Raw genomic sequence first — 72089 nt, 5'->3', positions numbered from 1 at the left:
TTATTATAGCTTTGTAGTATAGTTTAAAGTCAGGAAGTATTATGCCTCCAGCTTTATTTTTTTTTTGCTCAGGATTGCTTTGGCTATAAGTGGTCTTTGGTTATTCCATATAAATGTCTGGACTTTTTTTTTCTATTCTGAGAAAAATGTCATTGGAATTTTGATGGGGATTACGTTGAATTTGTACATCACTTTGGGTAGTATGGACATTTTCACAATGTTGATTCTTCCAATCCAGGAGCATGGGATATCTTTCCATCTTCTTGTATCATCTTTAATTTCTCTCAGCAGTGGTTTGTAGTTCTCATTATAGAGATTTTTCACATCTTTGGTTAACTATATTCTCAAGTATTTTATTTTTTTAGTGGTGATTGTAAATGGGAAATCTTTCTTGACTTCTCTTTCTGCATGTTCACTATTGGGGAATGAAATACTACTGATTTTTTGGTGTCGATTTTGTATCCGGCAACTCTGTGGAAATCATTTATCAACTCCAAGAGTTTTATTGTGGAGACTTCAGGCTGTTTGATATAGGATAATGTCGTCTTTAAACAGGGACATTTTGACTTCATCTTTTCCAATCTGGATGCCCTTTATTTCCTTTTCTTCACTATTGCTCTGATCAGTACTTCCAAAACTATGATGAGTAGTAGTGGTGAGACTCAGTATCTTTATCTAGGTCCTGTTCTTAGGATGATATTTGCCATGAGTTTATTATATATGGCTTTAGTTATGTTGAGATACTTTCCATCTATACCTAACTTGTAGAGAGTCTTTATCATGAATGAGTGTTGAATTGTATCAAACGCTTTTTCAGCATCTATGGAGATGATCCTATGTTCCTTGTGATTGATTTTATTGATATGGTGTATAACATTTATTGATTTGCATATGTTGAACCAACCTTGCATTCCTGGAATCAATCCCACTTGATCATGGTGTATAATTTTGCATATGTGTTTCTGTATTCTGTTAGCTAGCATTTTATTGAGCATTTTTGCATCTATATTCATCAAGAATATTGGCTTGTAGTGTTCTTTTTTTTTTTTTTTGTATCTTTTTTGTACCTCGTTTTGGTATCAGGGTGATGTTTGCTTCATAGAATTAGTTAGGGAGAATTGCCTCTGTTTCAATCTTTTGGCATAGTTTGTAGAGAACTGGTGTTGATTCCTATTTGAATGTTTGGTAGAATTCTGCTGTGAATCCATCTGGTCCTGGGCTTTTCTTTGTTGAGAGCCTTCTGATAACAGCTTCAATCTCTTTTATTGGTATTGGTCTGTTCAGATTTTCTACATCATCTCGGCTCTGTTTTGGTAGTTTGTGTGTGTCCAGAAATTTATTCATTTCCTCCAGATTTTCAAAATTGTTGGCATATAGTTGTTTATAATAGTCTCTAATGATTCCTTTTATTTCAGAGGTATCAGTTGCAATACCACATTTTTCATTCCTAATCTTTGTTATTTGGGTCTTCTCTCTCCTTTTTTTTAGTTAGCCATGCAAATAGTTTGTCAATTTTATTTGTAAAAAAACAACTTTTGATTCATTGATATTTTGTATCATTTTTGGGGTTTCAAATTCATTTACTTCTGCTCTGATCTTAATGATTTCTTTCCATCTGCTAACTTTGAGTTGGGATTGTTCTGGTTTTTCTAGTTCTTTAATGTGAAGTATTAGGTTGTTCACTTGCCATCTTTACATTCTTCTGAAGCAAGCATTTAATGCAATAAATTTGCCCCTTAGTACTGCTTTTGCAGTATCCCACAGGTTTTGGTATGATGTATCATTATATTCATGAATTTCAATAAATCTTTTGATTTCCTGTTTGGACACATAGGTCATTTAGAAGAATGCTGTTTAATTTCCATGTGTTTGTATAGTTTCCAGAATTTCCTTTGTTATTGATTTCTAATTTTAATCCATTGTGGTCTGAAAAAATACATGGGATAATTCCAATTTCTTTTAATTTGTTCTGACTTGATTGTGACCTAACATGTGATCTATCCTTGAGAATGATCCCTGTGCTGGTGAGAACAATGAATATTCTGAGGTTGTTGGATGGAATGTTTGGTAGATATCTGCCAAGTACAATTAGTATAGAGTGTTGTTTAGATCTTGTGTTTTTCTGCTGATTCTTTGCCTAGATGATCTGTCCAATATTGAGAGTGGAGTGTTCAGGTCCCCTGCTATTATGGTATTAGTGTCTATTTCCTGATTTCGGTCTAATAGAGTTTGCATTATAGGTCTGGCTGCTCCAACATTGGGTGCATATATATTTATGATTGTTATGTCTTTTTGATGGATGTGTCCTTTTGTCATTATGTAGTGGCCCTCATTATCTCTTTTTATGGTTTTTAGTTTAAAGTCTATTTTATCAGATATAACAATAGCTACTCCAGCTCGTTTTTCATTTCTGTTTGCATGGTAAATCTTTTTCCATCCTTTCACTCTTAGTCTATGTGGGTCTTTATAGGTGAGGTGGGTCTCTTGAAGGCAGCATATAGTTGTGTCCTTCTTTTAAATCCAGTCAGCCAGTCTGTGTCTTTTGACTGGGGAATTTAAGCCTTTTTCATTAAGAGATTTTATTGAAAAGTGTTGTTTTACTCCTAGAATTTTATTGATTTTTGTTTGGATGTCTTAAGTGTCTTGTTCCATTCTTTCTGATTTACTGTTTGTCTTCTGTATTTGTTGCTTTCTTTGGTTTTAAATAAACTTTTATTATTATTTTCTCTTCATTTTTTGCATTTTTATTTTAGTAGTGAGTTTTGATTTTTCTTGAATTTTAATGGCAGTGGTAGTTATTTTTCAGGTACCAGACCCAGTATTCCCTTGAGAATTTCTTGTAAGTGTGGTTGTGTGGTAGTGAAATCCCTCAGTTTTTGTTTGTCTGAGAAACATACTATTTGGCTTTCATTTCAGAAGGATAGCCTTGCGGGGTAGAGTATTCTTGGCTGGCAATCTCTGTCTTTTAGTATTTTGAATATATCATCCCATTCCTTTCTGGCTTTTAGGGTTTGTGATGCATAGTCTGATTTCAGTCTGATTGGGGCTACCTAATAGTGATTTGATGCTTCTGTCTTGCAGCTTTTAAGATTCTCTCTTTGTCTTTGAATTTTGCCAATTTGACTGTAACATGTCTTGGAGAACACCTTTTTGGGTTGAATACATTTGGGGATCTTTGAGCTTCCTGAATCTGAAGATCTGTGACTTTTCCTGTACCTGGGGAGTTTTCTGCTAGTATTTTGTTGAATATGTTTTCAATGCAGTCTCCTTTTTCCTCCTCTTCTGGAATACCCATGAGTCAGATATTTGGTGCTTAAAGTTATCTGATATCTCTCTTAGATTTTCCTCAATGTTTTTAATTCTTTTTTCTTTCTTTTCTTTTTTTTTTTGTTTGTTTTTGTCTGCCTGCATTTTTTCAAACAGCCCATCTTCAAGGTCAGAAGTTCTCTCTTCTGCTTCTGCAAGCTTGCTGGTTAAACTCTCTGTTGTGTTTTTTACTTCATTGAATGAATTCTTCAATGTATTTCTTATTTCAGGTACTGAATACTTTTCCTCATTTCATCATGTTGTCTAGCTGAGTTTTCTTGTATCTCATTTAGTTTCCTCAGAATTATCACTCGAATTTCCCTGTCAGACATTTCAAGGGCTTCTTGTTCTATAGGATCTAGAGCTTGAGAGTTTTTACCCTTTGGTGGTGTACTTTCTTGATTTTTCATATTTATGGTATCTTTCCTTTGATGTTTAGTCATTATGGCAAGGGATTTCACGGTTCACTGGTTTGACACTATTGTCTGGCTAACATCCTGCTGGGGCTGCCAATTTGGCATGGATGCCTCAATGTCTGCTCGGTCACCCACTGGTGCCTCTGGAGTGTGGTCGCTGCAGGTCTCGGGCCTCTCCGGGGAGTTACCTTTCTGGTCGGCATGTACTCGGCCAGGCTGGGGAGGGGGTCCAGCAGGGGCAAGGCCTACCTGCTGGTTGCACGCTGGCGCCATGGGGCACATGGTCTCCACGGGACTTGGGCATTTCCAGCAGGGTGCCTCTCTGGTCACGTGCACCCCTCCGGGCTCTATGTTATTAATCCATTATCAGAGCAGAAAGCAAGCTCTCAAAACCAGAGGTTGCAAACTGGTGACTTTTCAAGTTACATGTAGCTCATAAATGAGCTTTACATAATTCATGCAGTGTGATCAAGAACAGTGTTAAAACAACAGAAACAACTGCTTGCTCAAGTGTATAAAAAAAACAGGTAACTTCATATTTTAAAAGATCCATATGTCTGGCTGTTCATGGGAATTTGGAAGCTCTAGCAATATATGGTCAATATTCCCATGTAGCAATCACCTGTTGTCCCCTTTAGATGGGGCATGGGCTTTCCTTTTATTTACCTATTTTGGTCCTTAATACCTGACCTATTTTGTTCCTTTATGTTAGCTGCCTGGCAAATACAGCTATTTGAGATTCTACCCTAAGAAAAGAGGATGCAAGATAAGTATGTTATATCTATGAAGTTGGAAGTGAGAGAAGAGAATAGGTCAGTGAATTAGAAGGGCATGAGTGAGTAGGGACCAAAGTGAGAACTACTACCTCTTTATGAGGGCACTGGGCATCTTGTAGACAGGAGCAGCAGTGCTAAAGAAAACCACTGCCTTGCTTCACGAAGTTTTTAAGTCAACTCTGTAAAGAGGGATGACCACAAATCCAGGTATTAAGGCATTCTCTCCCTTTATAGATTATGATGTAATAGATTAGACTAACTTAGAACTTAATACTACAAACACTATTTTCACTGAAGCAAAGGTTTCAGTTAATGTCAAAGCTAAAAATAAATGGAGAGGGTGGCTTAGGTGGTGTTCGCCCAGTTAAAGAGCCAATCAGTAATTTCTTTTCATGAATTTTGGAATATAATTTTGCTTTCTTCCATTTTTATGCAAATGCACTATTTCAAGTGCACAAAATATACACAAAGAAAGAAATTCAAACATTATGTATCCTAATACTAGGGGTATAACATGCCAAGCAAAAAATTTTTTATAAAGCTTTTGTTTCAGTTTTTGTATAAAAAGACAGCTGTTTCTATTCATTGTGGGTTTTTTCTTTCTAATTTTTTTCAGGGAACTGGTGACTGATTACAGCAGAATATCTTCCTAAATAATATTTAAAAGAGCAAAATTTTCTTTTAATGTAAATGTAAAGTGTTTCTACAACAAAGTTAAATTTTATAAACCCCAGTGTTTGTTAGAAACAACATGCACTATGGAAACCATTTCAACATATTGTTTTCAAGCCTTCTGGGCAGAAAATCTCACCACATGATGGTGAACTGAAACACTAGAAAGAAAAGAAAGAATGAAGTTTGCGCCAAATAGATTTTGGGACAAGTCCACGTATCATCATATTTAGTAATATTTCTATTTGAGAATTAAATTTACTACATCCAAAGTAAGATGACTCAATCACTTTTATCATTACTATCAGTGGCTATATATAAACAAAAAAAAGAAGGGTGAGTAGACAAAAATGTTTGCGGTGAGAAAATAGATATTCATGTACAGAAAAATAAATTCAAACTGTGGAAATACTTAAATGTGTCCTAAACTCCCCATTATTTACTATTCTGCTGGAAAAAGTATTAAGGTTTTTCATAAATCACTAAGAAGCTTGTCTCCATAATTGTAGTTTTAGGACTTGAATAAATAGAGAGACTCTTAACAATATTATTGTGATTTTCGGTTTTAATCTATTAGGTCTTAGTGATGTCAGTGAAGCACATCCTATTTGTCATGGCTGAAATAAAATTCTTTTAAAATCCCAGTTGTTTAAGGAGCATCTCCTATGATCTAATAATTGGAGAAGTAACATTTATTGAGCATTTACAAGGTTCCTTTCTAAACCTTACACATTAATTCATGCTATCATGGTATAAGGTACTTTATAGGTATTTTCTCAATATATAGAGAGAGATATATTTATTTCATATAAATATATACAAGGGATCTTCAAAAAGTTCATGGAAAGATTCACATTATCTTTTGATTCTATTTTTCCATGAACTTTTTGAAGTATGCTTATATCCCATAAATACATATATAGCCACATTGAGATAGATATGATTATTATCTCCATTTTATACATAAAAAATTGAGACTCAGAGAGCTAAAGCATCTAGCCCAAGATCACAACACAACACCAAATCAATGGTAAAAATAGCATTTTAATCGATGTCTCTTAAACTTTAAAAGTCATTCTTATTCCATTTGGCCACACAAAATTACACTAAAATAAATGGCTTCCATCTTTCAAATATGAAGGTGCTGTTTTCCAAGTAGTGAGACTGAATTTTCAGGGAGTCATCCATTCCTCTATTTTCTTTGTGACTGAGAGATTACCAGAATCTTTATGGAACACAAATGAATATGGGTCAATAAACACTCCTGGATTAAGTGAGGCAATCCAGATGAGAGCTGTGGTCCATGTTTTTATAGCATGAGGCAAAAACAAAAGGATTGAAACTCGGGCCTTTTCAACATGCGGAAAATCCTTACACCAGACAAGTTCAACTGACAGTTACCTGGCCAAACCCCAAAACATAGGCTATTGACTTTGAGAAATGTTGTGATAAGGCTTAATTATTCTTTGTAAAGCCAATCTGCCAAACTCTGCATAATCATATTGCAGTTACCTTTTATCTCAGGCTACTAGGGCCTGAGATCCAATCTTTGTGTCACTTGAAGAAATGAATGGTGCCCAAGAGGAATATTGAATTAAAATTACCTCTTAGATAAATTCACAAAAAGAAATTTGTAAATATAATGATGAGCTATCAAAGCAAAAATTTTCATTCCTTCTTTTTTCATCTCATTCTTGAGAATATCAATATCTCCCCTTTCTCATCTTCTTCAATCTACGATAACTTTTGTAAGATTTCTCTAGAACTGCATCACCTCAGTTTGAAAAAGTGATGTGATAGTACCAACACATCATTTAGGGTCTATAGAACTGAGTTATCACTTGAGACCCAAGGTCATACTAATAATTTCCTCATCTTTAAAATAAGCACTGCTTCATAGTGGAGTTATGAGCAATAAATGAGATAACACGATGTTTTGCAAGTATTTCTTCTTTAGCTTCAGAAACTTTTATTAAAATTAAAGCTTATGGGTAAGTCCAATATATACAACAGATAAATACAGAATTGCTGTTCAAACCATTGGGGTAGAGGAGGAACTGGAGAGGAAATCTGAAAATCACTGTGATTATACATTGTAAAGTTTCAAATACTTGCCATATAGTAGCAGAAAATAAATGGTAGCAACCATCATTTTTTGACCATTATCCTTTAAATCAGCTGTTGAAAAGAAAATTTGAGTCCTGGACCACTGGAAATAAGTTGAAAGCAAAAAACCTTTGGCCCACTTGCCTCATAATAACAATCTTGTTCTGAAAAATGTTGACTTCAAATCTAATTTTTTAAAATCAAACTATAACTTAAGTGCACAATGGCAGTTTACTATTTAACAAAATTGCTTTGTAAATTCAACATCAGCACAAATAGTTACCTCCAGTTTGCCTTTCGTATTGAAGAAACCTGATTTCTGTTCTCAATTCTGGTACCAACTATCTGCTATAGTCTGAATGTTTGTGTCTCCTCAAAATTAATATGTTGAATCCTAATCCCCATGGTGATAGTACTAAAAGATGGGATCTTTAGGAGGTGATAAAGTCATAAGGGTTCTGCTTTCAGGAATGGGATTAGTGCCTTTATAAAGTCGGCCTTAAGGAGCTTGTTAGCCCCTTTTGCCTTTCCACAATGTGAGGACATGTAGAAGGCAAGATCTACAAGGAACAGGTCCTCACCAGGCATTAAATCTGCTGGTGCCTTAATCTTGGATTTTCCAGCCTTCAGAACTGTGAGCAATAAATTTCTTTTGTTTATAAATCACCCAGTTTAAGATTTTCTGTTATAGTAGCCTGAAAAGATGAAGACACTATCTGATGAAAAATCCGCATAACTCCCAAGTTTAGTGTTTTTCTTATACACAGAGATAGGCACAATCTTTTTTTAAACTTCTAGATACTAAATGTTTTATGTTTTATAGGTCATAGAGTCTCTCACAACTACTCAACTCAGCTGTTGTGGAATAGAAGCATCAATATACAATACAGAAATCAATGCGCTTTGCCATGTTCCAATAAAACTTTATTTACAAAAGCAGGTGCTGTACTGAATTTGGTCCACTGTTTGTAGTTTGCCAAACACCACCTAGGAAATAGTGGGGTTGAACTAGATTATAATTTCAAATATTGTTAAGCATCAGGATAATTTGTGGGAGCTTTTGTAAAATACAAATTCTTTGCCCTCCCCCACACTAAACCAAAATCCCCAAGGGTAAGACCAAGGAATCTATAAAACCTAAGCTCCTGAAGTAATTTAAATGAAGGTCTGAAGACAATGTTTGACAATCAGTGTACTTGAAGACTTCTAAAGACTCTTCCAAATCTAACATTCTCTGATAAATACAAATTCTTAACCAAGAGGTTTCATAAACCTTTGTTATACCCATTGTTGTGGTTTGACTGTCCCCTCAAGTGCATATTGGAACTTAATCCCCAATATAGTATTTGAAAGGTGGGGTCTTAAAAAGGTGATTAAAACATGAGAGCGTAGTGATAGGTTCAATGGTTTAATGGGTTATCATGGCTGTGGACTGGTGGCTTTATAAGGAGAACAAGTGAGAATGTAAAAGTGCTCTTACTATTCTCAGCATGTGATTTCCTGGTTGCCATGGCACTACGTGGAGTTCTCACATAAAAGAAGGCCCTCGGCAGATGTGCTCCCTGGACCTTGGACTTCCCACCCTCCCAAACCATAAGAAATAAATTTCATTTTCTAATAAATTACTCAGTTTACAGTTTTCTGTTATGAGCAACAGAAAATGGACTAATACACCTATCAATGCAAAATATATTAAAATAATATGCTGTTTTTAATGAGAGAAACTTTGGGAATAATTTATCCTTTGGAAGATATCAATAAATAATTTATGACAGAAAAATCTGGAGAAGACATGAATATGTTATAAACATAATACTCTTAAATAAATCAATGTTAAGCTTTCCAAAGGAAAGAACAGAACTGAGGTTACCAGAGGAGGGAAAGAGGGAGGAGAAGGGGGAGGGGGGATTAGTGAGAATTTGATAAAGGGCCATAAAAAATGAATACTTTGTGTAATGGTGAATATACTAATTATCATGATTTTATCACCACCTATTGTATACAGGTATTGATATTCAACTCTGTACCCCACAAATATGTATAATTAATTATGTTTCAATAAAAAATAAATTAAAATATTTTAAAAATCAGAGGTCCCTGTGCTTCACTTTCTGAAGCATTTCCCTTAGAGCATTGGCTTTCAATCTGTTTGGTCTTAGAAAGCCTTAATACGCTTTAAAATTATTGAGAACCCCCAAAAAGCTTTTGCTTATGTGAATTATATCTATTATATGTAATGTATTAGAGACTAAAACTGATAATTAAAAAAATATTTACTAGACTATTTCAATAATAAGAAATCCATTACATGTTAACATAAATAAAATGTTTTTAAAGAAAACAAAATATTGATAAGAGTGGACTTGTTTTATATTTTCTCAAGAGCCTTTAACGTCAGGCTTAATAGAAGACCAATTCTCATATCTCCTTCTGCATTCAATATGTTACTATGCATTGTTTTAGTTGAAATGTGTAAGGAAAACACAGCCTAACATAGATAGGTAGTTGGAAAATTGAGGAGTATTTTAATAGCATATTTAGATATTCGTAGATTATCTTCATTGACACTACATCAAAATTTGAAAAGTTTTACTTCAGGGTTAATTGAAATGTGAAAAATAAAATCATAAATATAAAATTTTAACTCATCTTAATATCTATTGGTATATTCTGCACTTTGAATCCACCTTTTTATCCATACTTAATTTTGTAACATCATGCTTTGGTCATTTGGAAAATATTCATTCATTGAGTTATACAGATTTTTCAAATATTGACATCTTTCATTACACAGTATCAAAAAATCACAGTCATTGATACCACCATCAATCTCATGAGAAACATTTATAAAAATTGGGAAGCTGTCACCTCTCAGCAGTGTATACAAATTTTCCAGAACATTAATTTTCACTCAAAATCACAAATTTTATCATTGGCAACAAATACTCTGTTTTGTTTTCCTTGAAGTGACAAGCTCACTTTATTCATTTTCGAAAATATACCAAATACTCAAGTATGAATAAGCATGCTTTGTCAGTATTTCAGGTAAAAATGGTATCCTATGAAAAACCTGGCCAGCTAGCAACTTAACCACACAAGTGCTTTTCTATGAGATAATCTAACTACTATACTATGTAGCAGTAGTGCTTTATGTGTAATTCCCATTTTTTTCACACAATATTAAAATGATGTGTGCTTAAGAGTTGGGATTTCATAAAATTAATAATTTTGGCTGCTTTATCAAGAATATTCTTAACTAAAACTGGACTTTTCCTTTCCCGTTGTTTTCTTTTCTTAAGCTGTGAGTGCTGTACAGTGAAGAATACAATTACTGAAATGTTTTGGTGATTGTTTTGCCTTAATTTGTACTGAGGCTCCAGAAATTCTACCACCATTGCTTTTGCACTGTCAGTACAAATGTCAACACAGTGAAAAAGGCAAAAGATGTTATAGTACTACTGTGAAACAGTTTTGATATCAGAAACCCTTTGAAAGGGTCTAAGAGACTCTCACTGGTCAACTTCCAGTGGTTGGTGGGCCACTAGAGAAGCCTTCTTCAAAATATATTCTGTGGAGCACTAGTATTTTTTGAGCTGTTTCACAATAAATCTCTTATCTTAGAGATTCATGATATAGATTAGGATATTAAAAGATCTGAAAAGTCTGATAGTAAAAAAAAAGTCCTATAATAATCAGTGTACAATAATGAATCCCAACATTTTCAAATTTGTTTGGGCACATGAACATTAAAAATGTTTTCTTGGTCCATACTTTCATCAATATTTAACAAAAATAGTGTTCCATGGAACACAAACTGGTCTAGAATTTAGACCTTTTAAAAGGAGTATAAAAATAGGCCCAGTTCTCCAATAAAAATATGATTAAAGTTGTAGTAATGTGCTGAACTTACTTTATCTCTGTCTTATTGGGCAAAACTGTTCTCAGGGAATTTGCTCCATGAGGTCTTATTCATGTATTTTAGAGGATAAATGAAAGCAAAGACAGTGCCAAACTGAGGCAGAGATCCATGAGGCAATTTTAAAAAATTGCAGTATTCCACCAGCTCAATTGTCTTGTAAAAATGATGGTTCTGAGAGGTTATGGCTGCCTGTTGGGATTCAACTCCAAAGATTAGGCACAGTTCTAAACATCCTTCATATATCTGTTACACGGGGTCAAATTGAGACCTTTAGAAAGAGAAACTGAAAATTCTAAGACCTTTCTCCTCCCCAAACCCCATGTGTAATTTATAAGAGAAAATATTAAAGTATAATTTAAGTCAAGAAATGCAGCACTGTTCTGATTTGCCCATAATGTCCTCAGCCATAAATTTATCAAAGTATTTTTGAATACTTCTATTTTCAGATTGTACCTCATGGAATAATGAATTCCTGTTAAATATATTTTGTAAAATAGTTTTTTATTGTCCTAAATTTTTCTCCTAGAGTTAAGTAGAGCCTCAGATACTAATATCCTGGGGTTTGATGAACAAAATTCTTCCTTTTTGTAATGAAATCAGTCTAAATCTTTATTTTAAACGTTAATTTTTGCCCAAAATATTTATTTCTGTTTTAAGTGACAGTGCCTCTAATTGGGGCAATTTGCAAATAGGACAGAATTCAAGCAACTTATGGGAAGTTGCTAAAAGGAATTAGGTATCTGAGCCAATAAATAACTTGACAACTTTAAGTATAAACAAAATGTTTACTTGCTTCTTGATGGAAAGGGAGAAACCAAAACCAAGTAAAGTGAAAGTTACTCTGATTTGGAAGCAGAAACTGAGGGTTTATTACATGACTTTCTTCTTTTACTTTTCCCATTACATATTTCTCCCTCAAAACATTTTCTTTCTTCCTTGTTCTTCTCCTGTTTGTAAATAAAGGAAGCCAGAGTTTTACTTCTTAAAAGGCATATAACACTTTATTTGCTGGAACTGGAAGAAGATAAGAAGCCTTTAAAGATAAGCATCCTGGCCTAATCATCAGGGAGGGCTTTTTGACTGGAAACTGAAATTTTCTCAGGGTGAATTGATAAAAGAAAAAAAAAAGACTAATTTATTCTTAAGTTACAGATTCATAGCACAGACATCTAGTTCTTTGAAAAATCAACCTTAAGTACATTTAACACAATGGTTTGTGTTACTTACATGAAACTCTTCTAGTAAGCTATATTTCAATAAATAATGGGTAGAAATTCGTGCATACTATCCTTGAGGACCTGAACAGAATCTCTGTCAAATCTCTAGCAAAGAAAGTGTGGTGTAGTTCTACACACCTGAAGGCAGTTTACACAAATATCAAAGTCTTTCCTTTATAAGTGAATTATTCTATTTTTAGTCAAAATTGGAAAACGTTCATTAAAAGTCTATTGTGTTAAAGACATATTATGCATTATTTGGAATCAAAGATATAAAGATATGGCTTCAGCCATAACAAACTACCTGCCGCTCCCCACACTCACAAGGCTGTTCCATCCTTCCTTGCCTTTACTCTCAATACTCACGCTGTCTAGAATTCCCTCTCTCCTCAAACTTCCCTTTCAAAGAAGGAAATACTTTTACTAAAACAAAATGTTATAGATACAGCTAAAGTACACCCCATATCATCCCTTCTACCTTCCCTTCTCTTTCTCCAGAAGTAAACATTATTCTGCATTTTAGTGTGTATTATACCCATTTGTGGTAGGCAGTATCTAAGACGGCCCCTAGTGATTCTTCTTTCTGATATTCATGCCGTGGCATAATCCCTCTCCTTGAGTGTAGCCCACACGTGGAGATTTGTTTCTAACAAGTTATATGTCAAAACTGATAAAAAGTAATCCAAGGTTAGCTTATAAAAAGACTGTGGCTTTCATCTTGGGCACACTCTCTCAATCTCCCTTTGAAAATTTGCCCTGGAGAAACCAGTTGCTATATTGTGAGCAGCCCATGAAATGTCTAGGAACTGAGGTACTTAATCTAACAGCCTTTGAGGAACTAAAGCTTGCCAACAACCATGTGAGTAAACTTGAGCTTCAGTAGAGTCTCGACATGAGCGCAACACCTGCTGACACCTTGAACCACAATCACTAAACTGAACTCCACCTAGTTTTCTGACACACAAAAACTGTAAGAAAATAAATGTTGATTTAAGTAGCTGATTTTTTAAATTATTTTTTCATTGAAACATATTGATTGTACATAAGTATGGGGTGAAGGGTTATATTTCAATACATTATACAATGTGTGACAGTCTAATCACGGTAATTAGCATATTCATCAATGTAAAACTTAATTATTTCTTTGCGATGTTAACATTTGATCTCCTCTCTTCTAGTCATTTGATAACATGCAGTAAATCATTGTTAATTATAGATTACTGGGTCGACTGTACACTAATAGAACATTTTTTTTTATCTAGCTGTAATTTTGTGTCCATTAACTAGCCTCTCTCTATCCCACCCCTTTTCCCCTTTCTGGCCTTTAGTAACCAGACTTCTCTCGTTTTGACAGCTGAACATATTATTATTTATTTGTTTTTGCTCCCACAAATGAGTGACAATATGTGGTATTTCTCTTTCTGTGCCTGGCTTATTTCACTTAAAATAATTTTCTCCAAGTTAATCCATGCTGTACCAAATGAGAGAATTTCATTCTTGTTATGGCTGAGTAGAATTCCATTGTGTATATTCATCACATTTTCTTTATCCAATCATTCCTCAATGGACATTTAGGTTGGTTCTATATCTTGGCTATTGTGAATAGAGCTGCAGTAAACATGGGAGTGCAGGCATCCCTTCAACACGATGCCTTCCGTTTATTTGGGTATATACCCAGTAGTGAAATTGCTGGATCATATTTTAGTTCTATCTGCAGTTGTCTGAGAAACTTTCTTACTGTATTCCATAATGGCTATGCTAATTTACACTTACACCAACAATGTATAAGGGTTCCCTTTTCTCCACATCCTCACCAGTATTTGTTATTTCTGTCATTCTGATAATAGCTAGTCTAACTGGGGTGAGATGATATCTCAATGTGGTTTTGATTTTCATTTCCCTGGTGACTAGTGATGTTGAGAATTTTTTTCATATACGAGTTGGCCATTTGTATATCTTCTTTTGAGAAATGCCTACTCAGCTCCCTTTCTCATTTTTAATTTTTTTCTTATTGAGTTGTTTGAGTTTTTGTATATTATGAATATTATTCCCTTCTCACATGTGTAGTTTGCAAATATCTTCTTCCATTCTGCATGCTTTCTCTTCCTTCTCTTATTTTTTCCTTTGTGTGCAGGAGTTTTTAGTTTGATAAAATCCTATTTATTTTTGCTTTTGTTGCCTATGCTTTTTAGGTCTTATAAAATCTTTGCCCAGTTTTATGTCTTGGAGTATTTCCCCTGAATTTTCTTCAAGAAGTTTTATGGGTCTTATGTTTAAGTCTTTAATCCATTTTGAGTTGACTTTTGTATATTGTGAGTGGTGTGGGTCTAGTTTCATTCTTCTACATGTGGATATACAATTTTCCCACCTCCATTTACTCAAGAGGCTGTCCTTTAAAAAATGTATGTTTTCAGCAACTTTGTCAAAGATCAGTTGGCTGTAAGTACATGGATTTATTTCTGGGTTCTTTGTTCTGTTCCATTGGATCATATGTCTGTTTTTATGCCAGTACCATGCTTTTTTGATTACTATAGCTTTGTAGTATAATTTGAAGTCAGGCAGTGTTATGCCTTCAGCTTTATGTTTTTTGCTCAGGATTGCTTTGGCCATTCAGGGTCTTTTGTTGCTCCATATGAATATTAGGATTGTTTTTTCTATTTCTGTTATTATTATTTGAATTTTGATGGGGATTGCATTGAATCTGTAGATCACTCTGGGTCATATGGTCATTTTCACAACATTAATTCTACCAATCCATGAGCATGAACTTTCTTTCCATCTTTTTGTGTCCCCTTAAATTACTTTCATCAGTGATTTGTACTTTTCATTGTAAAGATCATTCACACTCTTGTTAAAATTTATTCCCAGGCTTTTTTTTTTTTTTTTTTTTGGTGGACATTGTAATGGGACTGTTTTCTTGACATCTTTTTTCCTAGTTTGTTGTTATTGTACAGAAACACTACTGATATTTATATATTGATTTTGTATCCTGCAACTTTACTGAATTTGTTTATCAGTTCTAAGGGCGTTTTGGTGGAGTCTTTAGGTTTTTCTATATGTGAGATCATGTCATCGAGAAACAGGGATAATATGACTTCCGCTATTCCAATTTGGATGCTCTTTATACCTTTCTCTTGCCTAATTTCTCTGGTTGGAATGTACAGAACTATGTTAAATAGGATTGGTAAGAGTGGGCATCCTCATCTTGTTCCTGTTCTTAGAGGAAAAGCTTTCAACATTTCCCCCTTCAGTATGATGCTACCTGTGAGTTTGTCATATATGGATTTTATTGTGTTGAGATACTTTTTTCTATAGCTAATTTGTTGAGAGTTTTTATAATGAAGGGATGATGAATTTTCTCAAAAACTTTTCCTGTGCCTGTTGAGATGATCACACGATTTTTGTCCTTAATTTTGTCAATGTGTGGTATATGAAATTTATTGATTAATGTATGTTGAGCCATCATTGATGATGGAGTTTGGATGTATTGCCCTCCCAGAACTCAGGTGGAAATCTGATCCCCAATATGGCAGTGTTGGAAGCTGTTTGAGTCATGCAGGTGGATCCCTCATGAATGGATTAAGGCTCTCCATAGGTGGGGGGAGTGATGAGTGAGTTCTCACTCTATTAGTTTCTGTGAGAGCTGATTGTTTAAAAGACACTGGCATCTCCCCCCTCTCTCTCTTGCTTCCTCTCACCATGTGATCTGCTTGTACCCTCCAGCTTTTACCTGCTGGCTGCCTGCCACTTTCCACTATGAACAGAAGCAGCCTGAGGCCTGCGCCAGATGCAGCTGTCCCAGAATTGTAAGCCAAATAAACCTCTGTTCTTAATAAATTACCCAGTCTCAGGTATTCTGTTATAGTAACACAAAACCAACTAATACACTTGCATTTCTGGAATGAATCCCACTTGATCATAGTGCATAATCTTTTTGATGTGTTGTTGAATTCTGTTTACTAGTACTTTTTTGAGAATTTTTGCATGTAAGTTTATCAAGGATACTGGCCTGTAATTTTCCATTTTTACGTGTCTTTGTCCGGTTTTGCTATCCTCTGCTTCATTTTTGGAAATAGTTAGAGAAGGATTGGCATTCTTCTTTAAAGTTTGGTAGAATTCAGAATTGAATCCATCTGGTTCTGGGCTTTTCTTTGTTGGGAGACTGCTGATGACTGATTAAATCACACTGTTCACCCCTGGTATGTTCAGTCTTTCTATTTCTTCTTGGCTCAGTCTTAGTAGGTCGTATGTTCCAGAAATTTATCCATTTCCTCTAGATTTTCAAATTTGTTGGCATATAGTTGTTCGTAAGAGTCAGTAATGATTCTTTGTATTTCTGTCAAATCAATTATAACGTTTCCTTTTTCATTTCTGATTTTTGTCATTTGGGTCTCTTGTCTTCTCTCGATTAGTCAAGCTCATGGTTTGCCAATTTTGTTTATCTTCTCAAAAGAACAACTTTTCATTTCATTTATCTTTTGTACCATTTTTTTGGTATCTATTTCATTTAGTTCTGCTCTGATATTTATTATTTTTTTCTGTCTACTAATTTTGGAGTTGAATTGTTTTTGCTGTTCTAGTTCCTTGAGGTGTAACATCATGTTTTTTATTTGACATCTTTCAATTTTTTTGATGTAAGTACTGATTACAATAAACTTTCCTCTTATTACTGCTTTTGCAGTATCCCAGACTTTCATATGATGTGCTTCCATTTTCATTAGTTTCAAGACATTTTTTGATTTACTGCTTTATTTCTTCTTTAACCCATTGTCATTCAGGAGCATTTTGTTTAATTTTCATATATCTGTATAGTTTCCAAACTTTTGCTTATTATTGATTTCTAGTTTTATTCCATTGCAGTCTGAACAAATACTTAGTATGATTTCAATCTTTTTAAATGTTTTGATACTTGATTTGTGGCCTAACATGTGGTCTATCCTGGAGAATGATCCACGTGCTGATGAGAAGAATGTATATTCTGTAGTTGTAAAATGAAATGTTCTGTAAATGTCTGTCAAATTCATTTGGTATTAAGTGCAGTTTAAGTCCAATGTTTCCATGATAGATTTTTGTCTGGATGTTCTGTCCAGTTCTGAGAGAGGGGTGTTGAAGTCCCTAACTATTCTTTTACTGGGGTCTATCTCTCTCTTTGATCTAATCATAATGGCTTTATATATCTGGGAGCTACAGTGATGGCTGCATATATATTTATGATTGTTATATCCTCTTGCTGAATTGATCCTTTTATCATTATATAATGTCCTTTTCTGTCTCTTTTTATAGTTTTTTTTTATTTTAAGTCTATTTTATCCAACATAATTATAGCTACTCCTGCTCATTTTTGGTTTCCATTTGTGTATAATATCTTTTTTCCATCCATTCATTATTAGTCTATGTGTGTCTTTACTGGTGAAGTGAGTTTCTTACAGGCAGCATATAGTTAGGTCTAGCTTTATCATCCATAAAGCAAGTATATATCTTTTAAGTGGTCCATTTACCTTCAGGGCTTTATTGAATGGTATTGCCTTACTCTTGACATTTTATTATTCCTTTACGATTGCTTTATATTTCTTTTGTTTCTTTCCCTTTTACTGTTTGTCTTTGATGTTTGATTTTTCTTCTTGCAGTGAGAAGATATAGTTTCTTCCTTTTTCTCTTTCTCACTTGCATATCTTCTCTACTAATAAGTTTTAATACTTCTCATGTATTCATGATAGTAGTTATTGCTCTTTTGATTCTAGATTTAGGGCTCTCTTGAATATTTCATGTAGGGCCTATCCTGTCATGGTGAATTCCCACAGTTTTTGCTTGTCTGGAAAAGATACTACATCTCCTCGATTTCTGAAAGATAGTTTTGCTGGGTATAGTATTCTTGGCTGGTAGGTTTTTTCCTTTAGTGGGATGAGTACGTCATCTCACTCTCTCCTGGCTTATAAGGTCAATGTTTCTGAGTCTGCTGTTATTCCAGTGGGGTTTTTTATATAGGTAATTTGATGCTTTTTTTCTTGCTGTTTTTAGAATTCTCTCTTTGTCTTTGACATTTGACAGTTTGTCTATAATGTATTGTTGCTTTTGTGTTGCTTTGCCCCCCATGGATTTGTCACCCCACTTCCCCTGGGTGATGGAGATGCAAAGAATTACTCAAAGCCCATCTCTTCTGAGCAGTGAGAGACTCTGAAGTGGTAAAATTCCCTGGGACTCTCCAGCAAGAGGCAACCCTTCCTCAGGAAATTAACACTGAATTGGGGTTCTCTTCCTGCATTTATTTTCCAGACCAGGAAGTTACAGGAAGAGAACATAGGTGGGGTTATAGTTTAACAATGTAGGCTGGTAACTTTCAGTGAAACAAGCCAGATGACATTCCAGTAAGGCAATTAACAAAAGCTTGATCTTAGCAAACATTCCTTCTTATAGCAATTTCTTAGTATCTTTACATAACAATCAGTAACTAGTCTGTACTTGATCCAGCAACCATGCTGTGCCACAAATCTTTCTCTTACACGAGAGACTGACAGCCTGAAAAAAATTTCCAGTCCTCTGCAAGGTCAATATTTGAAACTGCAAGACTTTGGAAAACCAGGCCTTGTGAAGTACATATGCTTTTTAGTATATTCCACAATGTATCTTTGGGAAGAACTTTTGGGGTTAAATCTATTTGGGTATCTTTGTGCCTCTTGGATCTGGAAGACCATATCTCTCCAAATATTTGAGAAGTTTTCAACTATTTTGTTAAATAGGTTTTTCATTTATTTTCTCTTCCCCTTCCAGAATACCCATGATATGAATGTATGTTTAAGGTTGTCTGATATAGGCTTTCTTCATTTCTTTTTTTTTTTGGATAGACTGGGTTAATTCAAAAAACCTGTCTGCAAGCTCAGAAATTATTTCTTCTGCTTCTTCTAGCCTGTTACTAAAGCTCTCAGTTGTATTTTTTTATTTTGTTCAGTGATTTTTTTCAATTCCAGGATTCCTGCTTTGTTCTTTTCTATGATAGCTATCTCTTCATTGAATTTCTCCTTCATGTCCTGGAATGTTTTTCTGATTTCATTGCAATTTCTATCTATATTTTCTTTTTTTTTATTATTTTTAATTTTATTTTGTCGATATACATTGTGGCTGATTATTGCTCCCCATCACCAAAACCTCCCTCCCTTCTCCCTCCCCCTCTCTCCCCCAGCAATGTCCTTTCTGTTTGCTTGTCGTATCAACTTCAAGTAATTGCGGTTGTTATATCTTCTTCCCCCGACACCCAGTTTTGTGTGTGTGTGTGTGTGTGTGTGTGTGTGTGCGTGTGTGTGTGAATTTATATATTAATTTTTAGCTCCCACCAATAAGTGAAAACATGTGGTATTTCTCTTTCTGTGCCTGACTTGTTTCACTTAATATAATTCTCTCAAGGTCCATCCATGTTGTTGCAAATGGCAGTATTTCATTCGTTTTTATAGCTGAGTAGTATTCCATTGTGTAGATGTACCACATTTTCCGTATCCACTCATCTGATGATGGACATTTGGGCTGGTTCCAACTCTTGGCTATTGTAAAGAGTGTTGCGGTGATCTATATTTTCTTTCATCATGCTAAGTTTCCCTAAGATTATTTTCAGGTACTTCATAGGTTTCCTGTTCAGGTATTTCATAGGTTTCTTTTTGTTTTGGGTCTGATACTAGAGAATTATTGTCTTCATTTGGGAGTGTCATGTTTTCTTGTTTTTTCATACTTCTAATATATCCATGTTGATGTCTGGGCATCTGGTGGTGCTTCTAATTTTCAGAGTAGTTTTTGAAGGGAGAAACTCATTCCTGTAGATGTGTTCTATATTGAGTCAGATTGGGCAGTTTAGGTTGACTCCTCAGTGAGCACTGTATTGCAGTCTTCATGTGATTTCTTCAGCTGTATTCAATCTTGGAGTTGTCTGTGGCTGCCTTCATGCCTTAGGTGGTGGGGCCTTCAGCAGTTTCTTGTTGAGGTGGATGACACTGGGAAGGGTTGTTTTGAATGTGGGTCTGGCAGCTCTGTAGATGTCTACCATGGAGTGTCATAGCCACTTCCCAATCCACTGTCAGTCAGGGAGCAGGTGTACACTGGTGCAACATGTCCTGGCAGCTCTGTAGAGGGCTGCTGGATCAGCTGTTGAGTCTGGAGCAAATGTGCAAGGAGGCATCAGGTCCCAGCAGCTTTGTGGAGGGTCCTGGAGGGAGCAGAAGCTATTGCTTGGCTGGATATTGGCCAGCATGGGCATCTGTGGGCTCAGTGGGCCTGTGGATTGTGTAGGAAGGGTGCATTCAAATGTGGGGGATTGCCACTTACTGGCAGCTTCCCCGCTCAGGAGATCTGCCTGTTTGCCTGGGGTGAAAGAAGTTGCCATGTGGGTTAATATGCTGGTGTTTCACTCTTTCTCTTGCCCTAGTTTCCAAGCATTGGGGGTCATGGTCATGCCAGTGCACATATGAACATGGCAGAATGTAGGTGGGGCCTCCAGATGGAAAAATTCAGTTTCACCAGATCCAGAGTAGTGTGCATTCTAGGTCTAGCCATAGGTTCGGTTTCAAGACAGCACTGTGTCATATCTTCTTAGGACAGGAGGGGGGTGGTTTCCTCTCCCTGAGCTACTATGAGGCCATGCAGCTGTGCAGACTCCCAGCTATTCTTCAACGGGGTTTGGAGACTGAAAGGACTGGGGGACCCTATTGTGGCAAGAGTTACTGGGGTCCTTGGTGGCAGTGGAAACACCTGGGGTTTTTCCAGTGCATCTTCTCTCCACCTGACTCTGAGCCAGTCTCTGCAGTGGGGCAGTGGCTGGATGTCTTGCTGTGCTCTCTATGTTGCTGTTCCTGGCTTCTGCACTTCACAAGGATTTTGTCACTCCTCTGGTAATCTGAAGTGAATTTCTTCAGTCGTTCCAGTCAAAATATATTTGTTTGTTGTTTTAGTCTCTTTTGGGGGGGGGGTGGACAAGTTCCAGACACCTCTAGTCAGCCATTCTGCTCCACCTAATCAATAGTACTTTTCTAGCTAATTTTTAAGGTAATTTTTTTACACAGAAATAAATAACTAATACACCATATGTCTTTATACTTTTTACCATATTTGTATGAATACATTAACAAAGTGTAATACTATTTTTGTGGATTTTAAAACATGCTGTACAAAATTATTTGCAACTGTTTTATTGGACAATATTTTTCAGCTTTATTCATGTTGACACGTGTAGATTCACTTTATTCATTTTAACTGCTGCATAGAATTCTGTATTATGATTAAATAATTTATTTTTTCAATTCCTCATTGAGGAAAAAACAGATCCTTTATACATTATCACCATAAAAAATGGTGCTGCAAGAAGCATCTGTGTACATGAATCCCCCTGCACATGCTTAATATTTTCTCCTTGAAATGCTATTGCTGTGTCATAAAATACATATATTCCAACTTTATAGATATTGCCAAATTGTTTCAAAAGTGGTTGCACTAACAACACTACGTTTATCAATGATGTGTAAGAGTTCCCTTTCCCCCCAATCCCTACAAGTGTGAGTACTGTTACCAGAAGAATCAGTCAGGGTCCCCAAAATAGATGGGTAGAGTCAAATAAAAATAATTCAAAAAAACTCTAATAAAATAATTATTGTTAAATGATATGGGCAGGGTATAGATGGGATAATATGATATCATGGAGCTGTGATCACTTCTGGACCTTAAGTAACAAGTGGACAGAACACACTCTATAACAAGGAAGGACGGAAGTCTTACATAAGAACTTCCTTGAGAGGAGCTATAAATTTTGGTCAAAGTACACAGCTCAGCCAAAGGCAACTCCACAAGGAGTGAACCAGGGAAATGGATATCTAAATGCCATTATCTCCCTCTTCTCTGATCTCTTCTCAAGGCTTCTTAGTAGCCCAAACTGACAAGAGTTGTAGGGCAAGGGAGGCCACTGATGTAGTCCATACAGGGTAGTTTTCTGGAGCAGGATGGAGAGTGTATCTTGAACAGCAAACAGAAGATATCCAGCAAATCCATTCCACTTGCCCCTCAGCATCATCTTCTCTTTCCCTTCATCCAGATAAAAAAATATGTCTCTTCACAGTGAACACATATAATTCCCATCATCTAGCTTAACATCACAGTGCAATATTAAGGTGGCTATACTCCTACCTAAAACCAAAAACTGAAGAGTCAACCTATATTTTTCATATAAGGTATTTGGAATGATTTGAATACCTGTGATGACACTGCTATAATCTGAATGTCTGTGTCACCCCCCCCCAAATCCATATGTTGAAATCCTAACCCCCAAGGTAATGATATTAGGAGGTGGGGCCTTTGGGGAGGTGATTAGGCCATGATGGTGGAACCCTCATGAAGAGGATTAGTGCCCATAAAAGAGATGCCCCAGAGATCTGCCTTATCCCTTTCACTGTGTAAGAACACAAAGAGAAGGCATCATCTATGAACAAAGAAACAGGCACCGATCAGACATCAATTCTGTTAGCACCTTGATTTTGGACTTGCCAGCCTTCAGAATTGCCAGAAATCAATTTCCGTTGTTCATAAGTCTATAATATTTTGTTATAACAGCCAAAAGGGCTAAGACAGCTACTGTATGCCAATAATTTCATAGATACCATTTCCCGTTAGCAAAGAAATTATTCCTCCATTTGCAAATATGTGAATAATTCAATTCCAGAATCTTATACTCGAAGTGTTTCCTGGATCACTTTAGTACCAATTACTATCTCAAGGACCAAGCAGAAAGCAGATGGAAGACACACTCAAATAAGAATAATATAGGAAATTACTTACAAAAATTGAGCATAGTATAGTGTAAACAAAAAAAGATATCACAATATGCCAGAACTGTTTTCACCCCAAGGTCTCAAAGGTAAAAGGAAAGAGTAGTAACAGAAACTCATGAGAAAAATATATAGAGAAGGGGTATATTTAGTTTGTTTTAGGAAATCCTCAGCTATTATCTCCTTAAATTCTACCTATTGCCCATTTTCTTTCTCCTCTGTTAGCCTGATTAAATGATAATGTCCTTGTTCCAAAGTTGGGATAACAGCAAGATTTTTCTTAGCTCTAAATAAGTAGGCCTTTTAACATTTAAAAAATGATTTATTATGGAAGAGTAAAACAGAAGCAAACTGTAATATTGACTAATGACTGACAACACTATAATTAGTTTTAATGAAAGGAGAAGATCCCTTCTCAGATGGAAAAAAACAAAAATGGACACAGCTTCTCACTGCCTCAAGTAGGGTATAAATAATGCCAGTGATAGGCAGGGGAGATAATTATTTGTATAGCTGCCTGGGTGGAAAAAGACCTGATAAATTTATTCATACCTTGTCTGATCAAAGGAGGAGCAGTTCGACAATCAGTGGTTCTTTTGAGGATTAACAGAAGAAATATGGATTGCTTTTTAAGGATTTGCTAAATGTGTTCCTGTCTCTTGGCATCACTAGCAAAGATATTAGAATGTGCTACTAACACTAATCACAGTCTTGTACTTCAAATATCACATGTGTAACTATATTAATGTGGCTTGCATTATAATAATGAAGGATCAGGATGTTTCATATTTAAGACCCACAGACTTCAGCCAATTTAGGAAACCGTCTGATGTAAAAAGGGGAAAGCCTCATTCTAAAGTACCAGATATATGGGTAATACAGATTTCAAAGTGAAATAAATTTTCTGTGTAAAACAAAACAAATTTAGGGAAATAAAGCAATCAATGTATAATAGCAGCAGACATACTCTGTCAAAATTATTTAATGGTATACTGTAGCAAATTTTTAAAAAATGAGTCAAAAAGGTAGAAGAAACGGTGGTGAGCAATGTAAGTTATAAAACCTGCTGTTTTATTTATATGCATGCATATTGTAAGAAAAATGTCATTTAACATTTATGGTAAATAAGTATAGTTCAGCAGAAAAAAATACTGTAATAAGCTTGTCTCTTTTCTTGTCCAAGATTTAATAAGATTACTAGGCTTAGTTTTCTTTCTTTATTTCACTGCCTAGAAACGCCAGTACAATGTTGATTAAAACTGGTATTAGTTAGCAATCTTATCTCCTTCCCAATCTCACCAGGAAAGCTTTCTGTATGTTAAACAGAAGTGTGATGCTTACTGTAGGGTGTTTGAATATCTCGTTTATTAGATTAAATTCCCTTCTCTTCCAAGTTTGCTAAGAATTTTCAGCCTGAATAATGTTGATTTTTTAAATGTTTATTGGCCATTTTTATTTTCTTTTTTTAAAAGCATTTCTTTGTGCATATATATGTCATACAGTCTGTTGTTCCAATTCATTTAGGGTAGATAACACAGCTTTCTACCCATTAATCCACCACTTCCCCTCCACTTCCAGCCTCTGGTAATCATTATTCTACTCTACTTCTATGAGAAAGACATTTATTTTTTAGACTCCACATATGAGAGAGATCATGCAATATTTTTCTTTCTGTCCTTGGCTTACTTCGCTTAACATGATGGTCTCCTTTCCATACATGTTGCTGCAAATGATAAGATTTCATTTTTTTTTTTTTTTTAGATTTCATTTTTTTGATAGCCGAACAGTATTCCATTGTGTATATATACCACATTTTTTTGGTCCATTCATCCATTGATGGGCATTTAAGTTGATTCCGTTGCTTGGTTATTGTAAATAGTGTTGCCATGAACATGGAAAGGCAGATGTCTCTTCAATATACTGATTTCATTTTCTTTGAGTATATACCTAGTAGTGAGATTGCTAGGTCATAAGGTAGTTCAATTTTTAGTTCTCTGAGGAACATCCATACTATTTTTCACAATGGGTATACCAATTTACATTCCCACCAACAATATAGGAGTGTTCCCTTTCTTCCCAACCTCTCTAGAATTTTCTGTTTGATAATAGCCATTCTAACTGGAATAAGATGATATCTCGTTGTGGTTTTAATTTGCATTTCCCTGATGAGTAATGAGGTTGAGCATTTTTTTACGTGCCTGCTGGCAATTTGTATGCCTTCTTTTGAGAAATGTCTGTTCAGGTCCTTTGCTCATTTTTTAATTGGGTTATTTGTTCTATTGCTGTGAGTAGATCAAGTTCCTTATATATTCCGGATATTAGCCTCCTGTTTGATGTGAGATTCGTAAACACTTTCTCTCATTCTTAGGCTGTCTCTTCACTCTGTTAATTGTTTCTTAGTTGTGCAGAAGGTTTTTAGTTTGATGTAGTCCCATTTGTCTATTTTTTGCTTTAGTTGCGTGTGGCTTTTTAGTCTTGTTCATAAAAGTGCTGCCCAACCCCCAGTTCATGTAGAGTTTCCCTTATGTTTTCTTCTAGCAGGTCTCATAGTTTCAGGTCTTAATTTTAGGTCTTTGTTCCATTTTGAGTTGATGTTTGTGTATGTTGAGAGATAGGAGTCTAGTTCCTATCTTCTGCATGTGGATATCCAGTTTTCCCAGCACCATGTATTGAAGAGGCTGTCCTTTCCCTGTTGCTGTTTTTTCTTTATTTTTCACCGTTGTCAAAAGTCAGTTGGCTGTGAGTGTGTGGGTTTATTTCTGGGCTCTTTATTCTGTTCCACTGGTCAGTTTGTCTCTTTTATGCCAGTACCATGCTGTTTTGGTTACTATAGATTTATAGTCTATTTTAAAGTCAGGTAGTGTGATGCCTCCAACTTTTTTCTTTATGTTTAAGATTGCATTGACTATACAGGGTCTTTTGTGGTTCCATACAAATAAGATGGGGTTTTTTTTCCTACTTTATTGGTAATTTGATAGGGATTAAATTGATCTGTATATTACTTTGGGTAATATGGACATTTTGATGACATTAAATTCTTCCAGTCCATGAACAGGGAATATAGTTCCATTTATTTGTGTCTTCTTTAATTTCTTCAACAATGTTTTATAGCTTTTTTCGCAGAGGTCTTTCATGTCCGTGGTTAAATTTACTCCTACGTGTTTTAACTATTTTGGTAACTGTTATCAATGCGATTACTTTCTTGATTTCTTCTTCAGATGTTTTGTTATTGTCCTATAAGAATGCTTTTGATTTTTGTGTGTTGATTGTGTATCCTGCCACTTTACTGAAATATAAAACTTACTGGTGAAATAGATAAACAAATTAGAAAGAGAAAGGAACGAAATCCTTACCAATACAGAAAATAACTGACAGGAGTAAGACCTCACATATCAATAATAATCTTGAGGGTTTTCCCCAACATGGCTGACTAGAGAGGTCTAGCCCTAGTCCCCACCACCCCACAAAAAGAGACCAAAACAACAGACAAATATATTTTGACTGGAATTACTGAGGAAATACACTGCAGAGAAACAGGAAAGTGATGAAATCCTTGTGAAGCATGGAAGACAGAAACAGTAGCAAAGCAGAGCATTCAGCCTCTGCCCCACTGCAGGGACTGGCTCAGAATCAGGTGGAGAGAAGGTAAGCTTGAAAACTCCCTAGCTGTTTCCACACTTGCCACAAATGCCAGTGATCCCAGCTACAAGACAGTCCCAAGTTTTTTCAGGACCCAGGCCCAGTTGAGAGTATCTTGAAGCTGCCAGGACCTGTCAGGCTAGTATACACCTGCTCCAGGCTGACAGCAGAGTGGGCAAGGGATTTGATGCTGCAAGGCAGGCCTCTACAGAGTTGCTGGGCTTGGCTGCACTCTTTTTTTTTTTTTTTTTTTTTTTTTTTTTTGTGACCGGCCGCACTGAGCGCACCGGCCATCCCTATATAGGATCTGAACCCGTGGCGGGAGCGCTGCAGCGCTCCCAGCGCCGCACTCTCCCGAGTGCGCCATGGGGTCGGCCCCTTGGCTGCACTCTTTAAGGCTTGTACCAGGCTCAAAAGCTGATTAGGCAATGACCTGTAGAGATGCAAATCTCTGTAGCACCTGTGTACACCTACTGCTGGACCACCAGCTGATTGGATAGCAGTTTTTCCTCTCCACAGAATGCCTCTAGAGAGCCACTTCGCCCTGCAGCATCCATGCAGGCTTGCTCCAGGCTCAAAAGTTGATCCAGCAGCCCGGAATAGAGCTGCCAGGACCTTCTGCACTGGTATACACTTGCTCACTGAATGACAGAATATCACTCACCCTAACAAGAAACACACCACAAACAGAAACTGCCAAAGACCCCATCACCTAGGCCACAAAGGTGCCCACAGAAAACTCCAAGATTGAATATAGTTAAAGAAGTTTAACAAAGGTTGCACTACTGCACTCACCCAGATCCAAATTTAAAATGCCCAGCTCAACTGTCAATATAGTACACTTCTGAAGGAAAGCATCCCTCCCTTCAAAAACCACTCCAAAAATTAAAAGAAGCAATTATGCCACCAGATGTCCAGACATCAACACAGAGATAGAAGAAGCATGAAAAAAGAGAGAAACATGACTTGCCCAAAAGAAGACTAAAATTCACCAAGCAGACCCTAAACAACAGGAAATAGATGAATCGCCTGAAGAGAAATCCCAAACGGCAATACTAAGGATACTCAACATGATGGATGAAAAAGTAAACTGAAATCACAAAGAAGTTAATAAAAAATCAAAGACATGTATGAAAAAAGCCCAACAGAGAGATAGAAAAAAATATAAAAGAATCAACCAAAAATACTGGAACTGAAGAATTCATTCAACAAAATAAAAAATACAAACTAAAGCATAAGCAGCAGGCCAGAACAAGCAAAAGAAGGAATTTCTGACCTATAAGACAGTCATTTTGAATGAACACAGTTGTACCAAAAAGAAAAAGAAGAGAAAAAAGACTTTTTAAATGTGTGAGATCTTTCTAATAAACTTAAGCATACAAACATCTATATTATGGGTGTACCAAAAAGGGAAGAGAAAGAAAAAGGCACAGAAAGCCTATTTAATAAAATAATAGCTGAAAACTTACCAAGTTTTGTTGTTACAGGACAGACTGCTGAGAAACCAAGCATCACTTGGACAACTCAAAGATTTATTACAGCAGCAGGCCCAGAGGAGGTCACCCTCCAAAGTGAAAGGACGAGTTGACACCAGTTGACGATCCACCGGAGAGAGCTCGTTTGTTAGGCAGCACACACACATATATATAGGAATTTAAGGGAAAGCTGATTGGTTTAAAATACAATCCCTACTTAGCATACCGCATGGGACTGGGGGGGGGAGCTGATTGGTGTGCGATTCGCGCCGGCAGGAAGGAGAATGCGGAAGAGAAGGGCAACCAGCGCCATGATGGGGTGTGGCTGAGAAGGGCTTATATGATCAGGGTGTGATCCCTTGGGGCATTTGGGTTCTTACATTCCTCCCTTTTTCTTGTTTTCGGAAAGGGGATGTTGAAGTCATCAAGCTACTTCCTGCTGAACTGGGGCATTGTGGGGGGGGGCAAAGGGAGGAAGGCACATAAATACCCATTATGAAACCCCAAAGGAGGGTGGAGAAACAAGTAATTTCAAAAGGGGGGAAGTCCATAAACGTTCCTTGAAGCCACAAGTCGCCCATGCACTGGTTCCATTGTTTGTAGTCGGAGACTGGAGGGGGCAACCAGGTGTCAGTGGCAAGGGCGTGTAGGAATGAGTTTCCTCTGTAAGGTGGTGTCTCTTCAGCATCGGCTGAGGCGCTCACAAGATGAGGCGGGGGGATTCATCGGTATCTAGGAGCTGGTAGTTTCTGGGTAAAAGCTGGTTAAAGGCTTGGTTAGAAATTTTTCCCACTTGGGCTTGAAGAATGATGCAGGGCAAGAAAAGGCAGGTTATGAGGAATAACAGCATTCTTCTATAAGGAAGATGCAAGTACCTCCTTTTTCTGCAGTGAGTAGGTCTAGTGCTCTACGGTTTTGGAGGGTTAGCCCCTTCAAGTTTAGTATTGATGTCTTTGACTGCCCATAAACTGTGTCCTAAGGCTCCTCCCAACAGGCTGGCTCTGACAGCTGATGTTGTTAGGGAAATACCAACCATGATTGTGAGGAAGGCAGCCCCTTTTTGTTTTGAGGGTGGATGAAGAAGATAGAACAGTTCAGAATTGGAGTACAGAGTGAGTTGAGGGATGATAGTGACAAGAAGGCATAGGACAGTAAGATTAGACTGGATGGAGGTAGAGAGGGTTCCATTGCACCAGAAGAAAGAGCCTGGTGGGGCAAAGGTGTGGTTATAAATGGTTGAGGAAGGGAAGTGTTTAAGGGGACGGCTGCCAGGAGCGGTCACATGAGAGAAAACAATTTCCAGGAGAGAGAGAGAAAGTTGAGTGTTTCAGAAATGATCTTTTGCCAGGTGTAAATGGGTGACCCTGGGGAGCTAGCAGAGGGGCCTGAAAGCTCCCTGGGTGAAATGAAAAGAACAGGAGAAGGCCAAGGAGAAGGTTCATGTCTCCGGAATTAGGGGTAAGGCTGAGGTCCGGGATAGGCGGAGTTTGAAAGGGTCGGTAGGATGAGGGATACACTTAAAAGAATGGTGTGTTAAGCTTTTTGCAGCTTGTTATTGGAGTTCTCGGTGGCCAAGGGCAGATCCTGAGTGTAAGGCTTCAGCCTGGAAATATGAATCCATGGAGTAACATGATTACCTGGCAGGGCAAGTTTAGCAGCAGTTGGAGTGCAAAGGATGACAGGACATGGGCCTTCCCACTTAGGGGTTAGGGGGGTTTTGGGTTCCAGGGAAGTGTAGAATACTAATTGGCCTGGGCTGAGTGAAAGGTTATTTTTGGAAAGTGATGGATCTGGAAGTAGCCAGTCCTGGTACTTCCATAATTCGGTGCGAAGGTGGGAGAGCAAGGGTAAGGCCATGGTGGGTGGTATGGGTCCTTCAGTTGCTGTGATCCCCAGGGGTAGGAGGGGCCTACCATACATGACTTCAAAAGGGGAAAGATTGGAGGGCCTTTTTGGGAGAGCTCTGGTCTTGAGTAGAGTGAGAGGTAGAAGACGGACCCAATCAAGGTGTAATTCCAGAGACAATTTAGTTAATATATCCTTTAAGGTTCTGCTGGTTCTCTCTACCTTTCCAGATGCCTGAGGTTGGTAAGGGCAATGTAGGTGCCAGGGGAGAGAGAGTGACTGGGAGAGTTTTTGTATTATCTGGGCAGTAAATTCAGGTCCATTATCAGATTGAATGGAAGTGGGCATCCCAAATCGTGGGATGATTTGGGAAAGGAGAGTCTGGGCTACGGTGGAGGCCTTTATATTGGATGTTGGGAATGCCTCTACCCATCCTGAAAAGGTATCAACAAACACCAAGAGGTATTTGAGGCGCCGGACAGAAGGCATGTGCGTAAAATCGACTTGCCAGTCGGCTGCGGGTGTGAGACCTCTGGCCTGGTGGGAGGGGTATGGCCCAGGTTTGAGAGGGGTGTTAGGATTGGTACACTGGCAGATTGTGCATGAGGAGGAAATTTTTTGCAAGAGGGCTTTGTCAGATGGGGTGATTGAGAAGAAGGCTTGTAAAAACTGGGATAAAGCTTGGGGGCTAGAGTGAAACAGGTCATGGAACAAAGGAAAGAGAGAGGACTTATCATCATTGGGAGGTTGAGGCTGGGAGGGTGTCCGTGAACCTTGGGAGCCGTATGGAAGAATGGGAAATTGGTTTTGTGTCTGTGGGTGCATTGCCGCAGTGCGTGTGGCAAGGTCAGCCTTACAATTCCCACGAGTGATTGGGGAATTGTCCCTCTGGTGGGCTCTGCAATGAATGACTCCTAATTCACAAGGTAAATGGGATGCCTCAATTAATGTGGAGATTAAAGCTGAGTTGGTGATTGTGTTACCCTTGGTGTTAAGCAGACCGCGTTCTTTCCATATGGCGGCATGAGAGAGAAGTATATGAAAGACATATTTGGAGTCAGTGTATAAGTTAAGAGTTCTTCCTTCAGCTAGAATGCAGGCTCGCGTGGCGGCGATAAGTTCGGCCTGCTGGTTGGTAGTACCCTTGGGTAAAGGTTGGGCCTCTATAACCAAATCAAAGGAGACTATGGCATACCTTGCGTAATGAGTGTTTCCTTCCTTGAATGAGGACCCATCCGTGAACCATGTGAGATCAGCGTGAGATAGGGGTCCCTCAGTGATGGAAGAGCGGTAAGGTATAAAATTTTGAAGGCTTTCTATGCAGCTGTGCAAAGGGGTGTTGGGGGAATCTGGTATAGGCAGTAGGGTAGGCGGATTTAGGGGTGGGCAGGTAGTGAAGGATAGGGCAGGATTTTCCAGAAACGAGGATAGGAGGGTTAGGATTCTGGAAGGTGGGAGGGATTGGAGAGCCTTATAGGTAAGGAGGTCTTTGAGGTGATGTGGTGAGAGAATGGTGAGAGGTGCCCCAAATGTTAATTTGGATGCCTCCTTATGCAGTAACTGCCCCGCTGCTAGGGCTCTTAGACAGGGTGCCCAGCCTCATACAGTGGGGTCCAACTGTTTTGATAGGTATGCTACAGGGGCAAAGGAGGGGCCATCCTGAATGATGGGGCTTAACCCAAGGAGGGCTGTTGAGGTTAATGAATACTGAGCCTGACAAATATATTTGGAAGGGTCTTTTAGTTTTATGCGTACAGGGGAACACTGGGCCAGAGCAGGGTTGGCAGTGTCCCAAACTGTGGGGTAAACAGGGTGCGTTAAGATGCGTAAGGACTTCTTTGGAGGGGCGGGATTAGTAGGATCTTGGGCTTGAACTAGCGCTAGGAGGAAGGAAACAGGAGAAGAGGAAGAGGACAGGGGCAAAGTAATGGAGACTTGAAGCTGTGATACAATGTCCCGACCCAACAAGGAGACGGGGCATTGTGGCATGACTAGAAAGGAATGGGAGAAAACGGATTGAGTGCCTTGAAGGCAGCAGGTTAAAAGAGGGTTTTTTGGGGAAAAGATTTGTTTACCTCCTACCCCGACTATAGGAGAGCTGCTGGAGGTGGTGGGGCCTTTATATTCCCTTAAGACCGAAAAGGTGGCTCCAGTGTCCAGGAGGAAAGATATCGGGTGGCCGTCCACAACCATGGATACCCTGGGCTCCTGCTTTGTTATAGAGATGGTCAGGAAGGGCCCAAGGCTCCGTCAGTCCTCCTCAGCAAGGCCCACCATAGGTGGTGTCCATGGTTCGGGGGACTGTGGGACAGTTGGTCCCTCACCCCTTCGGGCAAGGGGGCAATCAGATCCCCAATGTCCCTTCTTTTTGCATTTTGGACAAGGAGTGGTGGGTGGCCTGGGGGTGGAGCAAGCCTTTGCCCAATGCTCTTCCTTTCCACATTTAAAGCAGGCTCCAGGTGGAGGCTTAGAGGTGGAGGCTGTGGGAGGGCGCCCAGGGGGTTTGATAAGCCGGGCCAACATCTGGAAGTTGGCGTGGTCGGCCTTTTGTTTTCGACGTTCCTTTTCCTCCTCCCGATTATGAAAAACCTTGAAGGCCACTGACAGGATTTCGGTCTGAGGGGTTGCAGGACCCTGCTCTAATTTTTTAAGTTTAGTTTTAATGTCGGGGTAGGATTGGGCCAGGAAATAGGTCATAAGGACATGCCGGCCATCTTCTGAGTTGGGGTCTAAGTTAGTGTATTGTTGAAAGGCCTGAGTTAATCTATTGAGGAACTCGGAGGGAGTTTCCTCCTTTTTTTGGACAATTTCTTGAATTTTTTGGAAATTGACGACCTTGCGAGCCGATTTTTTGAGGCCAATTATTAAGCAAGAGGCAAAACAGTCTCGAGCCTGGATTCCCTGGGCTGTGTTATAATCCCAATTAGGTTCCTGTTCTGGGACTGCTTGGGGGACTGGCGGGTGATTCGGATTGGTACGATGGGTGTCAGTGGCATGGGTTTGGGCTGTATCCCAGACCCTGCGGCGTTCCTCGGGGAGGAGGGTATTGGCTAGGAGCATGAAGATGTCATGATGTGTGAGGCTGTAGGCCTGCAGGATCCATTGGAATTCTTTAATGTAGGTGGTAGGGTCAGTAGAGAAAGAGCCTAGTCTTTTTTCTAATTCTGTAAGGTCAGCTAGGGAAAAGGGAACATGGACCCTAACTACTCCTTCAGCCCCAGCTACCTCACGTAGTGGGGTGATTGTTAAAGGGGTGGGGGGAGGTCCTCAGGAATGGGTGAAAGCGGGGCTTAGTAGGTCAGTAGTAGGGGAGGGTAAAGATGGAGGAGTGGATGGTGCAGGAGGTGCAGAAGGTGACGCAGATGACAGGGGAGGAGGAGCGGGCGCCGGAGGCACTGGGGGAGGAGGAGGTCAGTAGGGTGGGGGTTCATCAGCAGGGTCGAAGGTGGAAGAATCGAGGGGTGACTGTGAAGATGGTTTACAGGCTAAAAGGACTTGAGAGGGAGCACAGGAGGAGCAGAGGGCAGGGTTCTGAGCCAAGGGATGAAAAGCCTCGATTTAGGGGATCTCCTTCCATTTTCTTAGGCACTGGCAGTAGTTAAAGAGGTCTCGTAGAATGTTAGGATCTAGTGTGCCCTCAGGGGGCCATGTGTTTTGATTATCTAAAGGATAGTAAGGCCAATCTTGTGTACAGAATTTGGTGAGAAGTTTGGACTCAATATCCGGCCTGAGGGAAAGGTTGGTGAGGTTTGTCAGAAGACATTGAAGTGGAGAGTCCCCTAGGGAGGAGGAGGAAGCGCCCATTCTGGTCTCTTAATGGGAATTTAGACAGAAATCGGACAGAGATTAGTGATAAGACAGATCCTTCGGCCGGTTGGGAAAGGCGGGATCCTAGAGGGCGTCCCCAGTATGTCACGTCAGTCCCAGCAGGTTCAGGTATGAACCAGGAGGAGAGAAGGGAGGTGTGGGTCGTCACCCAGAGCTTCACTTCTCTAGGGCAAAAGCCCAGTGCCTGAAGGAACCTAGCGCTAGGAATTTCTGGTCAGGTCCCGGACCTGGGAAGTGGAGAAAAGAGAGTGGTGGACAGGAGGGTGAAAGAGAGAAGGAAAGAACAGAATGGGGCTTTTAACCTCCAAAAATGAAAGTAAAAGTTTACCGGGGCTTGGGAACCTGTCATAGTTTGGGAATTTATGGTGGTCGTGAAGACCGTGGTGGGGTGGGGTATGGGTGTTAGGGGCTACCAGACGATCATGGCTAGACTCCCTCCGGTAGCCTGAAAAAGGGCTGGTGCCCTTTAGGAAAGGGGGCTTACCTAATGATAAGCCGGTGATGAGCAGAAGGAGCCAGCGCCGAAAAGAATGGACGAGGGTGGACCGTCAGTGGTGAGCGGTGGAAGGGAGGCTGGTCCTGGTGGGACGGAGTTCCCAAGGGGCGACTCAAAAAGTGCTGCTGCTGCGATTTGAAAAGTGTTGCCGCTCGAGGGAGCCCTGAGGGGCGACTCAGAAAGTGTTGCCGCTGTGATCCGAAAAGTGTTGCCGCTCGAGGGGAACTCCGCCCTGGGTTTCGGCACCAAATGAAAGGACGAGTCGACACCAGTTGACGATCCATCGGAAAGAGCTCGTTTATTAGGCAGCACACACACATATATATAGGGCTTTAAGGGAAAGCCGATTGGTTTAAAATACAATCCCTATTTTGCATACTGCATGGGGCTTGGGGGGGAGCTGATTGGCGTGCGATTCGTGCCGTCGGGAAGGAGAATGCAGAAGAGAAGAGCAACCAGCGCCATGATGGGGTGCGGCCGAGAAGGGCTTATGTGATCAGGGTGTGATTCCTTGGGGCATTTGGGTTCTTACACAAAGTCTGAGCTCCGACTCCAGGCTTCCAAAGGGTTATATAGGTTACATTCTCCCGGGGTTGTAGGTTTTGTTTTCTCGGAATCTATGTGGCCCAGGCTAAGCTGATAAGAAATGTGGTCAGTGTTACAAAAGCAAAACAAAAAACAAAAAGCGGAAATACAGGTGCAGGTTTAAGTTTTTCTGGGCTTGTCCATATCATTGTGAGAGATACATTCTTACAATTCCAAGAAGCTCCAAGATACACAAACAGGTTCGACCCAAAAGGGACCTCCCCAAAAGACATTATAGTAAAATTGTCAAAAGTCAAAGACAGAATTTCATTCTTTTTTATGGCTGAGTGGTATTCCATTGTGTATACATAACACATTTTCCTTACCCAATCATTTGTTAATGGGCATTTAGATTGGTTCCATATCTTGGCTTTTGTAAATAGAGTTGTGATGAACATGGGAGTGCAGGTATACCTTTGACATGATGATTTCCATTCCTTGGGTATATACCTAGAAGTGGGATTGCTGGATCATATGGTAGTCTATCTATAGTTGTTTGAGAAACCTCCATACTGATTTCCATAATCGTTGTACTAATCTACAGTCCCATCAACAGTGTAGAAGAGTTCCCTTTTCTCCACATCCTTGTCAGCATTTGTTATTCTCAATCTTTTTTTATTATAGCCAGTCTAGCTGGGATGAAATTATACCTCAATGTCATTTCAATTTGTATTTCACTGATGATTAGTAATGTTTGCAGCAACATGGAAGAACTTGGAGAAAATTATGTTAAGTGAAATAGGCCAGGAATAGAAAGATAAATACCATATGTCCTCATTCATAAGTGGAAGCTAAGAAAAAAGAAAGACCATGACAAAACATTGAACTTTCAAAAGGAGAGAACAGAAATATAATTACTAGAGATGGGAAAGGGAAAGGGTAAGAGGGGATACTGAGTAATTGGGTAAGGGACACAAAAAGTAATTACTATTTGTAATGATGAACATAATAATAATATTGATTTATCACTTCCTGTACACAAATAATGATAAGTCAACTCTGTACCCGATAAATATGTATAAATAAAATATTTTTTAAAAATAAAGAATAAAATAAGATCAATGTCTTAGATTTTAAAAAAGTGAAAAAGAAAGAATTCTAAAAATAACAAGAGAAAAGTGTCAAATCACCTATAAGAGAATCCCCATCAGGCTAAGAGCAGACTTCTCAACAGAAACATCAAAAGGCCAGAAAAGAATAGGATGACATATTCAAAGGGCTAAAAGAAAAAAAAAAAATCAGCCTACCAAGAATACTATATCCAGCAAAGCTTTCCTTCAGAAATGATAGAGAAATAGTATCTTTCTCAGACAAACAAACTGTGAGATTTCACCACCATAAGAAAGGCCCTTCAACAAATCTTCAAGGGAGTCCTACGTCTGGAATCAAGAATGATAAATAGCACCATAAATATGTGAGAAAGAATTAAGTCCACTAGTAGAAAAGAGATTTAAATAAGAAACAGATAGAAAATGTATCTACTCACTGCAAAAAAAAAAAAAAAAAAACACCGAAAAACAGTGAAGATTAAACAATAAAACGCAATGAAAGGAACAAAAGAAATATAAAACAACCATAAATAATAAATAAAATGGCAAGAATAAGGCAATACCTTTCAGTAACAACCCTGAATGTAAATGAATTAAAGTTCCCACTTAAAAGACATAGACTGGCTGAATGGATTAAAAAACTAGACCCAACTATATGCTGCCCACAAGAAAAGACACACATGCACCAAAAGTGAAGGAATGGGAAAAGACATTTCATACAAATGGAAACCAAAAAGGAACAGGAGTTGCCATACTTATATCAGTGAAAATAGACTTCAAACCAAGAACTATAAAAAGAGACAAATAAGGACACTATGCAATGATAAAAGGATCAATGCAGCAAGAAGAAATAACAATCCTAAGTATATATACAGCCAATATTAGAGCTCCTAGATATATAAAGCAACTATTATTGGATCTGAGAGTAGAGGTAGATCCCAACACAGTAAAAGCTTGGGATTTTAGTATGCCATTCTCAGCATTGAACAGATCATATAGAGAATGATTTAGAAGAGAAATACTGAATTTAAACAGAACTTTAGGCAAAGTGGACTTGACAGACATATACAGAATATTTTATACAACAACTACAGAATATATATTCTTCTCATCAGCACATGACTAATTCTTCAGGAGAGACCACACATTAGAACAAATTAAATCTCAACAAATTTAAAAAGATTAAAAGCATATCAAGTATATTTTCAGACCACAATGTAATAAAATCATAAATTAATGACAAACGAAACTGAAAACTGTACAAAAATATGGAACTTGTTCAACACCCAATGGGTCACAAAAGAAAAAAAACAGGAAATCAAAAAATTCCTTCAAACATATTAAAATACAAGCACAACTTACCAAAATTTATGGGATACTGCAAAAGCAGTACTAAGAGGGAAGTTCATTGCAATAAACATTTATATCAAAAGAATAGAAAGACTTCAAATAAACAAACTAATGTCACACCTCAAATAACTAGAAAAACAAAAACAATCCAGTTCCAAAATTAGTATATGGAAATAATTAAGGTCAGAGCAGAATCAATTAAAATAGGTAATAAAAAAGTATGCAAAAGATCAACAAAACAAAAAAGTTGATTTTTTGAGAAGATAAACAAAATCAGCAAGATATCGCCCAGATTAACTGAAAAGAGAGAAGACCCAAATAACAAAAATCATAAATAAAAAAGGAGACATTACAATAGATACCACAGAAGTAAAGACTCATTAGAGACTACTGTAAACACCTATATGCCAACAAATTTGAAAACCTGGAGGAAATGGATAAATTTCTGTACACTTACAAACTATGATGACTTAAACAAGAAGAAATAGAAAACTTGAACAGATCAATAAAAAGTAATGAGATTGAAGCAGTAATAAACAGTTTCCCAAAAAGTAAAGCTCAGGACTAGATGACTTCACTGCTGAATTCTACCAATCCTTTACAAACTATTCTAAAAGGTGAAAAGAAAGGCAATTCTTTCAAACTCATTCTGAGACCAGCATCACCCTGATACCAAAATCAAAGACACAACAACAAAAACTGCAGGCAAATATTCTTGATGATCACAAAGTATCTCAACACAATTAAAGCCATATATAATAAGCCCACTGCCAATATCATCCTGAATAGGAACCAGACAAGGATGCCCACTCTCCCCACTCCTATTCAACATAGTGTTGCAAGTACTAGCCAGAGCAATCAGAGAAGGGAAGGAAATAAAGGGCAGCCAGATTGGAAAAGATGAAGTCAAACTGTCCCTGTTTGCAGATGATATGAACCGATATCCTGAAAAGCCCAAAGCTTCTGCAAAAAAAAAAAAAAAAAAAAAAAAAAACCTCTTAGAGTTGATAAATGATTTCAGCAAAGTTTCAGGATATGAAATCAACACACAAAAATCAAAATCAGTAGCATTTCTATACTCCAACAGTGAACATGTAGAAAAAGAAATCAAGAAAGCTAGCCCATTTACAATAGCCACCAAGAAAATAAAATACTTAGGAATTGAGTTAACCAAGGATGTGAAAAATCTCTATGAAGATAACTACAAACAACTGCTGAGAGAAATTAAAGATGACACAAGAAGATGTAAAGATATCCCATGCTCTTGGATCAGAAGAATTAGCATTGTGAAAATGTCCATGTTACCCAAAGTAATCCACAGATTCAGTGCAACCTCCATCAAAATTCCAATGACAATTTTACAAGAAATGGAATTACATTTATATGGAATTACAAAAGGTCATGCATAGCCAAAGCAAGACTGAGAAAAAAAATTAAAGCTGGAGGCATAACACTACCTGACTTTAAACTATACTACAAACTATAATAACCAAAACACCATGGTACTGTCATAAAAACAGACACACAGATTAATGGAACAGAATGAAGAACCCAGAAATGAACCCATGTACCTACAGCCATCTGACCTTTGACAAAGACACCAAGTCTACACACTGGAGAAGAGACTGCCTCTTCAGCAAATGGTGCTGGGAAAACTGGATATTCATATGTAGGAGAATGAAACTAGACCTATACCTCTCACCATATAGCAAAATCAACTCAAAATGGATTAAAGAATTAAATATACACCCTGAAACAATAAAACTCCTTAAGGAAAACAGGGGAAACACTCCAAAAAATAGGAATGGGTACAGACTTCATGAATACGACCCCAAAAGCACAGGCAACCAAAGGAAAAATAAACAAATGGGATTATATAAAACTAAAAAGCTTCTGCACAGCAAAAGAAACAATCAACAGAGTGAAAAGACAACCAACAGAATGGGAGAAAATATTTACAAAATATACATCTGACAAAGGATAAATATCCAAAATATACAAGGAACTCAAACAACTTTATGGCAAAAAAAACCAAAGAACCCAATTTAAAAAATGAGCAAAGGAGCTGAATAGGTATTTCTCAAAGGAAGACATATGCATGGCCAACAGACACATGAAAAAATGCTCAACATCACTCAGTATTTAGGAAATGCAAATCAAAACCACTTTGAGATACCATCTTACTCCAGTTAGAATGGCTAATATCCAAAAGACTGAGAATGATAAATGCTGATGAGGTTGCAGAGAAAAAGGAACCCTCCTACAGTGTTGGTGGGACTGAAAAATTGTGCAGCCTCTATGGAAAATGGTATGGAGGTTCCTCAAACAATTTCAGATAGACCTACCATATGACCCAGCTATTTCACTGCTGGGAATACACCCTGAGGAGTGCAAATCACCATGCCGAAAGAATACCTGTACTCCAATGTTTATTACAGCCTATTCACAATAGCCAAGAGTTGGAACCAGCCCAAATGTCCATCATCAGAATAGTGGACAAGGAAACTGTAGTTTATCTACACAGTGGAATTCTACTCTGCTATAGAAAAAGAATGAAATACTTCCATTTGCAACAACGTGGATGGACTTAGAGAAAATTATATTAAGTGAAGCAAGTAAGGCAGAAAAAGAGAAGTACTGCATGTTCTCACTTATTTGTAGGAGCTAAAAATAAATAAATAAATAAATAAATATACAAACAAATAAAAGGTGGGGTTGGGAAGAAGACACAACCATCACAACAATTCCTTGAACTTGTTAAGACAAGTGAACAGATATGATTCAGTGGGGGGGGGGGGGATTGAGGAACTGGTAAAGGGTCACAAAAATCAACTACAGTGTATATTGAGATGTTAAAATCAAAAAATAAAATACAATAAAAATGAACTCAAAAATAACCCCCAAATATTCTTGATGAACATAGACACAAAAATCCTCAACAAAATATTAGCAAGAACACAACAGTACATGAAAAAGTTTACACACAGCAATTAAGTGGAATAAATTCCAAGGACACAAGGATGGTTCGAAATATGGAAATCAATAAATGTGAAACACCACATCAAAAAAATCAAGGGCAAAAAACGTGATTATATAGCTAGTTGCAGAAAAAGCATTTGACAAAATTCAATATCCCTTCAGGATAAAGACTCTCAAGAGAAAGAAACTGAAAAGTATTCACATAAAATGAATGAAATTAGTCATCTGTATATAAATGAAATGTATATATTAGAAATTATCCATTGGGGATTACTTCCAGGACCCCCAGTGGCTGCCTGAAACCATGGATAGTATTGTAACCTATATATAGTATGTTTTTTCCTGTACATACATACCTATGACAAAGTTGAATTTATAAATTAGGCATAGTAAGCAATTAACAATAACTAACAAAATGGAATAATTATAAAAATACACTGTCATAAAAGCTATGTGAGTATGGTCTCTCTCTCAAAATATTGTATACACAAGAGTACTTTGAAAAGTTTGTGAAAAATAGAATTAAAAGATAATTCAAATCTTTCCACAAACTTTTTGAGGACTCCTCATACTGCTGACCCTTGAACAACACAGGTTTTAACAGCATGGGTTCACTTATATGCAGATTTTTTCAATACATACATTCAGCCCTCCATATTCGTGTGTTCTGCACCTGTGGATTCAAAGAACTGCAGATGGAAAATGCAGAATTTATGGGATGCCAAACTCCTGGATATGGAGGCCGAATTTTTGTATCTGCTCGTTCTGCAAGGCCAACTGTGGTACTTGAGCACCTGTGGACTTTGATATCCATGGGGTGTCATAGGACCAATCTTCTGTGGATACCCAGGGATGACTGAAATTTTATCACTTCAAACACAGTTCAAAGTTATCATTATAAATAGCTGCATAAGCCTACCATTACTTTATAGGCTTGATCTATGATGAATTATAGTCATTTCACTTTTAATTCAAACATTCAAGAAAAATTGTTCAATGCCTGAACTGTGCCATACAATGCTAGGCCTAAGGGACACAAATTTTCTCAAGAAATATATAAACTAGAGCAATGATTTTCATGGGTAGGGTCATAGTAAAACAATCCCCTCTCATTCATTGTAGAGCCACTGTCTTTATTACACATTTGTTTTGTCTTTGGTTAGCCTCAAGACAAGGTTAGTATAAAACCAAAGTTAAAGAAAATCAATTAACTTTTAAAATGCAAACCCAATATTTAAAAAAAAACATTTATAGAGTAGATGAGAGAAAATGCTTATCATCTGAAGTACAGTACAAGCTTAAACTTCTGGAAAATCTTAATATTTTAAACATTTTGTTACATTCTCTCCCCTTTGGGTGATGGAGATACAAAAAGGATTACTCAAAGCGGTTAATTTTCCAGGAACCCTCAAGAGAGAGGCATTCCTCTTTGGAAAAATAACACTGAACTGGGGTTCTTTCTCAGTATATATTCTTCAGGCCAGAAAGTTACAGAAAAGGAACATGGGTGGAGTTATGGTTAAATATAGTTTAACAATAGAGGCTGGTAACATCAGTGAAATAACAAAGTGACATTCCATAATGCAATCTGCAAAAGATTAAGTAGATTCACCAACAAAAGTTTGTTCTTAGCAAATACTGTCTTTTCCTACAGCAATTTCCTTAGCATTTTTACATAACGGTAAAGTAACTTTAGGTTAACCTGTTCCAAGGGCATCTGTCCTTGAGCCAACAACTTTGCTGTGTTACAATTCTTTATTTAAAATAGAGACTTTAGCCTGGGGAAAGTTTCCTGTCTTTTGCAAGCTTAACATTTCTCTGTGAAATTTTAAAAGTTAGGCTAAACCTGAAACTACCGGACTTTGGAGGCTAGGCCCTGTGAAATACATTTCCTTTATAAATGTTAGTATACTCCATAACATTTGATCATTTTCCTGATTTTCGGTAACTCCAAGGGGTATTTCAGGTACAAGAAAGAAGATACAATGTGGGAAAATGTTTCCCTACTAATAAATAAAAAATATTATATTTAAGGGAAACAATGGAAGGAAATGGTTTCAAGGTAATTAGCTCCTACATTAGAATGCAAGATTTTATAACACTGAAAATTTAATACTGACAACAACCTAAAGAGTCTTTAGCTGCAATGACCAAAATCTGTGTCAGACTTAGGTCTGTAACTATATAGTTGCTAAATGACTGTGTAATCAAGGCCATTGTCCATCCCTCTTTTCATAAACAATAAAATATTCTCCTTTTAACTGGTAATAATATGAACAATTTCTAAAGAAGCATAAAGATAATAAGCTCCTCTGACCATTTCTTAATTGGGTTATTTGTTTTGTTACTGTGTAGTTGTTTCAGTTCCTTGTATATTCTGGAAATTAATCCCTTGTCGGATGTATAGTTTGCAAATATTTTCTCCCATTCTGTAGATTGTCATTTCACTGTTGATTTTTTCCTTTGCTGTGCAGAAGCTTTTTAGTTTGATATAATTCTATTTATTCATTTTCTCTTTTGTTGCTTGTGCTTTGGGCTCTTATTCATAACTCCTTTGCCCAGTCCTACTTCCTTAAGTGTTTACCTTATGTTTTGTTTTCTTTTAGGAGTTTTACAGTTTCAGGTCTTATACTTAAGCTTTAATCCGTTTTGTGTTGATGTTGGTATATAGTGAGAGGTGCAGGTCTAGTTTCATTCTTCTGCATATGGATATCTAATTTTCCTAGCACCATTTCTTGATGAGGCAGTCTTTTCCCCAAAGTATGTTCTCGTTGCCTTTGTCAAAGATCAGGTTGCTGTAGGTATGCGGGTTGATTTCTGGGTTCTGCATTCTGTTCCATTGGTCTGAGTGTGTATTTTTATGCCAGTACCATGCTGTTTTGTTTACTATAGCTTCATAGTATAATTTGAGATCAGGTAATGTTATGCTTTCAGCTTTACTCTTTTTGCTCAGGATTGCTTTTGCTTTTCATGGTCTTTTGCTGTTCCATATGAATGTTAGGATTGTTTTTTCTATTTCTGTGAAGAATGTCATTGGTATTTTGATGGGGATTGCATTGACTCTTTAGATAGCTTTGTGTAGTATGGACATTTTCAAAGGGAGACATCCAGATGGCCAACAGGTACTTTAAAAATGCTCAGCATCACAAATAACCAGGTAAATGCAAATTAAAACCATATTGAGATATCATTTCACCCCACTTAGGCTGGCTATAAAAAAAAAGATGGAGAATAACAAATGTGGGTGAGGATGTGGAGAAAGGGGAACTCTCCTACATTGTTGTTGGGACTGTAAGTTAGTACAGCCACTGTGGAAAACAGTATGGAGGTTTCTGAAATAACTACATATAGATCTACAATACAATCCAGCAATCCTGCTTGTAGGTATATACCCAAAGGAATGGAAATCATCATGTCAAAGGGATACCTGCACTCCCATGTTCACTGCAGATCTATTTACAATAGCCACGTTTTGGAACCAAACTAAATGTCCATCAACAGATGACTGAATAAGCAAAATACGGTATATACACTCTATGGAATACTACTCATCCATAAAAAAGAATGAAATTCTGTCATTGGTAGCAACATCAATGAACTTGGAGAAAATTATGTTAAGCAAAATAAGCCATGCATAGAGGAAAAAATATCATATGTTGTCATTTGTAAGTGGGAGCTAAGAAAGAAAGAGTTAAGAAAGACAACAGTGGTGTGTTGGAATTGCAGAGGGAGAGAATTTACCTAGGGTTGCCAGGGGTGGAGGGAAAGGAGGGGGAGGGAGGTCAGGGATTAATTGGGTGGAGGACATGGGGAACAACTGTAATTTGCGGTAATGAGCATTCTGATAGTATAGATCTGATCATTACATGTGGGACACAGGTGGTGACGGTCAGCTTTGTACCACATGAATATGCATAATCAATACAAAACATACAAAACGAAAATTGGGGGGAGCTGTTAATCAATCTGATGCTCAATTATTTGTATTTTATGACTCGCATTTCTAAGCACTTGTTTTTTTCTGACCTTGAAAACCATGTTAAGCTAAACTTTAGGAGGACTTTCAATCAAACTGCAAATAGTAACAAGGTATTAACTACATGCAATAAAACTTAATCAGTGCCCTCTATCTAGTTGGAGAAACTAGACAAACTTAGAACACAACTTCAAACAAGACAGTAATTAAGCACTAAATTATATGACACATGTTAAAAATATTCTAGTTCAGAACTAAAGTAGTCAGGGAAGATTTAAGGAAAATATCCTGAGGTATGAGTGGTTTTCAGATAGGAAGAAGGTTGGCTCAAAAACACCAAGTCCACTAAAAATATAAAAATAAAAACATAAGGTACTTAGAATTACAATTGATTTTACTACCAAAGAAAGAAATATTTGATTATGATTCAGATCCAGAAAATGCCCTAGTTGATTTTACCCTGTTGTTCATTTTCTGTTTTTGTTGGGCTCCTGTTCTAAACTGCTGTCTTCTGGAAATGCCTCCACTTTTTTCCCACTATTCTTATATTTAGCTCAGTTCTTATTCTATAGAAACAAGAGCCTCAAGAACCTTTTCAGATGAATGCAATACTTACTGAGTTCCTATTATCTGCCCAGAATCACAACAAGTGGAAAGAGAATATAAACATACAAACTCTTCCATCAAAAACTTTATGATTTTATTGGAGGAGAAAAAATAATGGTGATAAAGCAACAGTATGTCACTTTCCAAATCAAACATCATAAACCATGGTACGTATACCCCTAGAGATCTATGATAAACTTACCAAAGAATATGCAGGAAAATGTAGATTTTAAAGATAATTTCATGTCTTCAACTTCCATATGAAGTCTTTCCTAATAGCTGTCTACCACACCTGCAATCTGCAGATTCTCTTTGTCCATCCCCCACTCACAATTTCCCTCCTCCTACTTCACCAAAGAAAGGTATACCACTAAGCCATCAGCAATTTTAGTACAGTACATCGCCACAGGATGGAAAAACCTGTGGTGGGCCAAACAAAAACACAATTTGAAATTATGTTAACGAAGTAGATAAAATGAATGACTAATAGCTAAGTAGCATTCTTGTGCAACTAGGGTAGTTTCTAATTCTTTGCTTTGAACAAAATTGGAGGACCTAATTGAATTGCCAGCTGAAAGATCATTAAAAATATTTTTTATGATAAATCAGTATGTGATTTTTGGCAAAAAAATAACTCAAAAAGTGTTCAAAGGATTAAGAGACATTGCTATAGCAAAACTCCTTTCCAACATAACTGTGTATGATAAACGAGTTTCTTTATGCTTACATATTTTAAAGATCAAAGAAAATCAGAAAAAAATTGACGATAAAATATCTTTTTGTAAAAAATAAAATTCATATACAAATATTAGAACTGACTGATAACAACATCTCCTATCATTTTATTAACAGATGTATTTATAATATTTTAAATTTTAATTATTTGTCAAAATGTTGATATACTTATGTTGTTTTGATCAACTATGTACTAAAAGTTTGTGATGACAATTCATTTCAGGAGAAAAAATTCAGCACTTAAAGCTTTATAGACAAAAAGGATTTAAAAATTCAATATAAACATGTACTTTAAAAAGTTCGTGGAAAAATAGAATTAGATAATATGAATCCTTCCATGAATTTTTTGAAGGCACCTCCTATATGTATATTTTACCAGATAAATATAACAGATGATTGATGTAACTTTAAGCACTAAATTATATAAATTTAGATGAAAAACTATAGAAAAAGTTGAGTGGAAAAATGAACCGAAGGAGAAAAAGTGATGATGTAAACCTTCCATCTGTTAATGTATTATGAACCAGTTTATGTATTTTTCAAATAAATGTTAGTAGGAATCAAATCACTATGGTAGATTCTATTGGAAACATTTAAAAGAGGGATAGGACTATTTCATTTAAAAATGTGTACATTTTTACTATCAATGAAATCACATCCTTTGCAACTATTAAAACTTAATGATGAATACTTTTTAATATTATACTAGGTATCTTTCCTTTGCCCACACAGATCCATTTACTTCTTGTACGTATAAACATAGACTCATTTCATGAAATAATATTTCTGTGACTAGATAGCCCCATTTGCATAAACAGGCAATTGACACATACACATGTACCCAACAAACACATTGGTAATTTTAAAAAATGAACAAAAAAGTAAGATACTATTTCCCTATCTTATATTTGTCATTTCCACCCTTTTATAAACAATTATATTCAGTACAGATAAGTGCATGGAAAAACAGGCAGTCTCATACACTATCAGATGGGAATGTAAATTTGTAACTCTTCCTGAGAGATAATTTGAAAATAAGTATTAAAAGCTTTAAAGTGTCCATTTCCTTTGACACATAAATATTACTTCTGAAATTTAGCCTAAGGAAATCACCAAGGGAAATCACTAATATTTAACTATAAAGATGCTTATCAAAACTATGTATAGGATCATGTCATCTGCCAATAGGCACAGTTTGACTCCGTCTTTTCCAATCTAGAGGCCCTTTATTTCTTTATGAACAAGAGCCCAAAAGCACAAGCAACAAATGAAAAAATAATAAATAAATGGGATTTTATCAAACTGAAAAGATTCTGCACAGCAAAGGAAACAATAAACAGAGTGAAATGACAACCTACAGAGTGGGAGAAAATATTTGCAAACTACATATCCAACAAGGGATTAACATCCAGAATATACAAGGAACTCAAGCAATTGCACAGTAAAAAACAAATCACCAAATTAAAAAATGGGAAAAGAAGCTGAATAGATATTTTTCTAAGGAAAAAATACAAATGGCCAATAGGCACTTAAGAAAATGCTCAGCATCACTAATCATCAGGGAAATGCAAATTAAAACCACACTGAGATTTCACCTCACCCCAGTTAGACTGGCTATAATAAAAAAGATGGAGAATAACAAATGTGGACGAGGATGTGGAGAGAAGGGAACACTCCTACACTGTTGGTGGGACTGTAAATTAGTACAACCACTATGGAAAACAGTATGGAAGTTTCTCAAACAACTACAGATAGACTACCATAGGATCCAGCAATCCCACTTCTAGGTATATACCCAAAGGAATGAAAATCATCATGTCGAAGGGATACCTGCACTGCCATGTTCATCGTAGCTCTATTTACAATAGCCAAGATATGGAACCAACCTAAACATCCACTGCACTGATGGATGACTGGATAAGGAAAATGTGGTATATATACACCATGGAATACTACTCTGCCATTAAAAAATAATGAAATTCTTTTCCTTTATGGTTTATGTGATATGCTGAGAAAGACCCTCCCATCCAAAGTTATAAACAGATTTTAAATGAGATCACCTATATGTTTATCTAGTTCTAGTACCTAATTTAAAAAATCTATACATTATATCTGACATTTTCTTTGATGTAAAAAGTGAGCTGGTAATGAGTGTGTTCCCATTATGCACATTTCATTTTTTATTTTATTTTATTTTTTATTTATTTATTTATTTATTTATTTATTTTTATTTATTTTTTTTAAATTTTATTATGTCGATATACATTGTAGCTGATTATTGCTCCCCATCACCAAAACCTCCCTCCCTTCTCCCTCCCCCCCTCCCCCCCAACAATGTCCTTTCTGTTTGCTTGTTGTATCAACTTCAAATAATTGTGGTTGTTACATCTTCTTCCCCCCCCCCCCCGGTTTGTGTGTGTGTGTGTATGTGTGTGTGTGAATTTATATATTAATTTTTAGCTCCCTCCAATAAGTGAGAACATGTGGTATTTCTCTTTCTGTGCCTGACTTGTTTCACTTAATATAATTCTCTCAAGGTCCATCCATGTTGTTGCAAATGGCAGTATTTCATTCGTTTTTATAGCTGAGTAGTATTCCATTGTGTGGATGTACCACATTTTCCGTATCCACTCATCTGATGATGGGCATTTGGGCTGGTTCCAACTCTTGGCTATTGTAAAGAGTGCTGCGATGAACATTGGGGAACAGGTATACCTTCGACTTGATGATTTCCATTCCTCTGGGTATATTCCCAACAGTGGGATGGCTGGGTCGTATGGTAGATCTATTTGCAATTGTTTAAGGAACCTCCATACCATTTTCCATAGAGGCTGCACCATTTTGCAGTCCCACCAACAATGTATGAGAGTTCCTTTTTCTCCGCAGCCTCGCCAGCATTTATCGTTCATAGTCTTTTGGATTTTAGCCATCCTAACTGGGGTTAGATGGTATCTCAATGTGGTTTTGATTTGCATTTCCCGGATGCTGAGTGATGTTGAGCATTTTTTCATATGTCTGTTGGCCATTTGGATATCTTCCTTAGAGAAATGCCTACTTAGCTCTTTTGCCCATTTTTTAATTGGGTTGCTTGTTTTCTTCTTGTAAAGTTGTTTGAGTTCCTTATATATTCTGGATATTAATCCTTTGTCAGATGTATATTTTGCAAATATTTTCTCCCACTCTGTTGGTTGTCTTTTAACTCTTTTAATTGTTTCTTTTGCTGTGCAGAAGCTTTTTAGTTTGATATAATCCCATTTGTTTATTTTTCCTTTGGTTGCCCGTGCTTTTGGGGTCGTATTCATGAAGTCTGTGCCCAGTCCTATTTCCTGAAGTGTTTCTCCTATGTTTTCTTTAAGACGTTTTATTGTCTCAGGGTGTATATTTAAATCCTTAATCCATTTTGAGTTGATTTTAGTATACGGTGAGAGGTATGGATCTAGTTTCATTCTCCTGCATATCGATATCCAGTTATCCCAGCACCGCTTGCTGAAGAGGCAGTCCCTTCCCCAGTGAATAGGCTTGGTGCCTTTGTCAAAGATCAGATGGCAGTAAGTGTGTGTGTTGATTTCTGGATTCTCTATTCTATTCCATTGGTTAGTGTATTATATTTTTAATAGAAAGAGGTACCAAAAACAAACAACAAATTTAAAAGGAGAAACATTATTTGTAACATTATGTAAAGGGTTAATATCCCCAGCATCTTAGAAATCAATAAGAAAAAGAAAAACACCACAATGGTAAAATAGACAAACAACATGAACCAGCATTTCCTAAAAGAAGAAAGAAAATGGCCACTAAATAGATGAAAAAAGATATTCAGGTTCACTAATAATCAAAAAAATACAAAAAAGATACTGTGATATTGTTATTCCTTTGTCAGATTGGCAACCCCGAGTGTCAGCATGTGTGTGAGAAAGTCTCTCTCACTGTTTGTGGAAATTTAAATTGGTACTCTACTGGAGTATGATTTGTTAAAATGTATCACGCTTTTAGAAAGGCATTTCTAAAAGTAGCAATTCTAATTTCAAAGCTTTATTCCAAGAAGATAATTTGATATGGGTAGTGATATGTCTATCTGGATTTTTGTCCTAACATTGTATTTTTTTACAATCATGAATATTTGGAAAATAGTGTTCCTCAATAAGAAATTGATTAAGCACATATCAGTACATACATCCAATGTAAGATTACATACCCATTAATAATGATGAGCTCAGAATTTTCATGTGAGATTGACATGGCAAGAGTACAAAATACCTGTATCATAGCACCCTATTTCTTAGCATAAACAAATACACACAAATATAATATTAAGTGCAGCAATATAAAACATATGGATTTATTTTTGTGTGCATATTTGATTACAAAACAAAATATCTGGAAAATGTTTATCTAAATGTTAATGTTTTATGGGATTTGGGGTGAGTTTTAGTTTCTTCTTTTGAATTTTGACCATTTTGTTTTGCTTGAACTCTTTTACAATGATTCTGTTTATTTTTATAATTTAAAAACAATAAAGCCTCTTTCATTGGTGGGAATAATATTATGAATATTATTATATTATGATACTCTGCTCATTTATAATGGTTAGAAAATACTAATGTTTGTGGAATCATGCAAATACGATTGCCCAGAACTGGATGACTTCCTTTTCACTCCCACAGACTTCATCTGTGACACTTGTATATATTATAATAATAAAAGACAAAATGTGAAAAAAAAAAAAATGAAATTCTGCCATTCACAGCAACATAGATGAGCTTGTAGAAAATTATGTTGAGTGAGATAAGCCAGGCACATGGGAAAAAATACTGCATGTCCCCACTCATAAGTGGGAGCTAAAAGTAAAAGTAAAAGAAAGAAAGACCACAGTGGTGTGTTTGACTTGCACAGGGAGAGAGCATACCAAGAGTTGCAGAGTGGGGAGGAGGAGGTGGGAGGGGGAGGGAGGTTGGAGATTATTTGGGTAGGGGGCACAGGGAGAATAATCGCAATATGTGGTAATTGCCATGCTCATAGTATTGATCTGGCCATCACATCTTGGGCACAGCGGGGACAGTCAGCTTTGTACCCCATGAATATGCATAATCAATTAAAAAATTTTTTTAAACTATGTAAAATATATGATAATAATGTAAAACAATCTAAACACCAAAAATAAGAAATTGAGACAGTACCTCCAAATGGGGGATATTTACAATCACAAAGCAGGCCACAAAACAACATGTATAGTATTGTTTAAAATGTTTTCAGGTATATATATAATGGTACTTCAAAAAGCTCATGAAAAAATGGAATTAAAAGGCAAAATGATTCTTTCCATGAACTTTTTAAAGTACCCTCATATACACACAAGCATATGCATAGAAAATAATTTGGAAGGATATTCACCAAAATATGTCCACTGGCTCTGTGTTCATTTCCATTTTGATTCCTTTTGTTCAACTACATTTTCTAATTTTCTTCTCCAATGAGCATGGATCACTTACTTGTGTTTTTAAAAATTATTTCAAAAGTACATATTTTAAACTTCCAACTAACTAAATTCATATATATGCATATATAAGATAATATTCCAGAAAAAGTTTCTAGGTTGAAAAAATTATGGACCATATTTAATGTTATTTTTGTCATTTATCTGTGTTTTCTAAAATTATCATGTACTATTTAGGTATTTAAAAATAATATATATGCTAAAATATAAGGTCACTTAGCCTGAGATCTATGATTTAATACTATTCAGGACTTTGAATTTCTGTTAAAATACATTTAGAAGCACTCATTCCAATGTTTTGTTGTTATGATGATGGTGGTGCTTTGGAATTTATTTCTAAAAGAAAATGGTATAATTTGCATGAGAATTCGAAATTGTTTAGCTGAGATATTTTTCACAGCCATCCTATTATAATTCAATATATAACTGAATTATATATTCAGTTCTGGAATTGAATTCTCAATTCCAGAATTCTGGAGGTAAAATGCTAGTACAGACAGGAAGAGAAAGTTATTATGAGCAAGGTGGAGGAAAGAATTCTTCCCTTTGAGAAAGGTTTAAAGAGCTGAGGCAATGTATTTACAAAATGCTCCTTTCATTTAAAGACTGGAATACAAGTTGAGTTAAGAGAAAAGAGATCATATAAGCTATTCTAATTGATGCTTTATAGAGGAAAGGATAAACAAGCAAAATCTAATAAAATAGTTTAGAAAACAAACAGAGTCAGCAGATGCTTTAGTGTAGTGGTTAAGAGCACGAACTTTAGAACCGAACTTCCTGGGTTTAAGTCCTGGCATTATCTCCTATTAGCTCTATAATCTTGGGTAAGTTATTTAACTCCTCCTGCTTCTTGGTTTCCCTATTTGTCAAGTGGGGCTAATAATAGTGGCTAGGTTTTAGGATAGTCAGTAGGATTAAATTCAATAAGCCCTTAATAAATGCTAATTAAAAATAATGAGTTTTATAGAGAAGAAATACAGAATGATATTTACAAGCCTGGATTTGAGTTGATTATCTGTGTGACTCAGGTCAAATTAATTAAGCTCATTATGCTTCAACTTCTCATCAGTTAAATGGGTCTAATAAAATATTATCTCATGACATAATAAGAATTAAAGGAAATGAAATATGTAAGAAACCTGGCACATCATACATGTTAAATAAATTTAATTGACTTACGTTTGCAGTCCTGTATTCACCCTCTACTCTTTTCTATTTGGCTTTCTGCCTCAGGAGACGGATCTGTGTGGACTACATCATTGAAATCTTCTGCCCTATGGCTTTTAGTTGGGTTCAGGCAATAGGGTGCATCAATGGAAGAACAGGAGAGAAGAGAGCAGTTAGCGTATTTACTTTCTTGGCTCCCTTCTTATGAGGTTTTACTTTAGCTGTGTCTCTCAGGAGACGGTTACTGCTCTGAAAAAAGCTGTCTTTGGGGCCGGCCCCCTGGCTCACTCGGGAGAGTGTGGCGCTGGTAGCGCCGAGGCCGCGGGTTCAGATCCGGTGCGCTCACTGGCTGAGTGTGGTGCAGACCACACCATGCCAAGGGTTGAGATCCCGTTACCGGTCAGAAAAAAAATAAAAAGCTGGCTTTACATAAACCTCTTTTCTTTTCGGTTCCATTAACTGCTTTCTCTCCTTGTCTTTCAGGACTAGGGATAGTAACAATGTCAACTTCTCTTGGTTCTTACACTGTATCTTGTGGTTCCCATATACCCTGTCCACAACTTTATGAATAGTTCTTTTGTAAATAAACCCTCCTCAAATTATTGTACTATGAATGTTCCATTTGTTTCTTGTTGAGGTTCTGACTGACTCAGAAAGAATGCTATAACACATAATACATTCTTATAATTTTATTGCCTAACAGTTTCAAGATATTTGTGTTAATAATGAAATTTAAGCATTTAAGAGTTCTTAAAAACCACTTTGTCAGTATTCTTGTTTTACTGAGGGACAACAAAAAAAAGCAAGAGGTGTTCATGGACCCCCAAACGGATTCAGTTTACGGTGGGGAAATGATGAAGGTTGGTGATAAATGAAGTCTACAGGACAGTTATCCCATGGGCTAGATTAATTCATGGGCCTCTTATTTCACCAGGGACATCTAAGAACCCTGTACTTATTAGCAAACAGAGATGTTTTAATAAGTTGTTTCATTATAAAAGTAAGGAGGGGCAGCCTAATTTTATATGCTCTGGTTTCCTAAAATTTTACTCTTGCTTTCTGTGGGAATGTCAGTTATTTTATGGGTCAACTGCCATATAGACTTCTCTGTGAACTCTTACATTATTTTCATCTTTGCTAAGGTAACACTAGAGTACAGAGGTAAAGTGGCTTCCATAGCAAGGGATCCAAAAGTTCCAATATACTCAGAAATACTTTCACAGTAAACCTCGCAACCTTTGTCTTTGATATGTTACATAGAGAAGGGAGCTTCCTTCAGAACTGCATTTTTAATATGCTGCTGTGTTAGTCCAATGCCTTTAAATGCATTAATAATTAGTAAACCCCAGTGTATCAAATTATCTTTATATGAATAGTTTGTGTGGATTACACTTACTACTAGTAACCTTGGGGATGTAGAACAAAACTCCTCAAAGACATAAACACTTTTCTCTTATTCAATGTAGCACTGCTAGAATTTAATAATTACAAAATTGTGTGCAGCCATGTAACCTTAATGCTGGATAAAAAGCCTCAAATCCTCTAAGGCTCCTAACCGAGGTAACTGCAATCAGCAACCAGCTTTTGTGCACAGGGAACAATTTGGTGATTTTCCCTGATTAATGCATTTCTGGACTTTACTAAGAACCAGGAAGTGGTGTAAGTAAATGTCTGAATAAGGAAAATCTGACAGAAAACTGTGCATGCCAGGAAAAATGAATTAGCAAAAAATATACATGGGGAGCATCTGAAAGGCAACAAAAAAGGGAAGCAAGAAGATGAAATCCTTTGACTTTTGTGCACATTAAATGAATATTAATTAGGTACACTTTTGGCAAGTTGCCTCTTATAACAACTGCCATCTGGACTGGTAACTGAAACCCTATGTGTAAATAAAGAATAGTACATTGTATGATTCAAAGCATAGAACCCACAGTTAAAAGACTTCTCTTTAATGTATGATTTATAAGTGAGCAATACAGTAAAAGTCATCAAATTAAGGTACAGTTAAATGTACTTTTATAGAAAATTTAACTTCTGAATAATCTTTTTTCTGCCAAGATAACTGGGTACCTCCAAAGTCAACAAACAAATTGAAGAGCATTGCTCACTTTGACTTTGAATCCTGAAGTATTTAAATGCCACTTTCACTTGCTATTTATTAGGCACATATTTTATGAATTTTCAAGGAGAGAACCCTGTATGTTTTTACAAATATTTGTTGGATTTTTTATCCGAATACTTCACTGGTTCCATGACACTTCTTAACTGTAATTAAACTGTATCCAAATCATACCATACCTGGAAATTGAACTATTCATGCTGCAAATTGAATTCCTCAAAGAATCCTTTACAAATAATGCACATTAACATAAAAAACTATCTAAAATTAAATGAGGTCATTTCTATTTCTCAAGGGAAGCTTGATTTTTTAACTCCACCAACTCTAAGACATATTGGAATAAGCAAAAGGTAAGATGAACCTCAATTCTGTGAAAATTAAAATCCAGCTCTTTCTTAAAGGGGAATAGTGCTGTATAACTACTGTTTACCCAATTCTATAGGTATAACAGACTTAAGAAGACACAGATATGACATCTCCCCCCATTTTACAAATCAAAGGACTCAGAACAATATAAATAAGGGAAAGTGCACATATACAACATCCCCTACCAAACCCCCACAAACATGAACAACAACAAGCTAGAAACTGACACTACTTATGTACTATAAATCAGGAGAAGACTCTACCTCATGTCAGAAATGAGATGAGAAATAAAGAAATATGAACCTAGTCGAGGAAACAAACTAGGATCCAACACACAAATCCCATGCTCATGAATTACACTTATGCATACACAACAACAAGGCATCCAACCCACTGGACTTGGCCACTGAGGGCATGAATTGCAAAACCCAAGAAGAGAGATAGTATAAAGGCAGGGTTACAGCAACATGGAAAACTAAGCTAACATTAAAACCCCACCCCACCCTTCCATGCAGCTAAAGACACATGGAAGTTCTGGGTAAAATAATGAAATACTTGAGTGTGAAAAAAAAGGAAAATTCACAGTTGTAAAAAAAAATAGACAAACATGAGCAGAACACAAAACAAAAGCAATTAACAGAATTGCTTTTAGCAGAAGCTTTGGCAGCCCAGGAAACTAGCCAACTGTTTATAGGTTTTCAGTTTTAGGGTTGTAGTACCTATCTAAAGACAGGAGATGACCTTGGAATAAGTAAGACATCATGGTAACACTGTCCTTTGAGTTAAATTTGGACTAGAAAAGCTCCTCTCATCAGCTCTGAGGATGAGAATTGGAATTTTGATTAACTGGGGTTGAAGGTAGGGAAAAAGTATCCCATAAGAAATCCAAGTTCCCATATATGTGCCACACAAGTGTGGAATCTGAATTTAAGCTACACATATAGAGAGGATAAGACTAAAGCATGAATTTAACATGAAGAGTATTTTAATCTGTAGAAATTCCTGTGACTCTGGGCAGAAGCAAGTGTAAAATTACTCTGATATAACACTTCTACAACCAGGGGCACATGAACTACAACCCCCCCCCCAAGTCAACTACAGATGAGCTCCTAAGAAAGCAATTACAAATGACATAAAGAAACAATGTACTATGAGAGAGAGATCAGTCAAAATACACAGAAAGAGTATCACCCCTCATAACTTAATATTGAACAATCTGAGAAAAACTGTTAAATAAGTATGTTTAAAATAATTTTAAAAATAAAAGAATAAATTAGAACCATAATAATGAACAGGACATTAGGAAAAGAACTGGTCAGTTTGAAAAACAACCAAATAGAATTCTACAATTTTAAAAAAATGTTATTGTAGTTTAAAACTCCATGAGCAGGTTGAGCAACAAATGATACACATGTGGAGAAAGAATTTGTAACCTAAAACCTAGAGCTAAAAAAATTACCCTAAATGCAATACATAAAAATGAAAATATGAAGATTTGAAAGGGAGTTTAAGAGATGTGGAGGAAAACATGAGAAAATGTAATGTGAGTCTAATATGAATCACACAAAGAGATATTAGAAACAATGGAAGAGGGGCAATATTTGGTAATGGTGGTGAATTTTCCAAAATTGAAGAAAACCATATTTGAGATATACAAAGATGATTGAGTGTAAGAATCAAAAATAAGTCCATACTTAGACATTAGAGGTATTTAAAGACAAAGAAATTCTGATTTTGCTTCTCATAGACGCTCTCAGGAAAACTACCAAAGAACTCAATTAAGTAAGAAAGGAAATACTACCCAAAAGGAAGGAATAGGATACAAAAGGCAATAGTGAACCAAGACAGTGGTGAAAAAGAAGAATAAATGTAAATAAAATTAGCTACAAACAAACAACAGACATAATAATGATCAATTGGAATTAAAAATAAAGTGAAATATGAAATAAATAGGCAATGGAGGAGTTGTTTAGAGTTAAACTGCTCTTCGAATTGTCTGGAAGGATAGCAAGTATATGGATTTAATATTTAATAAATTGAAAGCCATACCATATACAGTGATGGAAATATTCAATACAATAAAGTTATAACTTATTCCCTAATTTACCTCGAAATTAATGTAATTCCAATTAAAATCCCCAATAGAGTTTCTCTTGGAACCTGAGAGGCTAATTCCACAATTAATAAGGAATAATCAAGGCAATTTTGAGAAAAACAAGGACTAAATACAAAGCACTATAATACATAGTGCCTTATTACAATGATTCATAAGTTAACGTGATATTAGTCCAGGGTATACAATTAGAATAATGGGAAAAAATAAAGAGAAAAAGAATAGACTCAAGTACATACAAAACTACAGATTATGATAGAGGAGGCATCACAAATCAGTGAGAAAATATGGACTACTGATTAAGTTAGCGCTATTATTCATACATACAGGAAACATGAAATTTGAACATACCACAAACACATAATTATTGGCTGGATTGAAATTTTGTCAAAATTTGAATATAGGAGGATAACTTTATGGCATTGTAACAGGTAAATATTTCTTGAACAAGACAAGCGAAAACTCATGCTGATAACATAGAAAAAGATAATACCAATATTGTTGAGGATGCAGAAAAATGAAAACCAACATATATATGGCACTATCTAGTAATATTGAGGATGGGCACACCCAAGACCCAGCTATTCCGTTTCTATGTACATGCCCTTGTCAAAAGACAAGTAGATTGGTCATGTTTTTCTGGAAAACTGGCCCATTTCAAAGTTCAGTTTGTGAGGCTGGCTGGTTAACTCAGTTAGTTAGAGTGTAGTGTTGATAACGCCAAGGTCCAGGGTTCGATACGTGTACCAGCCAGCCACCGAAAACAAACAAAAACAACAACATCAATGAAAAAACAAAGTTCAGTTTGATTATATGGCACTTAGCTCAAGTGACTCCATTCTGCTTTGGTCTGGTCTGCTGGGGCCTAGTGCAAGCGGCTTATCCAAAACAATGGCCTCTCATAAACATTTTTTAACACCCTAGAGAAACTCTCATTTGTGCTCATGTATACAAATGCTCATTGTAGAATTTTTTGGAAAAGATAAAGCTTGGAAACAACCAAGATGTCCACCAATATGGACTTACATGTATTGATATATTTCCACATCCCTAAAATTACCAGTAAAATATAACTGAATGTGAATATAAATATAACTTTGATGTGAACAGGACATATAACATGACAGATTATAGGTATTCTGAAATCACTTCAACAGAAAATAATGCGTTTTAAAATAGTACTAGTAACAAAGGAGAAAAATGCCAATGAAGGAATAGTTTGGCTTAGGGTAAAATGTCTAATAAATATATGCATATACTTACCAGTGTGTGGAAGTTGAGGAGAACAATTAGGGGGTAATGCGATCAGGAATGAAGACTACCATGTCATTTTTCTATTTCCTCTGTCAGATCTAAGAGGAGAGATCCTGCAAATCATCCTGTACTAATATTAAGCCAAAACATCCAGCTAACTCAGCCCCCGATTCTTATAGATATCTAGATGCATTTTCTTCATGATCCCAAATATAAAGACTAACTTATAAGGGCCTAGAACTAGCCGGATCGTTTGATTTGTATTGTACTACTTACTGTCTATTTTATAATTGTTTTAAAGCTCCTGAATAGGCTTGCTTACCCAATTCAAGAGGGAAAAAAAAAAGCTTCAATATGGAGTTTTTTCTGGTAAATAAAGAACCAACTACACGGTGACAACCACTACTAGGAACTCAGTAAGTCGTTGAGTTAACCATACTACTTCATTCATTTATTCAACACGCACTTGAATGCTTCTCATGTACCAACTACTGTACTAAATACAATTTATTTTTTGTTATACCTTTTCTGTAATCCTTCTCATGTCTGTCACTGTGCATAAATTCATGACATATTGCTTTCGGAGTCTATCAAAGGAGGAAGAAACCATCCACATTTTCTAGATGCCCTAACTCCAGGGTACTCAGGGCTAATTGAAGTAGCATGAGATCTCCTTGGAAAATACTCATTATACTAGAAAAAGTTTATCATCACTACTGACAGTCACAAAATTAATGTCAGCCCACCACAAAAGAGGATTGATTATTATATATATTTTTACTCCCCCCCCAATTCTCAAATTGTTCACAAACATAGGAAACTTCTGCCTTCACTATCATTTTGCAAGTTTCATTTGTAAAATAACCATGACTCATTCAGAGCATAAACAAAAGTGCTAACTGGAATGGAGTCAACTGGTAAAAAATGGACTCAAGTTCTTAGGTTTGGGAAATAAAACATTACATTCTTCCCAGGAAAGCAGCAGAGGCTTTATGCCAAGCTCTTCCAGGGAAGTTGAATGATCTGATTCAAGTAAAAAAGACTGGTTTTCTTGAGGTGATCAATTAGCAGAGCAAGAAATGCAAGTTGCCATGATTTCAAAGCAAATACATGTTTAATCTGTGTATCTCAAAAAAGAGGAACTCAATAAAAATCCAATTGTCAACAGATCCAATGCTAACATCACTTGTCACTACACAATTGCAACAACAACATTTTCTGATATAAGGAGTACAGAAGTTACAGGCACTATCTCTCTCTAAGCCTTCTAGATCTGTATTCTAATAGAAATGATGGTCAACGTTCACTGCTTTAGAACATAATGGAAATTTTAGTGCATTGTGCATCACTATCCCATGGGGGCAGTTCTCACTCCTGCCCCAGGTGGTCATCACATTGGACACTAGACAATGAAGAGTATCTGACGTGATGCTTACTTACCCTAATATTCTTATTACTTTATATATAGTGCATATATGAATAGATTACAAGTAAACTTTTGGGCCTGTCTTGATTTGCGTTTCCATAACATTTTAAGGGACTAAAAAATACATAACATAATGTTATCCTTAAATTTTTAAGATGAACTCAATAATCTCTGCCATCTCTTCCAATTCTGAGACCAAGCACTTCCATGATAGTGAAATATTTTCAGGCCATCCTTGGCATTTTGATATCTCAGAGGATTTCATTTGGCACAGAATCACAAAGACCCTCCAGAAACTGAAATAATCCTCCTACATTATCTCTAAAGTAAGAAAATTATTTTAGAATAGTCCGTTTAGCACAGAAGGTTCTTTCACCAAGAATAACCCAGGGCCCAATTATTTATCAGAGAGTTTTTAATATTGTTGTTATTCATGGACAGAAATTAGAAATGTAAATGATGTTCTGAGCTCACTTCCCTATCCCCTCCATTTATAAAGGGCAAAGAAGCCTCTAAGATGAAAATGAGGAGATGAAAAGCAGACATTCACCTTCTCCAGTTCTCTTTTGGGTTCATAGCTCTGTCAGCAAGGTGCATGAAACAAAACTACCTCTGAATACTCTTGCCTCCAGGATTAACCATGCTCAAGAGAACTATTGGGAAACTGAAGCATTTAACAGAAAGAAAAAGTTCATAGAATAATGCCAGTCAACAAGATGTAAAAGAGGCAGAATAAGAACACTCAGGTTTTTATAACCTCCATTAGGAAGCCTCACTTTACCACACATACCCTACGTTAATGCCACTTATTCTTAACACATGGCCATAAATGCAGACTGCCACTTGTTTACAGAAATACTGACTTGTATGTTTTTTGTTTTGGGGGGGGGGGGGTTGTCTTTTTCGTGACCGGTACTCAGCCAGTGAGTGCACCGGCCATACCTGCGGCGGGAGCATCGCTGCGCTCCCAGCACCGCACTCTCCCGGGTGCGCCACGGGCTCGGCCCCTGACTTGTATGTTTTAAAACAAGTGAGACTACATCAAACCAAAAAGCTTATGCACAGCAAAGAAAATAATTAACAGAGTGAAAAGGCAACCTATAGAACAGAATGAAATATTTGTAAACCGTGTATTTGATAAGAGATTAATCTCTTAAATATATAAGGAGCTCCTATGACTCAATAGCAACGAATACTAATAACCTAAATAAAAATGGGTTAAGTATTTGAATAGACATCCTGACAGGTGGGAGGTGATATCTCATTGTGGTTTTGATTCACATTTCCTTGATGATTAGTCATGTTGGACATTTTTTAATATGCCTGCATGCATATAAAAAAATGCTCAACATGACTAATCATCAAGGAAATTAGAATGATTATCATATATAAAAAAAAAACTGAAGACAACAAGTGTTGGCAAAGATGTTGAGAAATTGGAACCCTTGCACACTGTTGATGAGAATGCAAAATGGTGAAACTGCTATTGAAAACAGTGTAGGGATTCTTAAAAAAATAAAAAATTAAAAATAGACTACCACATAATCCAGTAATCCTAATTCTGGGTATTTATATAAAAGAATTAAAGTCTGGATCTGGAAAAGATATTATAGCACTCCTATGTTCACTATTCACTATAGCCAGGATATGAAAACAACCTAAATACCCTTCAGTAGATGAATGGATTTTAAAAATGTAGTATTTACATATACTGGAATATTATTCAGCCTTAAAAAATGAAATTCTACAATATGCAACAACATGAACGAACCTTGAAGACATTATGCTAAGTGAAGGAAACCAGTCACAGAAAGACAAACACTGCATAATTACACATATATGACTTATTTAAAATAGCCAAATGCACAGAATCAAAGAATGAAACAGTGGTTGCCAGAGGCTGGGGGTACGGGGAAATGGGTAGTTACTAATCAACAGGCATAAAATTTCAGTTAAGCATAATGAATCAGTTCTAAAGATCTTCTGTACAACATTGTACCTATGGGCAACAGTACTGTATTGTACAGTTAAAAATGTAAGAGGGTAGATCTCATATTTATCACAATAAAGTAAAATTCTAAAAATTAAAAAGTTAAAAATAAAAGGTGAACTACTATTTGTTGCATGCCTACCCCATGCAAGACACTGTTAAATATTTGAGCTTATTTTTATTTGCCCTCCAGATTCATTCACTCATTTAATATTTATTGAGTGCCTACTATGTTTAAGGCACTGTTCCAGGGATTGAGGATTCAGCATGAGCACAACAAACAAATCACTGCCATGCGGAGCTTACATTCTAGCAGGGAGAAACAGATCATAAACAACAAACATAATACAGATAAATTATATAGTATGTTAAAGAGGATAAGTTATATGGAAAAATAAAATACAGATAAAGGGAATTAGAAGAGAGAAGAAGGTGAGTTGCAATTATAAATGGAGTAAGCAGGGTAGGCCTCCCTGAGATATTTGGGTAAGAATAATCCAGAAAAGTGGAACAGCAAATACAAAGGCTTGCAGGCCTGATGTGCTCAAGGAACAGCAGGACAACCAGAATGCCTGGAAAAGAGTGAGTGATGAGGAGAGAGAAGAAGATGAAGTTAGAGACAGATGATAGTAGCATATCAAAGGAGGCTTTATAGGCCATTATAAGGAGTTTGGATTTTACACTGAGAGATGGCAATGCACAGGAGGGTTTTAAACAAAAGAGTGATATCATCTGACTTACAATTTAGTAGGATACTGTGGCTGTTGTGTTGACAATACATGAGAGGGTGGCAAGAATGCAAGCAGGGAAACTAAATAGGAAGCTTTTGAAATAATCCACATGAAAGATGATGGTGGCTCAGGCAACAATGACAGCAGTGGAGATGATAAGAAGTGGTCTGATTCTGGTTAAGTTTTGAAGATAAGACCAGCAAGGTTATCTGAATGACTGAATGTGGTCTGTTAAAGAAGAGGGTCAGAGACATTTACAATTTGTTTACCTAAACAACTGAATAGTTGGAGTTTCCATTTATTAAAAGGAGAAAGAGATGGGGGGGCAGTATCAGGAGTTCAGTTTTGGATATATTCCATTTCAAATGCCTATTAGATATTGAAGTAGAAACACTGGGACAGAGGCCTCAAGTGGAGAAGTAAATATTGGTGTCTTTGGCCTGTAGATGCTAGTTAAAGCTGTTAAGCTAAATGAGATCACCAAAGAGATGGGTGTAGATGGAGAAGATGTCCAGAGATTAAGCTCTAGGGCACTACTACATTATGAGGTAATGAAGAAGAAGAAGATAAACAAAGAAGAGATGGATGACCAATAAGGTAATGGAGAAAAGGTACTGGAAGAGAGTGTGATTTCCTGGAAGCCAGGTGATAGACAAATATCCAGAAAGATATATTGCTGTTACTGAAACAAATAACATGATTGATGAGAATTGACCCCTGTGTTTATGAAGATAAAAGTCATCAATGACTTTGACAAAGATAGTATTAGTGGAGTCATGGAGGGAAAAGCCTGGCTGGAATGGGTCCAAAAGAAAATGGGAGAAGATTTGGTAACCAAGTGCAGACCAATTTGAGGAGTTCTGCAGCAAAGGAGAACAGAGAAATGGGATGCAAGGTAATGAAGGAAAGGGTAGTGAGCCCCAACTGCACAATTTACTAGTCTATGGTACTAGGCAAATTACCTCATTTCTCTTATCTTCTTTCCTTCTCAACTATAAAACAGGAAAGAAAATTGCTGGGAAATTGTATGAATGTACTTAGCAACTAAAGCTAAATTATTTTGAAAATAACTTTAGCTGCAGACAGATCATTCTGGTCAACTGAAATGCCATGCAGAAGCCCAATATATAAAAAGATTAAGGTAGAGATACTATGGTCAATGTGGAAGTAGGTGGCCTGAAGTGCTGCTCACTCACCCCTCCCCCATTTTGGCAGCTTTTGAAAGGGTTTAACAGGAACTCTGTACCTCTGAGGAACACGGTTTGAAAACCCACCACAACCTACAAATACAACATATTATTGTTAACCACCTGTTTATATGTTACATGTATATATAATTATTGCCTGGTATGGGTTGATTGTCCTATTGATAAAGGTGCCTATGCAGTTCATTTAAAAGCACAGAGCCCAGCAATGTCTACAGAATAGTGCTTAGTGCAAACTTAACCTCCCATTGTTCAGGTTTGTTCTTTCTCACCTTGATGCTCAGGCAGTTCCAGCATAAAAGACATCTGCTGTGCATGCTCACAAGGGAAAACGTGGAAAAATGCTTCTGATGTTCAAAAGACATAACAATATCATGTATATGCTTTCCCTTTTACCCAAAATATATCAACTGGTTATTTTCTATCTGACCCTTCTTCAGATTCTGTTGCAAATGGCTACAGAATTAAATTTCAACTGATGTGGTTGTGGTAAATCTCTTGTCGAGCTATCACCCCTTCTCTCCAATATATTGCTATTCTTTACCTCACTAAATCGTAACTATTTTTTCTTCATTCTCTGGCTAAAGAGGCTGTGGCCTTCTCTAGAAATAAATTAGTCAAACTGAGACTTGCCAAACAATGAGAGCATCTCCATAATTGTTTCTAGTTGCCACTATTCACCTGTTTACAGACAAGCAGCATAAGTGTACTGGTTCAGTGTGTGGGTACTAGAGCCACATTTCCAGGATCCAAATTCTGATTCTGCCATTTAATATTTGAGCAACTTTGGGCAAGTTTGTTGTTGTTGTTTTTGTTTGTTTTTTTGGTTTTTGGGTTTTTTTTCTAGCTTGGGGATGATTATGACAATGCTGATAATAATAATGATTAATACTTTTTGAGTCTTGGTATATGCCATGTTCTATTTTAATCCCTTTACACAAAAATGGTACTTACCTCATGAGGTTGTGGTAAGGATTAAATTGAGATAATACTATTATAGCACATAGAATAATACCTGTACGTAAGTGCTCAGTAAATAATAGATATGGTTTATATAATAAATTCAACAAATGTTTGCTGTGCACTGATTATATGGCAAGCAATATGCTACTTCTTGGGGAAAACACACTTTAAAAACACAATTCACACCCTCAAGGAATTCACTTGAGAGACTAAGATGTACACAAAATGTCATTTCAATATAGCATCATACATGCTATTATTGAAGAATGCAGGAGGTTCTGTGTCAGTATGGACAGGGCACGTAAGCCTGCCAGGGAAATTCTAAAAGAGTGTCATGGAAAAGGTAATTCCTGAACTGGGCTTTTAGGAATGATCAGAAGTTCTCCAGGTAAAGAAAGGAAAAAAGGGAATCTCAAGCAGAAAGCAAAATATGTACCTGAGGCAATATAAATCAAGGCAGGTTCAAAAAAAATTCAAATAGATTAGTAAGGCCAGAAGGCAAAGTCTAAGGAGGGGAGGAGTAGATGAGAATAAAGAGGTAGATGTATTATAGGCTATATGGCAGCAGTTCTCAAACTTTCTGATCTCAGAAAGTTATACTCACCATCTTAGAAATTATTGAGGATTCCCAAAGCTTCTTTTTTTTTTAATGTGGGCTATATCTATTAAAATTATAACTGAAAATGTCTAAAAACACCAGAATACTAAAATATATAAGCACAGCTTCCATATCATCTGGAAAACTTCATTGTATGCTTTTGAGAGAATGACAGAGAAAAAAGATATTTCCCATATCAGGGGAAAAGGTGACATTTAAAGGAGAGACAGTCAATAGTGACAGCTCTATAAAGATTAGTTAAAATCTATGTTGAGTTTATAAAAACACATTTTCGGTTTTGTGACTTCAGCTATTATATCTTTGAAGATAAACTCTGTATCTTTGTCTCTGGCGCTAACTTCAAAACCAAGCTTCAGCCGAATCCAGCTCTGTTGAACATCTCTCCATGGAGTCCTACCCACAACTTGAGTATTGACATGCAATAGTCACTCAATTATAATTAATTCATAAAATATTCATTGGCACCTATTATGTATCTGGCAGTATTTTAGAGGTTGTAGGTCTAGCTGTGAACTAATGCAGAAAAAACTTTCTGACCTCATGAAGCTGGCATTCTAGTGAGGGTGATAGGCAATCAAGAGAACATTAAAATACAGAGTATATCAGAATGTAATAAGTGCCATGAATGAAAGTAGCACACCTTTTAACTGAGATGGCTATAACCTGTAATCCATTAGCATGTAAAGTAAACTTGACACAAAGAATAATGGTGTATTATAATGATGAATAAGCTAACTATACTGATCTAACCACCACACATTCTACACAATTATTGAAAATCAACATTGTACCCCACAGGTATATATAACAAAAAAATAAATAAAAAATAAAACTCTAGGTTTGAGGCTCAAAAAAAAAAAAGAAAATATAAATTTCATGAATTGTATAAGATCATAAGACGTTAAGTTTATGAAAGGATATTTGTAATTTTCTGATGTATTTAAATTGAATTGTATTTGGTTTTGCTCATTTTAATATTTTTCTCAATTTAATTTACTGTAGACATTTACATAAAATTTTATCTAGCAAAACAAATTAAATCTGAACTTAAAAAAATAATAAAATTAAATTAAATAAATGAAGGACTTTGGAGAAAGGATAGAAAGGTGTGCCACTGAAAAATAAGGCCTTCTATCAGAATACACTGAATTTAAAGTTATGTGCTGCATTCATGAACAAAGGAAATTGGTCTATTTGAGTAAGTTTGAATCAGCTGAGGAAAAATAAACTATTTCTTAAAACTACATTATTTTTATGTAAGACTTCAAAAGTAAAACTAATTAGCCATCAAGGTTTGATAGTTTAATTATGGTTATTCTTCTAAATCCAAGCTGATGTAAACCACATAATAAAAATAATGTGTTGGGAACTGTGCTTAGCATTTCAGGCATTGTTACGTGTAATCCTCACCTTTTAAAGTAAGCATGATGATAATAGCATGTCGGGCTGGATCACAGACCCCTCTGCCCCGTCCTGTGCAGGTCCTGAGTCAGATAAGAGAAAGGAAAACCGAGTAGCAGCGGCAAAGTGGACATGCTTTATTCTTCAGACATGAGCACTTTATTCTTTCATACCGAAAGAGTACACGCAACTTGTGTACAACAGATGTCCTGAATCATACCCAGAGGATATGAGGCAAGGGCCTGACTGGGCTAACAATTTTTTTTATAATCACCATAGATAGTTATCATAGATTTTAAGAAAAAACCCTCTAAAGCTCCTGAAGATTTATTCATTTTACAAAATACCTGAGTTCTTGCTTTAGGTGTGGTGTTAAATGCTCCTTCTGCTTGTTCTGGAACCATTTACTTTTGATGACAATACTTCTATTGCTCTATGGAACTACTCTCCATTTTAGACCCTACGTTTCTGATAGACTGACACCATTCCACTCCCAGCTCCAGGCATGGGCACATCACCCAGACTCAGCTAATCAGCATATTCCATGCCTCTGGCCTCTGAAACAGCTCTGAGAATGGGCATTTGGTCCAATTAGAACAACAAGACTCAATTCCAGGACATTTTGCAAAACTTCTGTCAATAAGAAAACTCTATCCCGCTGAGTCTGCTATCTCTGAGGTTACACACCTGAAGAGTCAGGAACCAGCAACCCCATGTAAAATGTCTATTACAGAATGAAGTCATGCAAAATTGTTATAGTGAATGGATTGCGGTAGGGGGTTGGGAGAGTGCTGGGAGGAAGAGAGAAGTAATATGGATTACTGCATGTGAACTTTTAGATTGGACTATGCTTGCTGCCAATCATACCCTTGTATTTCTCATAAATAAGGCAATAAAGCCATCTGGTCCTGGGCTTTTGTTGAGAGTTTTTGATTACTACTTCAATCTCCTTATGTGTTATTGGTCTGTTTGGACTTTCAATTTCTTCTTGATTCAGTCTTGATAGGTTGTATATTTCTAAAAAATTTATTTATTTCTTCTAGATTATCTAATATGTTGGCATATAATTATACATAATAATCCCTTATGATCCTTTTCATTTCTGAGGCATCTATTGTACTGTATACTTTCGTTTCTGATTTTATTTGAGTCTTCTCTTTTTTTTTTTTTTTTTTTTCTTAGTAGGTCTAACCAAGGGTTTGTCAATTCTGTTTATTTTTTCAAAAAATCAATTTGTAGTTTTGTTTTTTAACTGTAGATTTTCTGTTCTCTATTTGATTTATCTCTGCTCTGGTCATTATTATTGCCTTTCTTCTGTTACGCTTGGGTTGAGTTTGTTCTTTTTTTCCCCTAGTTCCTTGAGGTGTAAAGTTAGGTTATTTGAGATATTCTTTTCCAATGTAGGCATTTATGAGGGTGCTTCAAAAAGTTCATGGAAATATTTATTATCTTTTAATTCTGTTTTCTGCAAACTTTTTCAAGTACCCTCATATTGCTATAAATTTTCCTCTTATAACTGTTATTACTGCATCCCATAAGTTTTGGTAAGTTCTATTTTCATTTACCTTGAGATATTTTTAAAATTCCCTCTTGGTTACTTCTTTGACCCAGTGGTTATTCAAGAGTGTATTATTTAGTTTCCACATATTTGTTGATTTTCCTGTGCTCTTGCTGCTACTGATGTCTAGTTTCACTCTATTGTGGTACAAAAAGATACTTGATATAATTTTTATTTTCTTAAATTTCTTTTTTACTTATTTTGTGACCTAACATGTGACCTGTCCTGGAGAATATTCTGTGTATGATTTAGAAGAATTTGTGTTCTGATGTTGGGTGAAAAGTTCTGCATATGTGTGTTAGGTCCCTTTGGTCTATAGTGTTAAGTCCAGTCTCTTTTTTATTATTTGTAATTGACACTTTATAATTGTGCATGCTTATGGGATACAATCTGATGTTTTGATATATATGTGTTACATAATGATTGGGTCAAGGTTGTTAATGTATCCATTACCTCATGCATTTATAATGTCTTCGTGGCAAAAACATTCAAAAGCCTCTCCTCTAGCTATTATGTAATATACAAAACTTAACTGTTAACTATATTCACCTTTCTGTGCAATAGAACACCAGAAGTTATTCCTCCTATGTAATTGTAATTTTGTACCCATTATCTAATTAGCTAACCTCTCCTTGTTTTCCCTTCCACCATCACCTCCACAGTCTCTGGTAACCAGTTTTCTCTGTCTCTATAATATCAACTTTGTTGCTGTTGTTAAGATTCAATATATGAGCAAGATCATGTGGTATTTGTCTTTCTGTACCTGGCTTACTTCACTTAACATAATGATCTCCAAGTTCATCTATGTTGCCACAAATGACAGAATTTCATTCTTTTTTATGGCTGAAGAGTATTCCATTATGTATATATACCACATCATTTTTGTCCATTCATCTCTTGTTAGACACTTAGGTTTATTCCATATCTTGGCTACTGTAAATTGTTTCTTCATTGATTTTCTGTGTGGAAGTTTTATCCATTGTAAAGAGTAGGGTATTGGAGTCTCTGACTATTATTATATTGCTGTAATTTCTCCTTTCTTATTTATCAATATTCATTTTATGTACTTAGGTGATCTGATATTGGATGCAAATATTATTTATAACTGCTACATCTTCCTGTTGAATTTACTGTTTTACTATTATGTAAAGACCTACTTTGCCTTTAGAGAAAGTTTTTGACTGAAAGTCTGCTTTGTGTGATACAAGTATAGCCACTCCTTCCTTGTTTGAGTTGCCATTTGCATGGAATATCTTTTTCCACCCCTTAATATTCAGCGTATGTGTGTCCTTGAATCTCAAGTGAGTTTCTTGTAGACAGCATGCAGTTAGATCTTGCTTTTTTTTTTTTTTTTTTTTTTTTTTTTTTTTTTTTTAGTCCATTTAGCCACTTTGTATCTTCTTATTGGGGAGTTTAGTCCATTTTCATTTAAAGTAACTACTGATAGAGAAGGATTTATTATTGCCATTTTGTTAATTGTTTTCTGTTTGTCATATAGTTATTTTGTTTTATTTTTCTCTTTCATCTTTGTTTGCATTTCTTTGTCTGTGTATGTATGTTTATTGATAGATTTTAGATGCTTTCTCTTTGAGTGTGTGTGTGTAACTTCTAGGGGTATTTTCAATGTGTTTACCATGGAGCATACATAAAATATTTTATTAAGAGTCTACTTTGAGTTGATAACTTAAATTTCACTTGCATACTATAACTCTCCAGTTTTACTTCTACTCCCCCCACCTATATGCAACTGATGTCACAATTTGCATCTATTTATACTATGTATCCACTGACATAATTTACTTATACTTGTTTTTAACACTTTTGTCTTTTAACTTCACAGTAGAATTAAAAGAAAATTATCTACTACCATTATAATAATACAGTATTCTGATTTTGTCTATATATTTTCCTTTCACAAAAGGTTTCATGCTTTCACATACTCTCTTGTTGCTGTTTAGCATCCTTCTGTTTTAACTTGAAGAATTCTCTCTAAGGCAGATCTTGTAGTGATGAACTCCTTCAGCTTTTATTTCACTGGGAAAGTGATTATCTCCCTATCATTTTTGAAAAGCAGGTTTGCTGGGTATAGTATTCTTGATTGGTAGGTTTTTTTTTTTTTCTCAGCACTTTAAATATATCATTCCACCCTGTTATGACCTGCAAATTTCCTGCTAAAAAAATACCCTGAAAAGCCCAGGACCACATGGCTTCACTGCTGAATTCTACCAAAAATTCAAAGAAGAATTAATTCCAATGTCTTCCTAAACTCTTCCAAAATACAGGGGAAGAAGAAGGAAAATTCTGACTCATTTTATAAGGCCAACATCACCCTAAATACCAAAATCAGACAAAGACACCACAAGAAAATAAAATCACAGGTCAATATCTCTGATAAACATAAATGCAAAACCCCTCAGTAAAATACTAGCAAACCAAATTTGACAACACATCAAAAATATAACATACCATGACCAAATGGGATTTATCTGTGGAATACAAAGCATTCCATAAATCATATCATAAATATGATACAGTACATTAGTAGAATGAAAGACAAAAACCACATGTTCTTCTCAATAGATGCTGGAAAAGCATATGACAAATTTCAACATCCATTCATGATAAAAACTCTCAATAAAGTAGTTATGGAAGGAAATTTACTCAGCATGATAGAGGCCTTTATATAAAGCCCACAATTAACATTATAATCAGTGAGAACACCTGAAATCTTTCTTCTAAGTTCAGGTAAATGCAAATATGCCCATTCTTGCCACTTCTACTCAACATAGTACTGGAAATACTAGCAAGAGCACCCAGACAAGTAAAAGAAAAAAAAGCATCCAAATTGGAATGGAAGAAGTAAAATTATCTCTGATTTCAGATGACATAATCCTATGTGTAGAAAACCCTAAAGACTCTATAAAAAAAACCCAAACTGGTAGAACTGATAAACAAATTCAGAAAAGTTGCAAGATACAAAATCAACAAGCAAAAACCAGTTGCAGTTTTTTCATCAACAATGATCTATGTGAAAAGGAAATTCAGAAAACTATCCCATTTACAATAGCATCAAAATAATTAAATTACTTAGGATAAATTTAACCAAAAAGGTGAAATATCTGCATACTGAAAACTATAAAACATTGATGCAAAGAATTGAAGAAAATGCAAATAATAAAAACACATTCCATGTTCATGGTTGGAAAGAATCAATATTGCTAAAATGCTTATACTACTCAAAGTGATATTCAGATTCAACACAATCCCTATCAAAATTCCAATGGCATTTTTCACAGAAATTTTTTAAAAGTCCTAAAATTTGTATGGAACACCAAAAGACTCCAAATAGCAAAGAAATCTTGAGAAAGAAGAACAAAGCTAGAGGCATCACACTTCCTGATTTCAAATTATATTTCAAAGCTATTGCAATCAACACAGTATGGCACTGGCATAAAACAAATGCATAAAACAATGAAACAGAGTAGAGAATCCAGAAATAAACCCAAGCATATATGGTCAACTAATTTTTCACACTGACATCACACCAAGAATATACTGTAGAAAAAAGATAGCTTCTTCAAGAAATGATGGGAAAACTGAATACACACATGCAAAAGAGCAAATTTGGATTCTTATCTTTCACCATTCATACAAATAAACTCAGAATGGATTAAAGACTTAAAACATAAGACCTGAAACCATAAAAACCCTAATACAAAACATAAGGAAAAACCTTCTTGACAGTGGCCTTGGCAGTAATTTTTTGGATATATAACCAAAAGCTCAGACAACAAAAGCAAAATAAACAAGTGGGACTGCATCAAAGTAAAAAGCCTATACACAATAATGAAAATAATGAACAAAATGAGAAGTCAGGCTACCAACTGGGAGAAAATGTTTGTAAACCATACA

This window comes from Cynocephalus volans, chromosome X (genome assembly GCF_027409185.1).
Source record: "Cynocephalus volans isolate mCynVol1 chromosome X, mCynVol1.pri, whole genome shotgun sequence".
In the NCBI taxonomy this organism is placed as follows: Eukaryota; Metazoa; Chordata; class Mammalia; order Dermoptera; family Cynocephalidae; genus Cynocephalus; species Cynocephalus volans.
Note: the sequence above shows the minus strand (reverse complement) of the source record.